General features: G+C 32.8%; 11 protein-coding genes, 1 long non-coding RNA gene and 1 other non-coding gene across 18 annotated transcripts; 8 read left to right on the plus strand and 5 right to left on the minus strand.

Moving 5' to 3' along the window:
- The first annotated feature begins 3,431 nt into the window (after positions 1–3,431).
- LOC103836804 (transcription factor MYB61) lies at positions 3,432–5,716 on the plus strand. 2 transcript variants are annotated; one of them, XM_009113098.3, is made up of 4 exons: positions 3,432–4,400; positions 4,506–4,635; positions 4,725–5,123; positions 5,227–5,284. In XM_009113098.3, the coding sequence occupies exons 1-4, from the start codon at positions 4,268–4,270 to the stop codon at positions 5,282–5,284; spliced, it is 720 nt and encodes a 239-aa protein (XP_009111346.1). In that variant the 5' UTR covers positions 3,432–4,267. The 2 variants fall into 2 exon arrangements, with proteins under 2 accessions (XP_009111346.1, XP_009111345.1); XM_009113097.3 differs by having other exon boundaries at positions 3,444–4,400; positions 4,725–5,716.
- A 250-nt stretch (positions 5,717–5,966) lies between these two features.
- LOC103836805 lies at positions 5,967–14,780 on the plus strand. The gene is made up of 4 exons (XM_009113099.2): positions 5,967–10,187; positions 11,061–13,734; positions 14,015–14,118; positions 14,272–14,780. The coding sequence occupies exons 2-3, from the start codon at positions 13,101–13,103 to the stop codon at positions 14,113–14,115; spliced, it is 735 nt and encodes a 244-aa protein (XP_009111347.1). The 5' UTR covers positions 5,967–10,187; positions 11,061–13,100; the 3' UTR covers positions 14,116–14,118; positions 14,272–14,780.
- On the minus strand, positions 14,483–17,956 carry LOC103836806 (protein ABC transporter 1, mitochondrial). The gene is made up of 7 exons (XM_009113100.3): positions 17,293–17,956; positions 16,448–16,673; positions 16,221–16,373; positions 15,987–16,145; positions 15,747–15,906; positions 15,441–15,667; positions 14,483–15,059 (listed from the first exon to the last, which is right to left on the minus strand). Exons 1-7 carry the CDS (start codon positions 17,778–17,780, stop codon positions 14,664–14,666), a joined length of 1,809 nt encoding a protein of 602 aa, XP_009111348.1. The 5' UTR covers positions 17,781–17,956; the 3' UTR covers positions 14,483–14,663.
- A 1,143-nt stretch (positions 17,957–19,099) lies between these two features.
- Positions 19,100–21,880, plus strand: LOC103836807. Its single transcript, XM_033278805.1, has 3 exons — positions 19,100–20,627; positions 21,396–21,563; positions 21,640–21,880. The coding sequence occupies exons 1-3, from the start codon at positions 20,127–20,129 to the stop codon at positions 21,835–21,837; spliced, it is 867 nt and encodes a 288-aa protein (XP_033134696.1). The 5' UTR covers positions 19,100–20,126; the 3' UTR covers positions 21,838–21,880.
- A 918-nt stretch (positions 21,881–22,798) lies between these two features.
- Positions 22,799–25,126, minus strand: LOC103836809 (cathepsin B-like protease 3). Its single transcript, XM_009113104.2, has 11 exons — positions 24,832–25,126; positions 24,684–24,737; positions 24,485–24,565; positions 24,252–24,408; positions 24,125–24,129; positions 23,978–24,052; positions 23,766–23,891; positions 23,477–23,695; positions 23,295–23,408; positions 23,176–23,211; positions 22,799–23,095 (listed from the first exon to the last, which is right to left on the minus strand). The coding sequence occupies exons 1-11, from the start codon at positions 24,904–24,906 to the stop codon at positions 22,961–22,963; spliced, it is 1,077 nt and encodes a 358-aa protein (XP_009111352.1). The 5' UTR covers positions 24,907–25,126; the 3' UTR covers positions 22,799–22,960.
- Positions 25,127–26,741: 1,615 nt separating this feature from the next.
- LOC108869601 lies at positions 26,742–29,845 on the plus strand. 3 transcript variants are annotated; one of them, XR_001955943.2, is made up of 4 exons: positions 26,742–28,111; positions 28,210–28,266; positions 28,382–28,698; positions 29,453–29,845. It is a non-coding gene; the product is annotated as an uncharacterized LOC108869601 (long non-coding RNA). The 3 variants fall into 3 exon arrangements; XR_004450864.1 differs by lacking the exons at positions 26,742–28,111; positions 28,210–28,266 and adding an exon at positions 28,960–29,063 and having other exon boundaries at positions 28,273–28,698; XR_004450863.1 differs by lacking the exons at positions 26,742–28,111; positions 28,210–28,266 and having other exon boundaries at positions 28,276–28,698.
- A 1,614-nt stretch (positions 29,846–31,459) lies between these two features.
- Positions 31,460–33,280, minus strand: LOC103836810 (GEM-like protein 2). Its single transcript, XM_009113105.3, has 4 exons — positions 32,990–33,280; positions 32,756–32,857; positions 32,132–32,397; positions 31,460–31,905 (listed from the first exon to the last, which is right to left on the minus strand). The coding sequence occupies exons 1-4, from the start codon at positions 33,117–33,119 to the stop codon at positions 31,723–31,725; spliced, it is 681 nt and encodes a 226-aa protein (XP_009111353.1). The 5' UTR covers positions 33,120–33,280; the 3' UTR covers positions 31,460–31,722.
- A 1,063-nt stretch (positions 33,281–34,343) lies between these two features.
- LOC117128797 lies at positions 34,344–34,483 on the minus strand. Its single transcript, XR_004452189.1, has one exon. It is a non-coding gene; the product is annotated as a small nucleolar RNA snoR138 (small nucleolar RNA).
- A 1,454-nt stretch (positions 34,484–35,937) lies between these two features.
- Positions 35,938–36,807, plus strand: LOC103836812. Its single transcript, XM_009113107.3, has one exon. The coding sequence runs from the start codon at positions 36,329–36,331 to the stop codon at positions 36,707–36,709; it is 381 nt and encodes a 126-aa protein (XP_009111355.1). The 5' UTR covers positions 35,938–36,328; the 3' UTR covers positions 36,710–36,807.
- On the minus strand, positions 36,717–39,371 carry LOC103836811 (pentatricopeptide repeat-containing protein At4g01570). Its single transcript, XM_009113106.3, has one exon. It carries the CDS (start codon positions 39,121–39,123, stop codon positions 36,781–36,783), a length of 2,343 nt encoding a protein of 780 aa, XP_009111354.1. The 5' UTR covers positions 39,124–39,371; the 3' UTR covers positions 36,717–36,780.
- Positions 39,372–40,471: 1,100 nt separating this feature from the next.
- Positions 40,472–42,893, plus strand: LOC103836813 (ribosome production factor 1). The gene is made up of 11 exons (XM_033279686.1): positions 40,472–40,799; positions 40,880–40,960; positions 41,058–41,153; positions 41,470–41,553; positions 41,651–41,720; positions 41,806–41,888; positions 41,970–42,049; positions 42,138–42,236; positions 42,324–42,411; positions 42,503–42,592; positions 42,718–42,893. Exons 1-11 carry the CDS (start codon positions 40,560–40,562, stop codon positions 42,754–42,756), a joined length of 1,050 nt encoding a protein of 349 aa, XP_033135577.1. The 5' UTR covers positions 40,472–40,559; the 3' UTR covers positions 42,757–42,893.
- A 2,341-nt stretch (positions 42,894–45,234) lies between these two features.
- LOC103836814 (NAC domain-containing protein 69) lies at positions 45,235–57,677 on the plus strand. Of its 3 annotated transcripts, none has more exons than XM_033279684.1 (6): positions 47,033–47,201; positions 55,263–55,537; positions 56,252–56,386; positions 56,467–56,760; positions 56,919–57,107; positions 57,192–57,677. In XM_033279684.1, exons 1-6 carry the CDS (start codon positions 47,048–47,050, stop codon positions 57,420–57,422), a joined length of 1,278 nt encoding a protein of 425 aa, XP_033135575.1. In that variant the 5' UTR covers positions 47,033–47,047; the 3' UTR covers positions 57,423–57,677. The 3 variants fall into 3 exon arrangements, with proteins under 3 accessions (XP_033135576.1, XP_033135575.1, XP_009111357.1); XM_009113109.3 differs by lacking the exon at positions 47,033–47,201 and adding an exon at positions 54,911–55,184; XM_033279685.1 differs by lacking the exons at positions 55,263–55,537; positions 56,252–56,386; positions 56,467–56,760; positions 56,919–57,107; positions 57,192–57,677 and adding exons at positions 47,276–47,541; positions 49,136–49,273; positions 49,348–50,989 and having other exon boundaries at positions 45,235–47,201.
- An 8,046-nt stretch (positions 57,678–65,723) lies between these two features.
- LOC103836816 (NAC domain-containing protein 69) lies at positions 65,724–67,688 on the plus strand. The gene is made up of 4 exons (XM_018654289.2): positions 65,724–65,877; positions 65,959–66,236; positions 67,159–67,296; positions 67,392–67,688. Exons 1-4 carry the CDS (start codon positions 65,724–65,726, stop codon positions 67,686–67,688), a joined length of 867 nt encoding a protein of 288 aa, XP_018509805.2.
- The last annotated feature ends 1,302 nt before the right edge of the window (positions 67,689–68,990 follow it).

Raw genomic sequence — 68,990 nt, forward strand, 5'->3', positions numbered from 1 at the left:
AGTCTTGAAAAGTTCGGTTATGATGTATATGAACCAAAAATATCTAAATAATAAATGTATCTGAAACGGGTTTGGATATTTGTACCAAAAATAACCATATTACCTGATTCGGTCCAGATATTTTGAATACAATTAGTTATATTACGACTCATCTAAAATATATAACACTAATTATGAAAGACAAATATCAATGTATAAAAATGTAAAAACCAATATTGGCGAGGGTGCACAGATCAGTCTCTAGTCTTTTTTTTTGTAACACTCAATCTCTAATCTATATATTATTAAAATTAATAATTTTTGGTATTGTTTGGAAACATATATAACGGTATAAAAGATAATTATTTAGAAATATGAATAACAGTATAAAAAAAGAACTATACTATTCTTTTAGTAATTTCATTAATATAATTACATCAGTTATCTTTTTATATTTCACTCAGTTTAACAATTTTATTAATTATATTATCTTAACAATACACAATAATGTACATACATTATGTTATTTTAACATTCAATTTCTAAACTAGTTGAGGTGAGTTCGTAAAAATTAGATTTAAAAGGGTTCTGAAAAAGAGAGTTTTTTTATATTTTGAGAACATAATTTTTAACTTGATACTTTGAGATATTATTAAAATGTACGTCAATTATTGATGCTACATTATATTTATCGACCGCCGACGAAATGTTGCCTTGTTTTCCTTCAAGATTCCTTTTATTAGTTATTTATTAATTTGTGGAAAGCCATGGATGAGGTAACAAATATAATTTTATTTTATTTCTTATAATGATGGACATAATACTTTAATAAGATTTGTAAATTATTAATAAGTTGACATAAATTCTCCAGATTAGTTTAATTTCTAACAATGTATGTCTTTTGGTTTTCCGAAAACTGATGAGTCTTTTTATTCTGAATAATCGATAATATTTTCAAACCATTCCAGTTAAAACATATTTTCATATTTTAATTGGTACATGAAATGATTTAAGAAAAAAAATGAATCTTTTTAAACAATAATTTCGGTTTCTAAATAACTTATGCATTCCATCCAACTATTTAAATTAATAGTTTGAATTAAAATCTATTAACTTTTGTTAATTAATTTTAGAACGACAGTTATTCGTTTGATAAACCAATTATATTTACTCATTTAGATATTCTAGTCTTCTAGACATATATAGTTACTATTGTAAGTCAAGTAATATTATAAGGTAAAGGGAGAAAAGGTACAACTTGTAGTATTTTAGTGCACATGAGTAAATTAAATATGCTTATAACCAATAATGACGGAGAATCATTGAGTGTTTTATGTCTGGCACAAATATTAAACTGGTTCAAACTTAGTTAAACACACTTCAGAAGTGATTAAATATTCTGTTGAATGAATATAAAATTGAGTTGTTATGTTTTCTTACCTTTAGTCATTGAGACGATTTTTAAAAAACTTTGTCTCCTGATTAAAAAACAATTATATGTTTACATATGTAAATATGTTTGTAAAGTACTTTAGTCGGAATAATCGTGAAGAAACTTTTAATATAAAGTGAAGGTAATTGTGATATTTCTTTTAACAAGATTGGAAATTTTTCTATTTTTGCTAAGTGAATAATAGTACATTTCCTGAACAACGAAAATAGTAATCGCATTAAATTATTCATGAAACTTTCTTATTTTTCCATATAAAAACCAGCGAATGTTTTACGTGGAAGAGATTCTTACATGTAGAAGAATTTAGTGATTTGCAAAAAATATTAGTATGTAGAAGAATTAGACGCGCCACACATTTATTACAAAATCATAAATGCGAAATATAATACTAGCTGTAAACAACGTTCTAAATAAATTTCGAACCCAATGTTCCCTTAATACACAAATATATCATTTACAGATAAATATATAGACGCCGAGTTTAAACGTTTTTTCCCAAACAGAAGGTAGCGTGTGGTTCGTAAATAAACCCTTAAGAAGAAACTAAAACCTTTATATTCAGTTTTAATGTGCGCACAGTCACATCCTTTTCATAGTCTTAATAGTATTATCTTTACTTATATTCGTTTTCATAAGTTACTGAAAAATGTAACTTTTATATCATGCCAACAACCACGTAAAACCTTTATATTCAGTTTTTTTTTAGAAAGATATTCAGTTTTTTAATTATCTAAATATCTCTATTAAATACTCTTTTCGTTTCAAAAAGATAGATATTTTAGAAAAAAATTTTGTTTCACAAAATAGATATTTTGTGTGTATTTTATGCAAAAATTGTAAATTTTTTTTTTTAAAAAAATTAATTTTATTGAATTACTATTAGTCAAAATATATAAAAATTAAAAATTACAGAAAACTATACATTTATTATAGTGATTTAATGTGTTTTCTTAATATCTATGGAAAAAAACTAGAAAATATATTTTTATGAAACGGAAGAAGATAAGAACAGTAAATTATATTTTTGAAAAATTAAGAGACTTTGGGTTAGACTGATACATTTTCTTAGACAAAACACAAACAATATCATTTATAAGATTTTAATCACTAGACTAATTCTTCACTATTTATGACTTATAACTTAAAAAGTTTTAATGTTACAAAAAAGTGATAAAAAAAGATTTACCATTTTTTTTTGATTAAAAATATTATGTGTTTAAAACTCAAAATATTTTTGTCTTAAATCAGAATATATAAAAAAAATTAAAATAATTATGCGATGTCTGCCAAGCACTTTTACATAATCGTATCGTTTATTCCATTGGGAAAATTCAATCATATTATTTTTTCTTATAATTTCATGTTGTATATTTGTTAATTTCGACTTTCATTGATTAGCTATTGTATGTACATTGGACAATTTATCTTGATTTTTTTTTACCATCGACTTAATTACAACTAGATCTCGATCAGCGCAACCGCACAAGTTTTTGTTTTCATTTATTTTTATATAAACATTTTGTTTTCAATTCTAAATTGGTAGATGTTATAATATGTATGTGTCTATCAATTTTTAAAACGTAATAAATTTACAGTATATTTTTTTCATTGAATAGATTGTTTCAAGCTTTCACATGTTTTTGTATCTTCTTATATATATATATATATATTTTTTTTTTTTTGGATTATTATTTCATTATTAAAATCATAAATATATATATAAAGATTAGTAAAATATTGTTTTATTATCATATTTAAAGATATTGCAAAATTTCACAAATTTAGAAAAAAATTTAAAAATTAAACTTTTCGCTTCATTGATTTATATTATCGAGTAAATAATTAAACATTTAGTTTTTGTTTAATTTTTAAAATAAACTATTTAGTTTTAATTTTGTTTTCATTGGTTTAAGGTAGTAAAGATTAATCATTGTTAGATAATATGATTTTTGTTATTTAAAAAAAATCTTTATAATATTTTAAAAGTTAACATCGACAAATATTTAAATAATTAGCATATGGAAGTATAATATTACAATATTAAATTATATCTATTTAATTTATAATATTTATAAATTCAATGAATCATCTATTGTTTAAATTCAATTATTGATAGCCTAATAAAAAATTTTGGTAGGCCTAAAATTTAAATGATAAGATTAGATAGAGATTAAATTTAACATGACTTTCTATGAATAGGTTCATTAAGTCTATTTTAAAAAAAAAAAAATCACACATGAATCAAGGTTGTGACTTCTGTTTTAATATATAAGATAACCATTTTTGATCATTTATTCATTGTTCGCAACAACAAAAAAAAACTACAGTTTACCATAGAAATAAATAAAACCTAACAATAACATTTCCTTGGACACAAAACTTAAATGAACATATATATGATACAAGAACCAAAATAAAAATTGAAAAATGTAACTAATTACCCGAAATCGTTAATTCTACTGGCAAACTTATCCCTGAGTATATAAGTGCCGAAAAAATATTTAGCAACCGGTTCTTATTTGATTATTTCTAATCCAAAAAATATTATAGACTTCGGAACTTCTTTTTTCTTAGCAACACTTCGGAACTTCTTACAATAAGAAAAAATGTAGCTAATTTGACTCGTGTAAACTTCAACGTACCAAAACAAAAACCCTTTTGTTTATATTCCCCAAATCCTCCTCTCCTTTTCTCATCTTCTCACTTCAAACTCTCTCTATCTCTCTCTCACCTCATCTTAAGATTTCTCTGAAAGCTGACTACAAAGCCTTTTCTAAAAACAAACAAGACGATCCTTCTCTAATTGATATTTTATTTATATATAAAATTTTAAAAATGGGAAGACATTCATGCTGTTACAAACAGAAGCTGAGGAAAGGACTTTGGTCTCCTGAAGAAGACGAGAAGCTTCTTAGGTACATCACTAAGTACGGCCATGGCTGCTGGAGCTCTGTCCCTAAACAAGCTGGTAATTTAATTTCTCTTTGCTTTCATCCAATTATTACTTTGTTGTGCTTGATTAAATACTCCTTCCTAATTCTTGAATTATCATTTTTTTATTAATTTTTTTTAGGTTTGCAGAGATGTGGAAAGAGCTGTAGATTAAGATGGATAAACTATCTAAGACCAGATTTGAAGCGAGGAGCATTTTCACAGGATGAAGAAAACCTTATTATTGAACTTCATGCCGTTCTTGGCAACAGGTAAAGAACCCCGTGCTGTTTCTCTGATCCTTATGCGGCATGTAAGTGTATTTATATATGTAACCCATGTTGCTTTGGTCTTGGTTTAGGTGGTCTCAGATTGCTGCACAGCTTCCTGGTAGAACCGACAATGAAATCAAGAATCTATGGAACTCTTCCTTAAAGAAGAAACTGAGGCTGAGAGGAATTGATCCGGTTACACACAAGCTCTTAACCGAAATTGAAACCGGTACAGATGACAATACCACACCGGTTGAGAAGTGTCAAACGACCTACCTCATTGAGACAGAAGGCTCCTCTAGTACCACCACTGGCAGTACTAACCACAACAACAGCAACACCGATCATCTTTATACCGGAAATTTTGGTTTCCAACGGTTAAGTCTTGAGACTGGTTCAAGAATACAAACCGGCATCTGGATTCCCCAAACCGGGAGAAATCATCATGTTGATACCGTACCTAGTGCAGTGGTGCTACCCGGTTCAATGTTCTCATCTGGCTTAACCGATTCAACAACCGGTTACAGATCATCCAATCTCGGTTTAATTGAATTGGATAACTCATTCTCGACCGGGCCAATGGTTACAGAGCAGCAACTTCAAGAGAGTAACTACAACAATTCGACATTCTTTGGAACTGGGAATCTGAATTGGGGATTAACCATGGAAGAAAATCAATTTACAATATCGAATAATTCGTTACAGAATCACTCAAACTCGTCGTTGTATAGTGAAATCAAGTCCGAGACCAATTTTTTCGGTACGGAGGCTGCAAATGTTGGTATGTGGCCATGTAACCAGCTCCAGCCTCAGCAACATGCATATGGCCATATTTAAAATCTTCTTGTATATTATAAGGTGTGTGGATCTTCTTTTTCTTCTTCAAGTTATTTTTCTTTATTCCAAATATCGAGTTTTATTTATAATGGTTTGTGTATATAAAGTTTGTGTTATATTCATTTAATCTAAGGGTGTTGTTCTTACATTTTCTTTTATTTGATGTACTTTGTGAAGCATAGTTTTCTGGACTTTGAGATTTTGTTTGTCTATTCTTGCTGGATCAATGACATTTATTTCTTAATTTCTTGTTCATTTTATATACCCATTACATCAAATTTATTACACACACATATATATGGTCAATAATCAACAGAACGTTACTTCAAATTATTTGGTAATCCTTTTTCAGTAACTGAAGTTTTGGAGTTACCAGATTATCTATTACTCTCTCCGTTTAGGTATGCATTGACAATTTCACACAAGTACTAGTTAGATGGTCAATTACACTACACTAGTAAACTGACACCTGAAATTAAGAACAGAATATTACTTGATGAAACAAATGGAATAAGAAACAAGAACGACGATAATGATCTCTTATAGCATCTCTAATCCACATTGATATTTATTTCTATTATAACATTTACAGTTAAAATCACTCTATCTCATTTCTATTTCTTCTTTTAAAATAAAGATTTTTTCTATTTATAGAGAAAGAAATTGAATTTCTCTATATTTTACTCTATATTTGGAGATTGATATTTTACAGAAATACATTGAAGAAAATCTCATTTTAAGTTCCTCTATTTTATAGGAAAAGATAACAAAAATATATTGGAGATATTCTTAGAATATTGATGAAACTGTGGGATTAATATTGGCAATTGGGATTGAATGATATTATGGTATTATGTACTTTTCTAAGACCTTTTTATATGTAGATAAACAAAGCATTTATTCTATTGACTATTGTAACATTTTTTTAGGTGAAGCTTCTTAAAAAAGACTAGTGTATCTTTATATAGGGACAGCTTTATTACTTTCATCTTTTTCTTACTTTAAATTTAGTTTCATTTTCAATGAACTTAAGGAATAGCTCCTACTTTTAGTTGTCTTTTTCAATTCTAAAAATATTAACTGATATATATTATCGGTCTCTTAAATAGACAACTTTTAGTTTCTACTTACTTCAACTAGTTTTTCTTGCTTTTGGTCTAAGTTTTTTTTTTGTTTTGAGAAAAGCTTTTGGTCTAAGTTGTTTGTTTTTAGTTCACTTTAAGAGAACATTAAACTAAAGTTGCATTCGTAAAAACGGATGTGTAATAAACTTATGCCTAGATACTTGTTTATCTGGTTTATTAGTTGTTGAAACTATATATTTTAGAGTAAATTAGCTAAATATACTAACAAAGGTGGGATATCATTGAATGGGGGGAAAATGGTAATGTTGGGGGGAAGAAAATTGGAGGGATATAGGGTATGGAGTGCAAATAGGGGAAAAGTGGTGTGTAGGGAGTACAAATTCTCTATATTTTAATGTGAATTCGGATAGTCGGTAAGGAGAAACGATCTAAAAAACTATAAGGACCAAAGACGTATACGTATTCATATACCAAGTTGAAGATTCCGTCTAAAACTACATCAATATTTCTATTGTTCATCTTTACTCTTTGGGATTATGATCATCTCCGTCTTGCTGCTGTCTACATGAGCGATTCAAACCACAGCCAGGCGGTATGGTGGTGACCGAAACAAATACGAAGGAAGAGTTGGAGGCAATAATCTTGTGAGCAGGAAAAAATATCAATAATTGTATGAAAAATGAAGAAATATATCACGTAGGTTCTGACTCGTTTAGTTTTAGAGGGATCGTGGGACTATTTGAAAGGAGAAACTATAAAAGCATAAAGTAAAACAGTACTATAAAAGATTTTTCCACTGATAATCTTAAGTGGGAAGTTCTTCTACGTTTAGACGATATCAAATCTGTTTATATTTTTCCTACTAAAATAGAAACGGTTTAGAGAACTAAGAGTCTATAAGAACATTTCATCAATAGATTTCCACTTTTCTCATTATTACTAGTTTAGCTTTTATTTTGTAAAGTTTATTATTTATTTAATTTGTAACAAAGTATCATTATTATAATTACAAGATATAACCTAATAATGATGTTCTAAGAGTAATTGTTTTTATTCTATTTTATTTTTGATTAGATTTTTTTTTGTCACGATTTTGTTTTTGATTAGATAGTTTTCATTAAATCGGTGAAAACTTTAAAATACTTGTTTCTTACAACAACTATCTTGGTTGGGTGAAAACATACATCTTCAAACCCAGAAAAAAACACAAACAATCAAAGTTTAAATTATTATTTTCAGATTAATTTTAAAATTTTCGGGTGCTTTGTAATAGATTTAGGTGGATTTTAATTCAGTTGGGTTTGAATTGATTTATACATAATTTAATTAATATTAGCTTCACTAAATTGGGCTTGGCCCACTAAATTCAATCTCAGTGGCTTGTTTATTTGGCGTTCAACTCTAGCAAGGGATATGCCACATCAATATGGTTGACAATCATTTAACGGCAATGAAGTTTTACGCAAGATTTACAGTTTCTTCGTGGTCGCAAGTTAAGTTTTCGATATCTTGATGTGGTTTTCAGACATAAGCTTTAACCTAGTGTACAAGTACCTTCTTCTTTTTTTGGTCAAAAGTGTACAAGTACATATATTTATTTTCCAACACAACAATGAATCTTTACAAACCAATAAATTAAATAGCGTGTTATGGCTATTTATTCGAGCTTATAATCCTTTCCGATTTCTGAATTAAGATTTTAAGATGTAGTAGTATGACTTATGATCTTCTTTCTATTGACTTGTTTTGGGTTATGAAATTAGCTATAGCTATCGTTTTCTCCCACGAGATTAGTTTAACAGATTTTGCGGCAACTTAAATGTCCTTTTCAACTGTAAAATGCTACTCTATATTATACTCTCTATACATATGTGTATAACAGTATATGTAAATTTATAATAATATTATCAATAGCCGTCAAATTGTCTTTGTCATCTAAAAGTAATTCTTAGGGCATCTCCAACCCTACTCCATTTTTGACTCCAAACTCAATTATGGAGTAAAATCTTCTCCAACCCCACTCCATATTCAACTCCAAAATGGAGTAATAGCTAGGGTTACTCCATTTATGGAGTAATCTTACTCATTACTCCATTTTGGAGTTGAACTTTTTATATTTATGAAATGGTCCTTTTGATTTTTAATGTTTTTATTTCATACTTAAAATAACATAATAACATAAAAAAATAATACTCCACAAAAGATTACTACTTTATAGTTTACAGAAAATATGCATAAACTCATAAAAGTCAAAACTAAAAATAAAAAAATATAAAATAAATATAATGTAATATAAATAAGTAATTTAATAATTAATTCGGTAAATTGTTTTTGAAACTACCAAAAGCAGTGAAGTATTATTCAAACAGAATAGATGAGTTTTTTAATTTTGTGGGTCAAAATTTTGATTGATAACATTTGTACTTATTGAACTTGATATATGCACAAACAAATAATAGGACCCAATACATAATTCAAATTACAAAACAAAACTTTATTTTTTCTTTATGTTCTTTTAATGCATAAAAATATTTTTGAATTAGAAAAATTGCATATGATAAAATCTGCACGAATTGAAATTGGAAGATAATCTCTAGTTGTATTTTTAATGATAAATATTTAATTTAAATAAAATATATTATTATAGAAATTTTGTAAACATAAAATAGTTGGGTTAATTGTTAATTTTTTATAAGTTGAAGGTGCTAATAACAATTATCAACTAAATGAAAAAAAAATCCTTTTGTTTGGAGTAAAAAATAGAGTAATACATTGGAGTAAAATCCAACTCTATTTTAGAGTTACACCATTTTGGAGTAAAATTTGGAGTAATACATTGGAGATGCTCTTAATACCGTCGTGGGAAGCGTTGATTGGTTTGCCTTCAATATAAATTTCATATTTCATTTGGGTCTGTCTCACCTACCATTAATTACTTTACTTTTAATATTTTAGTGATAACGTTCTTTGCATATTTGCAACATATATTAATATTGCTTCTCACTAATTTATGCTTCCGTTCTATGTATCGAGCCAGGAGATGAAAATAGTTTGTTGACACTTTGGCTTTTTCCTATGCTTTTAAAACCCATATATTTGGCATGACCATTACCACAGACTTTTAAATTATGATTAAGGCAGTTCCTTTAAATGTAGCCTGAAATTGTAATAGTGGTTATAATGGATAAAGAAGTGAAAAGACTTGATATTACAAACAGAATAACAACAGAAAGAAAATGCAATCATTAAGTAAACAATTCAAAAAAAAAATTGACAAAATTTGCAATTCTAAATGTTACATTTAGGAATTGCAAAAGTTCATATTTATTTGTTATTTAGCTAACGGTATTTCACATTATGTTGATTTAAATTCTGATTATATATGATTGTGTAATCATTTAAAACATGCAACACTGAAGAGCCGATTTAAAAAGAGACTACTGCTATAAGTATCAGAACCTGTAAATCTAGTTTTTAAGTACTTGCAAAATCTTTCAGTGTACAATTGTCCGAACAGCATCCCGTGGATTTTCCAGTAGAATCAATCATTGGTTGATTAATGACACGTGTGAGGTAATCAAAACCGTCCACTCGCCCTCGCAAAGAAAGCCGGCTTTAGAATAAATTGAGGTAAGAACTCTCTCTCCTTTTCTAGTGAGAGAATTTTCTCTCTAATCCTCTAACCTTCTTATCAAATTTCATCTTTCAGAAGGTTATGAGTTGATTTAAGGGAGAGAGAGTCCGTTGTTTTTGTGTACCGGTTTCGGTGTTTCCGACCGGTCTTGGACTCCGGCGTTGCATCAGCTCTTCCGATGAACGTCCGGCTTTGCTTCTGGGAAGCGGTGGCTTCCATAGCACCGTCTTCGCCGGCTTTTGTCTCCGGGAGGTGATGGTTTTCTCAACATCGCTTTCGCCGGCTCTCTTCCGGGGTTTTCCCGATATCTCGATCTGCGATTTCGGGCTTATCTGTTTCCTGCCTCTCGTTCTGATACTCTGATGGTTTCTTCATCCCCAATCGTTTGGGTTGTTGCATCTTCAAGCTTAGATAGATCAATAAAGATGTCTGTTGTTCCTTGCAAGTAAGTCGGAGGTTTGAAGATCGATTGTAGGCGGTTGAACTCTTCGTCGATTCGTAGATCTGCCACATCTGACTTCGCGGCTCGAGCTTTGGCCTTGACTGTTCTGGTTGAACGGTTCGTCTCGAGTTCGTCTTCGCCGTCGATGGTGATCCGTCATGTCTCCTTGCTGGCTCCGGGAGAAGATTGAAGGCTCTCGTCAGGACGCGTGTTCATTGGTCGCCGGGCGACCGGACACGTGGTGGGGTGAGTCGGATTTCTTCTTCAACGGGTTTTCCCTTTGGGCTTGCGGTCCAAAGTTGTATTGTACAGTGGCCCAGTTTGTTCTTTTGGGCTTTTGTTTCAATGTTGTATCGGGCTTAATTTGTCCCTTTTGTTCTTTGACCCAATAATAAAATTCAAGATGACAAAAAAAAAAAAAATTGAGGTCTTCAAAGCATTTATTTTCAGAAGTTTTATTTCATTTTTTGTTTTTTTTTTGGATTTGTACAAGAGAAATTTAGAACTATAACCATAAAATATTAATTATTACATGACCAATTCTAAAGACTCCAATATTTTCTATATAATATGAAATACTTTTTTTAAAAAAACAGACAGTATTCATATATAAAAAAATATTTATCTCTTCAGTTTTAATTACTTTTGATTTCTTAAAATAATAATCATAATTTATAACTAAATTTGAAAATATTTCAAAATTTTTATATTGAAAAATGTATTGTACTTCTTTTTTTACAACAAATGTATTGTACTTTATATATTGATGTGGTTAGTAGAATAACACATAATTTTGGTATATTTTGATGTATATATAATTATAAATCATTATATCTAAATGAAAAATTCTCCCTGCAAACGACGCTTAGCTTCTTACTTTATCAATACTCATAATATATCAAGTATATGAACCCGTCAAATATAATGGTATATACGTCACACAATTAAAAAGTAACATAACGTAACGTGTATATAGCTTCATATTTGTATACAATTTCTTTATGAGAAAAAAAAAACATCCGGAAAAGAATTTAATTTTTGTTGTTGAATATCAACAAACCCTTTTTTTTTAACAAGTACATACCAATTAACTAAATTCTCTCTTATTTTACAAAAAAAAAAACTAAATTCTCTCTTGTATTGCGTGCAAACTAGAAAAATTCAAACTAGAAATACAACAGTAAAAATGGCAACTTGAAAGTAAAACCATCACCAATGTATTTTGATATATTTTCTTCTAGAATAGAAAATCTCTATAATAAAGATGTGTTTTCTCTAATATGTTCTTATATAATAGCAATATTCATAATATAGAGCAAAAAAAACTATTTTTTCTCTTAAATAGGAAAAAAATAATAATCTCTTTTCTAAGAGAAGAGAGAGCAACGTTGGAGTGAAATTGATTCTAAATACATTCTAAAGGTAAAAATATCAATGAGTTGAAAATACTCTAAAACTGCAATAAATGACTATAGATCTAGTAAACATCTTAAAGAAAATAACAACTTAATTTTTCAAAAAAAAAGAACAACTTAAGATTTTGGTATATGATAAGATGCTTTGGACGGCCTAGTCGTGCAGACTGGTTTTAGTTCTATCTCTTGTCCAGGTGTTACGTGTAATAAGACGGTTGGTTTGCCTAGTAGCTGGTCAACCTCACTTAGATCAGCAGGGACGATTTCTAATTCTTTAAGTTACTGTTTAATACTCCTAATCTAATCTGGTTTTAATCAATGAATTTATTGCTAATCTGGAAGCTCCCACCAAACGGATATCCCTTAAATGCCTTAAGTTACATGTTTATCCTCGCAGTGATCGGTCTCTGCATGAGGGATGTGTGCCAAGTGGAAATTGGCATTAGATTGTTACCTTTTTAGGTTAGAAAATATATTTAGTTGCGCAAAAAATGAAAATGGTGAAGCATTTTTCTTTATGTTCGATCTCAGATATAGACATATACCACCAATTTCCTAGCTTTAAAAACAAATTAAACCAAATAGATATTGTATAAGAACTTATGAATATAGCTCAAAGAAAAGTAGTGCATAGAGTTTTATCATCAACAAGCATTAATTTAAAAGAAAAGAAAAAACATTTACTTATATTTTCTTACAGTCAGCAAGAACTTATAAAAAAAATGCCATCATAGTTACATATAGATAATGCCATCGTTATCCTACACACATCTCCATATTTTCAGAACAAATGGCACATTCTTGAGTCTATATATTTGTATATCATAAACTATTATTATTACGTTATTCAAAAGGCTCATTAAATATTATTGATCGTATGTATATAAGGTTTCTCCATGTTGTTATCTTGTATAATCAAAACACAACTTAACCAACAGAATAATCAAAATCTGAAGCTAAAAACAGATACACCATCATATTACTGAAAATATACGTATAAATACATTTATTATTCATATATACACAAAACACATTTAATCCGTAACGTTATTATGGCGTTTGATGAAGATATGAAAATGTCGTCTTTCCTTAGAGAAGAAGAAGAAGAAGATCACCATTCGCTATCGAGGCTCTCCGTCTGTTATAACCACGACGGCGATGAAGCCGACGTAGAGCCGTCCGACTCCGACGAAAAACATGTCGGAGGAGGAGAGAAAGCCATGGAGCAGCAGCTAGAGTTTTCAGATTCCGACAAAGGGTCAACCGGTTGTCAGTCACTTCCGGCGACGCCACCGAGACGGAGAAGGCGGCGAGGTTCGACGCTGAGCTCGCCGGTGTCCGGAGATAAAGCTTACGCGAGCGAGAACGAAGCGCGAAAGAAGAAACAAGAGAGTAACAACGATCCTAGGAGAAGGAGGAAGTTGCGACCGGAGTATCCACCGTGGGTGGACAGTATGCGGAGAAACTACGTGGAGGAACAGAGCGGATACGGCGGAGGAGTGGTGGTGGTGACGAGGCCTATAGGAGGAGGAAGGCCATTGTGTATGGATTTGGGGGAAGTCAAAGCTTGTAAAGATTTAGGATTTGAGCTTGAACCGGGTCGGGTCTCGTATTCCGGGTCAACGATGGATACTAGTAGCGGCGGCAACTCTCCCGTCTCCTCCAGCCACCGTATCTCTAGTCCCGGTTAGTCCAACAATCCACTTTTAAATAAAAATTATCTTCAAATCTTCTACTCCCTCTTTATTTTACTATTTAACATTTTTAAATTACACACACAAAACTTAAAAATATTTTTTTTCTAAATAAAAACATAACTAATATATTTCAGTTAATAATAAAATAAAATGTACAAATGGGAATTATTAGAAAACACTTAATAATAATAAATAATAATAAATATGGAGAGAAATGATTTTTGAAAATTTCACATTGTCAAAAATTAATTCATTTGATATTTGTCCAGGGGATGATCCAAACAAAGTGAAAGCTAGGCTGAAGGCATGGGCGCACGCTGTGGCTTTTGTGTCTACCACTCATCATCAACGTCCTCCTAATTCTTTTTGATCGTTAATACAAGAGTAAATTAGCTAAATATACTAACAAAGGTGGGATATCATTGAATGGGGGGAAAATGGTAATGTTGGGGGGAAGAAAATTGGAGGGATATAGAGTATGGAGTGCAAATAGGAGAAAAGTGGTGTGTAGAGAGTACAAATTCTCTTAATACAATCTTATATCGATTTTTTCACATGAAAAAAGAAACAAAAAGTTGCATGCATTTTCGAGTTGCGTTTTGAAACTTTTTGTTTGCGTTTTTTGTTTTTTTCTGTCATTTTACGGATTGGTTTTTTTCTCTGTGTCGACGATGGGATTTGTCGATTGATATGGCCATAAGCCAAAAGTATAGAAAAAGATTGTGTAATATTACGAATGAAACTACTAAACTTTGTTGATTGATTTTTCCAGCATATTGTAATATTTCAACATTAGTGAAAAATATTACGAATTTATTCTAAAATTAAACTCACTTGTGTACCAAAACAAGAATCGTTTCTACTCCCATAATGGGAGAAGAAAATAATATAAGCTAATATAGTTTGTGTATGAGAGTTTTACGAAGAAACTGAACTTGAAGCCATCACTTGTGGCTCATCATCGAACTGATACTTCTCGTAAACTTGAAGCAAGAGATCACGGCAACGAACGGTGGCTCCAAGCTTGATACAAGCCAAGAAAGCCCCTGATAATTTACGGTGAAGACTATAAGCCTCATCAGGCGGTGGTGTGAGTCTATGTTTCAACATGGTTGCTCCTAAATTTGAGACGCTCGAAGTAATGTTGTTGGTTCTGAAAGCGTAGCCACCAGGTTCTGCAAAAGGTAGACCAACAATGAAACCAGCTTGGACATGGGCGTCTAACATCACGTCTGGTTCATCTCCGGTTAAGAACCCGAGTCTCCTCGACATCTCAATCACTCCTTTACTGTCTTTATTAGCACAAGCCATCACCTGCAAAAAACAAGGGTCAACATATAAACCAATGTTCAAGACTAGCAAGTAGCAACTAAGGCATTAACAAACTATTTATTTATTTATTTTTTATGTATTTTACATTTACATTATATATTTTAGTTTTTGTATTTGATTATAAATTATTTTAATGAATTATAAAAATTACATATACAAAAAAATTAAACTAGACAAATTTGTAACGTTATTACTTAATTTAACAGATTTAGACCAAATTTATATCAATTTAGACTGATTTAAACCAATTTTAAATTGGTTGGATAGGATTTTAAGAAAATTGTTCCACCGCATAGACATATTTCTAAAACTTTGATATAAACTGTTCTCACAAGATTCAGTAGTAAAGATCAAGTTTGTTACCATTCGTAGATAGTCATCGACGAACTTCTTGGGGTAATCACGAGCTGCTCCGAAGTCGATAAGATTGATTGTTTTCGTGGGTTCGTCGTATAAGAAGTTTCCCCAGTTAGGATCTGTCTGCATGAAGCGGAAGACAAAGAGTTCTTTCAACGTGAGTTCAAGCATCTTCCTCCCGACATAGTCTCGTGTTTCTTGATCTAACGAGGCTACTTTATCAATGGGGACTCCTGTAAGAAGAATAAGCATGGATTATTAGTTCACCGACAAAGATATGTAAAATCAGAGTAAGGTGAGTTTGCAGTTTACCAGAGATAAGTTCTGTGGTTAGGATTTTTTTGCTTGAAAGCTCGTCTATTACACGAGGAACGTAGAACCCTGGAGTGTCTGAAAGCAAATCACGAAAGTGTTTTTGACTGACTGCTTCAATCTCGTAGTCACACTCTCGTGCCAACTCTTCTTTAGCAACCTGCATAAGAAAGCTTGATCATGAATCTGAAAAAAAACAACAAAAGATTGTTCTGTTCTGTCTTATATAACCGTTCTCACCTTTACAGCTCTGTCGAGAAAGAGTCCCTTTGGAATTAGATTTGTGTAGTTTAATAAGCGTCTGACGTTTTCGATATCACTTTCAATGCTGTTGGCAACTCCAGGGTACTGAATCTTCATTGCTACTTCTAATCCATCTTTAGTAACAGCTCGGTGCACCTAAACCCATTATTACATAAATAGAAGAACAAAACCATTCAACACATTCACAAGGAAAAAGCATCATACACGCACCTGACCAATACTGGCTGCTGCTAGCGGTTCGTAATCAAAGCTAGCCAACTTGGATTGCCAGTTAGGACCTAACTCAGCATCCAAAACTGGATTAAGTTGGCTCCTTGGCATCACATCTGCACCTTGACGCACAAGTTCCAGAGCATTCAAGATCTACAAAAAGAGACCTACTTCACGTCAAATAAGATCAAAACATGAGTGGGAAGAGGAAGTTTTATGCTATTTACCGGGGCAGGAACAAGTGACTCGTCCTGTATACTCAACATTTGGCCTACTTTAAGTGCAGCTCCACGCATTTCACACAACCCAAGAGCCAATCTTTCTGCGTTTTCCTCAGACAGTATAGAAGAGAGCGCAGGTTTATTCCCTTGTGTGGGTGGCGTACCATTCACAAGCCTGTAGGTTGATTCCTTAACAGCTCCCCACGCAAGACCAGCTCCAAGATTGAAAAACCTTTCAAAATTCACATATTTGTTAATGACATCATCTGTTAAGTCCAATGTAATCTCACACGCTCAAGCTTGGTAATTGTAGGAATACTAACCACATAATGGCTTTAATACCATGTTATTAAATTCAAGGTTATTATGTATTTCCAAAGAAAAAAAACAATTGCCAGTAATGAGATTGTTCATAAACTTTTTTATACATTACTTCACTAGTTCTCCAGTGTAATGATTTTGGTTCATTAACATCATCATAATCATAGGAATTTTATGCAAATGTAAGCAAGTAAATGATTTATTAATAGCTTCATCTATTAAGTTCAGAGTTATATGAACTCAGAACTTAAAACTAATTGACATTAAGTAGACTGATCCGATCCCTAACCTTTTAGTATTAGTTCACTACTTTTCCAACTATTCATATGAGATGACTTTCATTCACTAACACGCTTGGGGTGAACAAACAACAACGGGCTTTGATGTCATGAGCTTCCAACTTAAAACTAATCGTTAAAACTAATCGCGAGTAAGTGAATTAGTCTTAACATTTTATATATTAGTTCATTAATTCTCTAACTACCACTACCATTCATTAACATCATCATCATCAAGATTCTAATGTTTACCCATAAGCTCTAGCCATAGGAGTTGATGGAACCTTCCGTTCTCTATGCCTCCTTCTCTTCACCGTAGCTACCTCCAACGGAGTTGATGCTACCTCAGCTCTAACTCCAACCTTAGTCTCTCCATCTCTATCTACAACCCTAACTTCCTCAATAGATTCACTACTCACGATCTTCGAATCAACAATAGTAGGTTTTGCAACAACCTCGGGCGTGATAGGAACCGATACATCATCGGCTTTGCTCGATCCGTCGTCGTCCTTGTCGTCGAAGAATACGACGGACGGTTCCTTGGATCGACGGTTAGAGAGGTTGCGAAGCTTCCCGGAGGTGAGTCCGACCAAGTCCGTGGCGGCGACCAGAGCCTTTTTCCCCAAGGCTTCGAGATCTCCGTTTCTCGCTCTCTGCAGCTCAGGAGACTGGTGGTAGATCTCCTTCGCCACGAGCGATAGGCCGTCGACGAGCCTGCTCAATTGCTTCCACGAACTCATCGCGTGGGAAGTTGTGTGGTGGTTTCGTTGATTTTTGAGACTTTTCTCAGCATTTGGTTTGAATCATTTGGAGAGAAAGTTTTGGTATAAAGAGGCGGTTTGTGATCGTGCGTTGGAACACGAAGGTCGGAGAGACGGAGAAGCGAGGAGGTTTACGTGGGGATACGATAACCAATGAAACAAACTCTCGTCTTCGCAGATTCAAGTTTTCGGCCCAATAAGGTCTTCCTTCATTGTCACCGTATAAGGCCCATTGGGTAATACAAGAGTTCTATGATGGCCTACTCCTTTTCCAATTTTGTTGATTGTTTTTTTTTTTAAAGAAATTTGGTTTTAAACAATATTTTAAATTTACTTTTTTTTTGTTTTAAAAAAAAATATTTTGATTTATTCTGGTATTTTGTAAGCTAACCCCTAAACATCTATATATGTTATGAAAGATCAAAGAAAAATGTCTTTTACCGTACTATATAGTATGTCCTAGTATGTACTCTGTTTTTTAATGGAGCTATTGATGTTATATAATTGGGATTGAAATTCACATATTATATAATATAGCAAAAATATGTGTGTTTTATTTTTGTTTTGACATAAATTATTTTTTCATTTTAACAAATAAAATAACTTTTGTGGCAGATGTTATTATTTCTAAAATACACTGTATAATTGACTGTTTTATTCTAACGGTAGAAAACCAACAATTATTGAATGTGCTAGCTAAGTTGTGTAATATGCAAGCACCTTTGATTATTTAAAATTTTGAACTTATTAGCCGAGTGCAATGCATCTCCGCTCATAAAGTACCATGAGAAAGTAATTATATACCGCCCCCCCAGATGAAGTCATTTTTAAAAATAAATTTTGCTCTTAACCCATTATTTTTGTTTTATTCTCAAACTTAATTAGGGATTTTATTTTAACTTTCATTTAAAAAAACAAAGTTATATGCTATTATATCAATGGTATAGTACGGAGAAAATTTAATAAATCATTACGAATGTAAAATTCGGCAAACCAGTCAGACTTGTCATGTTGGTAGGCAGTATACTTTCGGATTGAATTAGAATTACGACATAGTGGCATCTATCTACCTACAAGGCTACAGGTCTTCATCATTGTCTACTATTTATACACTATTAATATAAAACCGAGATTGGTTTCAATGAATAATACAATTAGTCTTGAGATCTTCGAGAACATCGAGCTTTAACAAACAAGACGAGAGAACATGTCCATCAAGGCTCAAGAACACCAAACTCTTGAAGGTATGTAAGTAGAACGTTCTTTTAAATCTTTATTTACATCTTTTATTAAACTTTTGCTCTCCCATCAAGATCCTGAGATCCATGTTCAGTCTTCTATTTCTCGTGAAGCTTTTGCTTCCTTAATGAAAAATAGACTTTAGTTAGATCCGGTTTTGCTATTATCGATGGTATCATAGAAATATGATGCATATAGACTTTTGCTTAGGTGCAAGATTTTTGTTGTTCTTTAATGAAAAATATATGAGTGAATTTGAAGATCATCAATCAAAACATAGAGCCAATAGGTTTCCCCAAAAGCTCATTTGGATCTAGACACAAAGTTTGATGTATCTTATTTAACAATGGCTAATATAGAGTCAATGACTGTAGTGGAAAATATTCACTTTTAGTGGGAAAAGAATTTAAGCACTTTACTTGTGATGTTATACTTGATGATAAGATTCAATATATCACTTTTAAAATTTAAAACAAAGATACAAAATATTTGTATAAATATACCATGTTGATATACTTAATATTGTTAATAATATGTTTTCTAAAACTTATAAATGAGAAATTTTTACAGATGAAAGTGTACAACACAACATGATAGTCAGTATTTTTTTTCAATATATAGCATGAAATAATATAAAATGATCATAGAATTATAATTCATTAACTATGATAATTTGAGAATACTTTTTTATCTTATAGTTACTATTTTTAATAAGACTTTCTATGATAAATATATAAATTACATATCAAAATACTTAGAAATATGTATAACATTATTTATGATATATTATTTTTATAGACTTATAGTTGATTAAATACTAGGTTATACTCCACCTTATGTAGATACAATTTTATGTTCTATATATATTATTATGAATATATTTAAAATAATTACATAGTTACTGAATGTAGAATTGTAAAAACAAAACATTTAATTCTAAATTTGCTTTACTAAAAAGGTGTGTGTTTACATATAAGAACTTAATATAGGCCCAATTTGAATATAAGAAAATAATAGGCCCAGATAAAAAAGCCTATAGTTTCATTAGCCAGCTCCGCTTTTAGACTTCCAGTCTCCATAGAAACAATGCAGATCGTGTTAGACTTCTCCTCCGCCTTTCCCCACCCACGCGCCGCCGCATTAGCCACCACCTCCACATCCAGTATCTCAATTTCACATTCTCCGGCGATAAAATTTCACTCTACGAACGTATCTCCCTCCTCTAAACTACTATTAGCTTCCTCTTCTTCTTCTCGTAGATGTTTCATCTGTCGATTTGACAACAATTCTCCGCGGTTTGATTCCAGCGACGACGATTATTATAACGAGGATGAGAGTGAAACCAATGAAGATGATTGTTTGATCGAATGCTTGGCAGATGGGAAGACGGAGGATGGGGTGGTTCTCATCTCGGTGGAGAAGCTCGAGAAGAGCTCGCGGCGGATACGCTCGAAGGTTGGAATTGAAGCGAGTCTCGATGCCGTGTGGAGCGTGTTGACTGATTACGAGAAGCTGTCGGAGTTCATACCGGGCCTTGTCGTCAGCGAGTTGGTCGAGAAGGAAGGCAACCGTGTTCGTCTTTTCCAGGTTTCTTTCTCTCATTACGTAACAGTGTACTTCACAGTTCTGTTGATCTTATCTAACTTGGGTGATAGAGCTTCAGTTCACGACCGTGTCCTTGTATAAGCAGCCGGGTTCGGTTTGATTCGGTTTACAGTTTGTTTGGTTTGGATTGCCGAATTGAACCGAAGGAATAATCAGTTCGTTATTAGGTTAGTTCGGTTATGAAATTGTGCGGGAATTAATTAAAGTTTTCGGCTTTGGTTAGATTTCTATCAGAATTTAGTTAAGTTTTTGGTTAAATTCGGTTAATTTAGTTATTTCTATTCAAAAAAATTGGAGAATTTTGGTTAAATTTGGTTAGTGTAGTGTGCCGGAATTAATTAAAAGTTTTCGGTTCGGTTAGTTTTCTATCAGAATTTAGTTAATTTTTTGGATAGTTTTGGTTAAATTCCGGTAATTTAGTTATTTATATTTAAAAAAATTGGATAATTTTGGTTAAATTTGGTTAGTTTAGTGATTTCTATTCAAAAAAATTGGTTAGTTTGGTTTACAAATTTAGTTAGGATTGGTATCATATTGGTTAGGATTTTCTTTTAATTGGAAAACTGAACTAACCGACTGAACTGGTTTATCTGCCAAATTGAACCGAACTCATAACCCAACTTAAACCGAGTTTTTTTTTGTGCTTACCATATTGGTAGCCTAATCGAGTTTTGTTTTAAGTTTCTTTTATGAGCATCAAGTGGTATGTATAAACCAGTCTCATTCTCAGGTTTGTGTTTCTTTGAACAGATGGGACAGCAAAGCATCGCTTTGGGTCTTAAGTTTAATGCCAAAGCTGTTCTAGATTGTTTCGAGAAGGAGCTTGAGATTCTACCACATGGGAGGAGACGTGAAATCGACTTTAAGATGGTAGAAGGAGATTTTCAATTGTTTGAAGGCAAATGGTCCATTGAACAAGTAATAATCTCATGTTCAAACACATTCATCTACCTTTCCACAAAGCTGGTTTTGATGTTTTGTTTTTCTTACACAGTTAGACAAAGGGGAGGCTTCGGACTTACAGTTTAAAGATTTTCCGACAACGCTTGCATACACTGTGGATGTAAAACCAAAGATGTGGTTACCGGTACGGCTAGTTGAAGGAAGATTGTGTAATGAGATAAAAACAAACCTTTTGAGTGTTCGAGATGCAGCTCAGAAAGTCATTGAAGGTGTTATTCATGATCTTTGAGTTTTTTGTTCCTCTTAAGACCAAGTTGAAGTAGTGTTTGTACTTCCCTGCCGGTAGAGCTGGGTTGCGGGTCAAACCCGCCAACCCGCGGGTACACTGATTTTTTTTACTCAAAAAATTTGATCTGCTTGACCCGCAAAAAGAAAATATGAAATCCGCACCCGCCCCGCTAAAACCCGCGGGTGATCCGCTAGACCCGCGGATAATATTAATAATATTAAAAATTATTAATTTAAATATTTTTTATTAAAATAACAATAAAATTTAATATTTTAAATATTTTTTATTAAAAATAACAATAAAATTTAATATTTTAAATATTTTTTATTAAAAATAATAAATATTAATCTATTTATAATTAAAATTAAGTTATTTTTTAAAAAATTTCTATTTAAAAATAATATTTTAAAAAAAAATCTTTTTTTTTAGTTTTTGCGGGTTGGCGGGTACCCGCACTGAATTTTGACTGACCCGCACCCGCCCCGCATAAAAATTACTCAACCCGCACCCGCACCCGCGAACCAAATTTTTCAAATCACTCGATCCGCACCCGCCCCGCAGCAGATCAAATGGGGCGGAGCCCGCGGATAATGATTCATATTCCCAGCACTACCTGCCGGTTAGATTGATTTAGTAAGCCTTTTTACATCCACACAGTACAATACGTGGTTTAGGGGTATTTTTATACCTGAAATAAGATTCAAACCGGACCAAACCGAATTACATAGTAGACTAGTGAGCATCACTTTAGTTCCTTCGTAATTACAATCTGCACGCCTATCATATGATCAATATCTTCAACCTAACCACTCTAAGACGTGTCCAAGAACGAACTTTAACTCAACTACTTCAAGTCAAATGAATTTGAATCTTTTCTTGTAGACGTGAAGCTTGCTATATAACGATAAGAATTCAAGATAATCATCAACAGCTAAGTGTAAGTGTAAACAAAATTAAGAAAGAAGCAAAGAAACCATACTATGTTTTTGCTTGTGTTGAATTATTTAATGTCTATAACATTTTCACGGCCAACAAGATCTGGTTACCGGAAACAACAACAACAACAACAAACAACACAGTAACATAGTATATCTTACAGACACAAACTTATCCATCTTTGATCTTAAACCGACGCAACAGAAATTTCATCTGAACCGGTAATAACCTTGAACACATTCTTGCTTGAAGGCAAACCACCCACTGGTTCATCTTCAATTCCACACTCATTTGTTCCTCTCCTAATCATGAAATAACCATCCTGCAAATATAATTTCATTTATGTTAACAACCTCCACATTATAACATCTCTTTAAAAATTAATTACCAAATAACACTTACATCACCCCAGCTTCTGTTCCATTGATTAGCCAACAACTATAAACAATTCCAAAAAAAAAAGTCATAAATTTTTGATTCAACTTCAATTTTTTTTTTGGATAAAATGTTTTAACAATTACCCAATAATCTTCTCCATCATCAGTAGTTCCCCAACCAATAAGTTTCACAGCATGACCTCCAATGTTAGAACCTGTTATGTGCTTGTACACTCCAGATTTGTAATGAGCAAAGTCCTAATCACAATACAAACCCATTAATTATCCATCTTTCAATCTAAAGCCTTCTTTGAAGTTTTTATTACCTCATAAACTGTGAAAGAGACTTCAACAGGTCCATTCTTGTAAATCTCAGCCATGATGTCTTGTGGATCAGACTTGACAGTGTATGTACTAACACTGTAATGTTTAGACTCGCCCCATAACTGGTTTCCGCTAACGCATTTCCTCATGCATTTCGGTGTAGGATACCCCGGTTCACAACCAGGGTGGGAGCATCCGGTTTGATCAAAGTATGGATCACACTAATCACCAAAAAATTTCAATCAAAACCAGTTCCAAGTTCAGGATTTTTTAGTGAGAACTAGTGGTTACCTCTTCAGTGACAACACCACTGTAGGAAAAGTATTGCCAAGCAGCAATAGGGTAGCCACCGTCACAACCATCACCACAACGAAATCCACAACAAGCTAAAAGATCATTTACTGATAAAGTAATGTTCTGAAATTGGAGAAACAAAGAAAACATGATTAGTGATTCTTTGTAACTTAAGTTTTATTTAAATATATTTTTGATTAGTGTTTTACCATTCCAAATTGGATACAGAATCTATCAGATAGTGATTCAACAGCACCAAATGCCCAGCAAGAACCACAATGTCCCTATGAACCAAAAAATCTCATTAATAACGGTTCTCAGAACGTTACAAGAACCATGAAAGAGTGAAGCTTTACCTGATCTGTTAAGAGAAGAGTTAACAAACACACACACACACACACACAGACAAAATCAATAGTTAGTAACAAAAATGAAGAGTCTGAGACACAAACTGTTGAAAAAGAAATAAAAAAAAGACCGAACCTAAGATGTTGCCAATGCTGGTGCACTGAGGCCAAGCGGTTCTAGCATCGAATGATTTAGGTAGCTTTAGAGACTGATCATGGCTTACAACAGGAACACCCAAGAGCAGCTTCTTAGGTGTTGGTTTAACCCCAAGGAGACGCTTAAACTCTGCAACCTGCAGCATTCATACAAATGATTAATCATATCATTACAAGAAGGATACTTTTTTTGTTGATTTAAAGATCTATTACAGTTGCGTTAGAGAAACGATCATTTAAAGCAGCTTTCCATCCAGCGTTTGGATGTTCGTTGACTTTCTTCACTATCTCTTCCTGTTGAAAAGTCAAAATCAAGATTAGGGATTAATCATATCAAAAATTAGTAGTTTTTAAGTAATCAGAACAAAAATTATAAATTTTTAATTAAAAATAAAGAGAATTCGGACCAAACCTGAAGTATCTTGGAGTTCAGTTTCTGTTTGGTAAGATTGTCTGCTGAAACTCCCTGATTCAGACATAAACACACGAAGTTTGAACCTTTCTTGATTATTGCATAACACAAGGAGCAATAAATTAAATAAGATTCATCTAAAGCTAACCTGCAAGGAGGAGACAAGGCCTAAGAGCAAGACAACAGAGACCAAACAGAGTTTGGTTGTAGAATCAGCAGCCATGGTTTTGGAATCTCTTCTCCTTTTCACACTTTCTCAAGTCGATGAATCTCAGAGAACTCTAAAAGATCTTGTAATGGACGCAACCTCAGTAATGGGAGAATCTTTTTTTCTTTATAATTGAGATAGAGAGAGAGAGAGAGAGAGAGAGAGAGTGGCTTATCTACTGAAGAAATGACAGAGATTTTTCTTGGGAAAGTGAATTGAGATCTTAGCCGTTGATTGGTTCTCATCTACGGAAAACTAGGCGTTCTCGAGGTATACATGATGGACACGTTGCGTCATTTAGAGTTTTACACGTCGTCGTATTTGGATGTTGGACTCTTCGTCACGAAATCCGCATAAACCACTAGTGGTAGATTAATATTGGTTCCATTTTTGTTGATTTTTAATGCGGAAAATTCTGGTTATTTTGTAATTTTACGGAGCAAGTAAATATAATACAACTAGTATTGAAAATAATAATTTGTATTCATCATTTTTGACAAAAAAAAAATCATCATCTTAAACTGATGCAAATTTTCGACAAAAAGAAAAAATTTGTATGCATATTTTCGTAATTTGTATTCATCATCCTACTATATAAAAGTAACTAATTTTGTGGCTTCTAAGAGTGTCCACTTCATCTAAAATATTCAGGACCAATCAATATGACATGTCATCTAGCATATTCTCCAGCCCAAAAATAAACTATTGCAACATATATCCGAGCCCAATTAAATTTATGGGTTAGTCTTCCAGAAATTCATGTGGCCAGAAAGTAAACTCAAGCCCTGAGGAAGTATGAAAAATTAAGGTTAACGAATAATAATTATAAAAGTCTCTGCACATATTAAAATTTAAGTATACAACACGTGTTTTGGTTGCTCAGTATTATATGCTTCATTTTACTTTAGACTTGATGTTTGTTTCGATCAACATACACTGGACTTTACTCATCCAATAAGATTTTCTCTAACTGCTTATAACATATTGCGGCCCAAACTATTTTTTTACATCTCGCGTCACAAACTAGGATAAATAATTGATTTCTTACTGTTTTCACATGATATCTGCAAATAGTGATGTGGGGTAGTCCACAGCTTCATGCTCAATACTTGCGATCCACATGCACGTAATGTGGATTGAAGAACATGTTTCATTTCTAATAGGCTGAACAAATGTGATGTGATTCAAAATTCCTCTTTTATTTTAATCCCAAACTCTAAAAAAGGTTATTTACTTTCATAATCCTAATCAGATTTTTTAATACTTAGCTTAAACCACCTATGCCAATCAAATGAACGGAGAAACCATTTTATTTTACAAACATATGAGCTTCACATAACGACGCCAGTAATAGGTCGCATGCCTTAATTACTCAGCCCTCTAACCCGGCGATCATAGAAACAACTGACTATACGTCGTTTATTTAGGGCATCTCCATCCCTACTCCATTTTTTCCTCTAAAATGGTGTAAAAGTAAATATGGAGTAAGGAATGCTCCAACCCAACTCTATATCTCACTCTATAATGAAATTTACTTCATAAATGGAGTAATCTATTTTTTTTTGTTCATCCCTCCATTATAGAGTGGGAAATGGAGTAGGATTGTAGTAATTTTACTCAATTTTCACTTTTACATTGGAGATGCTCTTACTCATCCGTTAACAAAGTTCTCATTCGTAATAAATATAGGCAAATAAAGACTTCAACGTTTTAACATTAAAATGTAACAACGTGTAGCAACTGCCCTGGAAAACAAAAAAAAACGCTTGAACATTATTCAAAACAGAACAGCAGACGTTCTGACTTACGTTTACTTGAAATATATGGGTTATATAATCTCGCAGCCAAAAAGGTCAAATAAATTAACCAAAAAAACACACTGCAGGTGCGTATGAAGAAGGAAGTAACAGATAGGAATGGCTACTCCATCCCCACCACACACTCCCCTCACCCAGTTTCTTCATTTTGATCACAACATTTACCTTCCTACAATTGAGTTCATCAACAATACAAAACCCATAGATACGGATTGTTTTTCAATCTTGGTTTCATTTAAGACTCCTCCCATTTACTTTAAATTATTGGAACTATCCTTACCGGTTACATTTCTCGGTAGAGGTTTAGATTCTTAAGAAAAAAACTTGGTCCAATATTACTCTACATAAATCATTTCGCAAATTTAAAAAACTTGGCAAAAAAAGTTATGGAAAAATCAAATACAAAATTTAGTATCATCATTCAAATTTACAATGGTCTGTAAACACAGATATACTGGCTAATGATTCTGCATTTATGATTTGTGTTTACGTATACATACATTAAAATCATATTGATGACTTCTCAATAATACCCCTTTAATTTTTAAATTTTTTAAAATTTATACACGTTCAATATAAAAATTTTTAAGGCAAACAACTGGGCCGACTAAAAATCTATATTATATATGAGCTCCATTGAACCTGTCCACGTCAGCATAAAAAATCAACCAATAAAAGATTAGATATTCGCCACGTCAGACGCTCCGGGCGTATCATTTGGGCCTCGCATTCTACAGGCTCGATAATGTTCGGAATAGAAAAGCCCTGGAAGCCCGTGAGCGCTGAAGTCCCCTTTCCCTTTTTCGCGAAGAATCAACCCTAATTTATCAAAATCGATCTTCGATCCCCTTTCTCTTCCTCTTCTCTGTTTACTACGTTTGATGAATCTTTATCGTGATGGAGGCTTGCCGCAGAAAACCTTGCCGTCGCCGGCTCAACCTCCGTCTGAGAACCAGAGAACCGCGGCGGAGGTACAAAGGAGAAACGAGAAGATCGCGAGATTCATAGAACTTTCTCATGGATCGTCGTATGTGGCGGACGCAACAAAGTACCTCAGCGACAACAATGGGAGAGCGATGAAGATCCATGAAGATCATTGTCATCGTCACTGTCAAAGATCCAGCCGGAGTCAACATGCAACCAATGCTCAATCTGTCCTCAAGCGTCTATTTCATCATCGGCTGTTTACTAATGTGTTTAGTTGTTCAATCTCCGAGAAACCATTCCTCGATGTGACGGAGTTCGAGCCAGTTTTTGTTTGTTTTGGGAAGATGGTTCAGAACTTCGTATAGTCGAACTCCCCGATAGGGAAACCAAATGTGGCCGCTACCGCTGCACGATACCTCCTCCGACAATGAATTAGATATTTCGGTGTTTCATCTCAAATATGATTTTTGACATTGGTACTCCCTGTGACGCATCCGATCATACCTTTTACTCTAACCTCTTGCTCTTTCCCTTGTGTAGTATATTAACCAAATTGTAATCTCTATCTTATCAGAGTTTGATTCCATGCGCGAGCGTCACGGATAGGAACATCTTAGCCGACGCGTCGAAGGTAGTAAAGAAGAACAAATCAGTGAAATGAAAAGACGACATGATTCTTAAGTCTGCAAGTCGTGATAATGTTCTTTTGAGTCAGCTTGATAAGTCAGAGATAATTAAATATACAGGGGGATAGAGGCAGTTGCTTCTTGACCGAAGACGATGTGGCGAGGAAGGCAAAGGCTCTCACGTTCGTAGAGGCTTTGTCGTGAGTTATCTTAATTAGATTTATTATATATGATCATTGCTTGTACGTTGACTCTTCATGCAGATGTTGTAAACACCATGAGTCTTCCTTTTGATCACGATCAACATGAGATCGTGATTGAATATTCATGTTGAGGTCACCATGAGATCAGAGTTGAGAACTGTACCACATTCTTTTTCAATGCAAAAAACAACAGTTAGAAGTTGTGTAACAAACAAACATCTTCTTTCCAAGATGGTAAACATTTCTCTTCTCAAACCTACTCTTCCCCAAATCTATGTGACTGATGAACTAAGACTTGCTAATTTTCAGGTGAATGAGTACAATTTTGTTTGACTTAATGTATCTTTCTTAGGCTCTTAGCCAGAGTAGAACTGTGATTTAGAGTCATGTGTATGCTTCAGATTTGTTTTCCTCTTGAAATATTATCATAGAGTAGCTTTTTGGTTGCAAAAACTCATTTCTGATATAGAATTGTACATGTCTATTGGGTTTTAGGTAAGTGACAAGTTCTTAGAGGGATATATCCCACTCTCTCTGTGCAGGAATGGCTTAGTTTGGTTTAGAGACTTTATCTCGGTTCCATAGAAATCATATATCATGTAAGTTGTGCCGATCATATGTGAATTAAAATCTCTGTCTGCTCCATAAGTTTTTTTAATAGGTTTGGATCTTAAATAATTTGCAGTGTGTCCAATAGCTTCCAGAACATTCTTGAGTTGTCGTTTTTCTCATTTGCAGGGATCAATTCCTTATGTCATGTTTTTGAACATGAACTGTGAACGATTAGTTTTAATTCGCTAGAAGTTAGTTTGACCTACTTCCATTAACTTCTTAGCAATCATGAATATGTCAGTATCCCCTGTTGTAGATATGGGCTGCCACTGAAGGTGGAAATTTGAGAGTGACATACACTTATGTTATCCTATCATTGAGTTATATATATATGCATAATGTAACTAATGAGTTTCCACCGGCTAATAGGATACAGGGTGCTAGCTCTCTGTTGCGTGCATGATGCAGAAGCCAAGCTGGTGCTGCTACGAAAATTTGATTGATCAGTCAGTACCTCACCTGGTTGGGAGGCAAAGAATCTGCGAAGCTAATAAAAAATAAATTAACAAGAGTGTGTAATACCAAGCTAACAACTTAATTTACACAGTCAGGACATCAATATTTACAGTCGTATTCGCGTACTCATTATTCTTTCTTTAATATTTCATTTCTTTTAAATAATTATAAAAATTAAGGTAGATCCAGACCAATGTATTTTTTTACTGGTATTAGATGACTCTACTTTCTACCTTTCCGTTTGGTTGAGTGTTTTGTTCTAGGAACGATGATATTCGTTCTGAAGTTTTAATCATCACTTATTTACAGTTTACAGTTTACTACTTCAAAAGCTCACGTTAATAGTTTATAGGATTGGCCTAGGTAGTTAAGTTTTTATTTATTTGGGCTACCACGATGACTGCTTCTAAGCTTCATAGTCTACATGAAACGTTTATTCAAACATATGTAAAATCATAACTAATTTAGTGGAACATATCCTTGAATATATAATTTCGTTTTTGCTTATCCATCAACACGAGAAAGAAAAACGCATAAGTAGCTCAAAATATTTATGTTCACATACAATGTATCTTCCATATATTCATTTTGCTATTTTCAAATTTATTTTATTTTAATATATCTTTACAATATATTAGACACACAATTACATGTAATGATGATGCCTTACGAAAGAATTATCAGAATAAACATTAAAACCTCTTCACGTAGTAGGCATTTCTCAAGTAATTTGTCTCAGATTTCTCCCTTGCCTCTCATTAACATCAAACCTCATATATTTTTTTACATTGCTGATGCAGAGAATAAAGACAAGGAATAAGCTTACACGTATTTTTTTTTCAAATAAGCATATGAAAAGTAAGTCTGTTTCCAGAGGTCTGAAATCAAGTACTCGCCTAACTCGAACCATCATAAATTTTCCTTTTATGTCTACAAAGTATTCCATATGGGTACGATCTTCTACACTCGACAAGCGAACATACCTTCGTGTGTATTACTTTTAACTTTTTAAAAAATGCTTGGTCGCTAGGTTTAGTATTAATTTGAAGGTTTTTTAGATTTCTTAATGTTAGTTTCATACCCAATGTTATTTTTTAAAGTTATATTGCCGGCATGCGTTCTTATGATTTTTTTGCTTCTCTAAATAAAACCACAAACCCAGTGGTTATGGTTTAAGGACTTCTACACCCAGGTCTGGGGTTCAAATCCCAGACTATGCAATTTCTTGCAGATTGCACAGGAAATCCAGGTTTCAATTCCCGGAGCAAGCGATTTATTCAACAATTATGCGATTACGGAAGAAAGGCTTACAAGAGTTTCTCAACATGGTGCAAGTAAATCCGGTCAGACGTGATCTTCATAGGACGGCTCAAATGATGCAGTTAGGCGTAGATCCTCATAAGGCAGGTAGTATTGTCGGTTATCGAATCGTCTTTGTAATCTTTCTCATAATTGTAATATCTAAATAAATCCCCGACAAAAAATAAAAATAAAACCACAAACCCTTCAGATCAATATGTATGATTTCTTTTTCACTCTCTTTTCATATATTCAAAATTCTTTGCCTCTAAAATTTTATCAAGATATTGAACTTACATGAAAAATGTGTTGTAAATATAGCTTTTGGCCAAAGGAAATCATCAAAAAAAAAACATTAATAAAAGGATAACAAGATCACTCCCTACTTCCCAAGTTCAAAAACTTTGTAAGTTCTTTAGGGCAAATTTATCAAATGAAATTGCATAGGGTGGACAAATTTATCAAACTTTGTAAGTTCTTTGTATAAACTAAAAAGAAAAATACATCACCACATTATCCGCCCGTAGGGCGGACACGGACCTAGTTTTAATAATATTATCAAAATTATATTTCACATATATAAAAACATATTATATTGCAAACTACTTTTATAAATTTGAGTGAATAATTAAAGCTTTAACGGATGGATATATAGATGATGATCTAGAAGAAATGTATATTACACACATTCAAAGTATCTAAGACCGCACTCATTAAAAACGACCATGAACAAGTTACTACTTTGTGTAAATCAATCTTTGATGACTAGACACACACCATAAGGACCCAAATTCCTACAAGTTATATATGCCGTGTAGACAACTTAGAATTGTGAGTCATAGACTTATTAGTGATAACAAAAGGTCTCAGAACTTGGTTTACACAACAGAATTACGATGCATGGTATTTAAACCGAGCTTTATTGAGACAACTGAAAGCATCCATGTAGGAGACGAAGCCCATGAACCAAAACTCAAACCCATCTTGCGTCACCACATGCACATACCTCTCGCTTGGCTTCAACACGTTAGATGATGAATTAACGCTCCTTATCTTTTCCAACTCCATCACCACCTAACAATATATTAGAAACATCACATTTTTATTAGTACTACTGATTGGTTTACTATGGACTAAAATCTTGTTACTACCTTGTTTTTTTCCTTTTTTTTGCCAAGGTGTAACAAATCTTAGATCTTATTTTGTAAAATCTGAACCTTTATTTTAATGATATTTACCTTTTAGCAAAAAAAAAAAAAAAAAAAAAAAAATGAAACATTAAAGAGTCGTATAGTCTGACCTTATAATAAGCTGGAACACCGCTGGAAGGACTGCGGATAGCATAGTCGCTACAAAAAGTGATCCTTCTATTTGAAATGTATAACACTCCGGTCACTGGTCCTGAAGTGGTCGATATGTAGCAAACGAACGAGTCCAAGAGTTTCTCTGCGGCTAAGAGACCAAACTCTCTTTGATACACTCTGTATGGTCCTCCTTCAACCAATATTTTAGTGCCTTGAGCAAGCCTAGCCCTTGCTGCATCACTTAGGCTAGGACTAAACTTCACTGTTCATGTCCAGTCTCGTCAAAAACATACAGGGATGATTTAGTTTTTGTGCAACTTCAAAGATAAAACTAACACAACCCAAACCAAATCCGGTAGACGAAACCAAAGTTAAACTTAGTTCAATAAATCAAATCAAATCATCCGAAACTCTATAAAATTCACATTTTCCCACTAATAAACTAGATGTAGAATTGATTAATATAATATCTAATTAGGGGGATTTTTTATAAAAAAAAAACAAATGATCAATATTTTTGTAATATATACACCTACTTTAAAAATAAACTGACAACTTAATTTAAGAAACCTTTTTATGGCATTGACTTAAAGAAGGAAATATATGAAAAGGTCACGTACGGTGGTCTTTCAAACCGTCGGCGAATGATTCTGCCTTACGAGTCACCTGCTCCACTTTCTTCCCGCACCGATTCAACACCTCAAGAATCTTATCTTTAGACCCTATATCGATCCATCATATATATCATAATATCAGTATCAACCTTTATATAATCGAACATCACTGATTAATGGGTGATTAACTATGACACATACTCATATAAGCAGTAATTACATTTTACAATTTTTGCTTACTCTTATCAGAAGCCGAGGTAGGTGTAGTAGTCTGGACGTAAGGATTGTAGTTATTACGACCGCCCTGACCGATGTTCTTATGCTTAACCGTCGAGTCTTTCTCGTTCACGGTCTTGTATTGTGGATTCATGATGTTACCTTATGATGGTACGTAAAAGGGTACGATATATGTGAGGTTAATATAGATCGGAGGCTCGTGGGTTGTACGCTATTGAACTTTTATTAGCTGTTTTAAAAAAAAGATTCTGATAAGTGATAACATTGATTAATTCTCAATGGACGGTGCCGTGGTAATGTAATTATTCTTTGAGAATTTGTACTCCCTACACACCACTTTTTCCCTATTTGCACTCCATACCCTATATCCCTCCAATTTTCTTCCCCCCAACATTACCATTTTCCCCCCATTCAATGATATCCCACCTTTGTTAGTATATTTAGCTAATTTACTCATTCTTTTGGTGATCAGGTTCTTATTCTATATTTGCTGGGAATAAATGAATATTACGGTTTCACAAACCTGTTTTGAATTTCACGTTCTTATTTGAGAAATATTATCACAATCACAACAAAGATTTCATGTAGGCAAGAGGAGTGACTGATAGCTACATAGGATTGACACCCGTTCTATGTAGATTATTAGAGAGCTAAACATAACATAGTTTTGTAAAGTCTACCAAGTTTGTTTGAGAAAGTACACGTGGAATATTTCTTATTGTCCCATCATATTAAATTATTAATACATCTCCATGTATCCGTAGACAAACCTAAGGTACAAAAGACGAATGTACAACTATGTTCGAAAGTATAACATCACCACCAATATGCATATCTTTTTTTTCCACCAACATGCATATCAATCGAAATAGTTTCATAAACTTTTGATATAAATGTCTAAGATCGATATCAAAAAATTAACTATGGAATCAAATGACATCGCATTCGAAGAATGTCCCAAGCTCTGATTCAAGAATGTGTTTTTTTTTGTCGCTAATTACATTGAATTCATTCAGAGTTTAGGCTTCTGTATTCCTTTTATACTTGATTTTTTGCTAGTAAGAGTCTCTGTTTCGCCCAGGGGCGGATCTAGAAATGTTTTTAACCGGGGGCACAATATTAAAAACAGCAAAACAAATGTTCTGATGGGGGCACATTTTCAATTTCCTTCAGTAAACTAACCATATTTAATCAAATCAACTTGTGCTATTTAAGAAAAAACAAAAATCAGTAGGGGGCACGTGACCCCATACCGTCTTGAGTACGTCCGTCCCTGGTTTCGCCTCAAGTATTTAATGTACGGGACTCATCAATGCCATTTACATAGCAATCTGGAATTGCAAAATTCAGTTTCAACAGATATTCGAATCTATCCAAGAAAAGGAAGAAGATTTCGATGGGTAAAAAGCATTTTCACCCTCTCCAATCTGATTCGAGTTTTGATATAAGCCTCTGTCTGAACCAGAAGGTGTTCCTATATTCCACCTTCGAGGCTATACACATTACATACTCATCATGTCAATATAAACACAAAACAGTGAGAATTAATGTCTGAAGATTTTTGGGAAGAAACTTGATTTGCAGGAAAAAAAAATCAGAAGCTCCTCAAAAGAAATACAGAAAAGTATTTGATGGATCATGTAGAGTTTTAAACCGATTTGAGCTCAAGATCTTGGTCAGTTCAACCTAGAATACTATCGATTCAGGTTTAATCGTCAAGTAAAGCAAGAACAAGATGGCACGACTTTGTTAACCCTGTGTTCGCTGATCTACTCACAGGAGAGGGAAAGAACGTCCCTCGGCGCGTTTTATTATGCTTCAGAGAGCTTCAACACAATCAACAATGGCGATCTACAACGTATGAAACAAGATACGTGATCCGGAGATCTCAATCGAGCTGAGAACAGAGTATGTGATCGACTTACAACGTGTAATCGATCTACCTCCTATACCCTGAGGTGTGATGCTTCCCAAGCTTCTTCTACACGACGGCTCGAGCTCTCTCTTTCTCTGATCTGATCGCCAGAACTCTCTCTGATCTTTTCACTCTGTTTCTCGATGATCGTAACAACCTTCTCAACGTCATCTTTAACGTGTAACCACCTCTTGTACACGTGTTTTCCACTTATCAAAACGTCATCGTTCTGATCACTTAACTAAACCACCAAAACCCGGTTTAGCTATGGGCATACTAACCCGGAGTTTAATTGAACCAGACTTTACAGATCAGAATTGATGTTTGACTCCTAACTAAGCCATGTATGAAATTTGACTAAAGTACTTAGGTTTTATATGGCTAGTAGCACAACAGACCAGTTTCCGGCCAGCATCTTTGATACTGCAGCTATGTCCACGATCCAGTTCCTCAAGCCAAAACAAAGTCGTTGGATCAACAAGGTCCACAATGTTTCATCTATTTTTTTCTCTACAATTTTCATCCAAGAGTGTTGACTTTATTTTTTAAAGACAAATTTTGGTTCCATAATGGCATCTCCAGTTTCTCTTTTGGAACTTTTTCTTTGTGTTTCTCTAATGGAAAAAAGTTGCAGAACCACTCACAACTTTTTGGATGTTGACCACTTGTTCTCTTAATTCGTTGTTGTCATCTCTGACATGGAATTCGTAGCCATGATCGACGACGAGACAATCAATATATTTATGTTGAATTCAGATTCAAGTGGTAATGACCCTATTCCAACGGCTTTGCTCTAGAAACAATTTCTATGAAAACCGCTGGAATTTCATCGAATGTATAATTACTAAAGGTAATCTTATCTGTGATTTATGAATGCAACCGGGGCTTCTAGCTCTAGTGGTAAATGGTTTACAGCGGTGAGTACCACTACCTGGGTTTGAATCCTGGCCATTGGAAAATTAATATTTTGGCATCGCCAGAGACACAGGACCGACACGTGGCAACACGTGACTAGTCTAGATCACTTATATTATCGAAAGAGATGGTTTAGAATAAAACTTTTTCAAAATTTATTTTATGTGTTACATTGTATTTTATTTCTTTTAAACTTGCAATTGGTTGCATCTTTAATATCTTATTTGTAATGTTACAACTTATATAGATAAAATAGTTGTTAAAATTATCTTTTTTTGGGAAATTCTTCTCTGTCAAATATTTTCTTTCCTTTTTGTTTTGAAATATTCCTATGTTGTTTCCTTTAATAAAAAGAGAGATAGAGGAAACAACGTTCCTTCTTCCAGATTTCTCAGATTCTTTCCCTTATTTAGAAAAAATCCCAAAATCAAAAAAGTAAAAAGAAAAACACACATTCTGATTATAGGGGTTTAAAGAAGTTTCTGACAGATTCTCCGGCGAAATTCTCGGCAATGTCGACGTTTTCGCCGTCTCTGGTCCTCTCTCTCATCCTTCTCAACCTACTTTTGGTTTCATCGACGACAGAGATGATCAAGGAAGGAGAGATTCGACTACCTTCTGAGAAGATCAACGGCCAATTCTGCAACGCAACGGCTAAACCGGTTTCTTGCCCGGTTAAATGTTTCAGGGCTGATCCGGTTTGCGGCGAAGACAGCGTTACTTATTGGTGCGGTTGTGCAGACGCTTTATGCCACGGAGTTCGTGTTTCAAAACCAGGTGCATGCGATGTTGGTAATGGCGTTGGTTTGTCTGTTCCAGGACAAGCTCTGCTTTTGATCCACATTGTCTGGCTCGTGGCTCTTGCCTTCTCTATTCTCTTGGGCCTCTTCTGACAAAATCTTTTGTTGATATATTTTTATTTATTTATTGTCCTGTATTGAAAACTACAAAAAGAAAAAAAAAACTAAGATGAAGAAGGATCGTTATTTGATTTGGTCCGTACAAATGAAGCTTTCTTGAATCTAGCTTTCTCCATCTCTTTCCCTAGATAATCCAAGATCGTGTCCGTTACGTGATTAGGCAAACAGTTTGCGTCTAGCATCACTTTCAAGTACTTGTAGGCTTCTTTCAACCTCCCCGCTTTACTATTCACTTCGATCATGGTATTGTAACTCACGACGTCGGGGTTTACCCCATTGCTCTTCATGTGATCAAACAGTCTCGTCGCTTCGTCTAGCCTGTTCGCTTTCCCCAGCGCGTTGATCAATGTGTTGTACATCACGATGTCTAGATACCCTCCTTGCTCTGTTAGTTTTTCGAGCACCGCGCTTGCTAAGTCCGCTCTTCCCAATTTACCAAGTCCTTGGATTATCACGTTGTATGTTGCGATGTCCGCCGCGCAGAAGTTCTCGCCCATTTGGTCGAGGACTCCGCGGGCGGTTTCGTAGTAGCCCTTTTTGACGAAGGAGCTCATCATCGAGTTGTAGGTGTAGCTGGTGAGATTGGTTACCCCCATATCGTTGAATATCTCGAACAGCTTGCAGGCTAAGCTGAGATCACCTTTGGAGAGGTAAATAGATAAAAAGGTGTTCATCATGTCGACGTCGAAAGAATCCGCCTTCGCTTCCACTCTCTGCCCTCTGGCTAAACCAAACAAGGGCTTAGGTTGGTTCACCTGGTGGGCTAATCGGTCCATGTACGGAGATGATGACCAAGGATCATCATCTTCTTCTTCCAAAGGTGTTACTTCTTTTGAACTCACCGTGCTAATGATATCTAGGAAGCTTCCTTTACTTAAGAACATTGGAGTGTAATCTTTATCTTTACTCTGAGTCCGTTTCATCGAAGCTTCAACTCCAGCGTTCCATCTCAAGACATTAGGCACCAAGCTCCCTTCCCTCACGTGCTTCATCAGCTTCTCTTTCCAATCCCACCTCCCTTGTCTATGAAACTCGACCAAAAGCGAACTTATCGTAACCAAATCAACAGAGAACCCTCTCGTTTCCATCTCCTCAACCAGCTTCACCGCACCGTCCACCTTCCCTTCTCTACAAAGCTGCAACACAACGATACTGAAAGTAACACCATCCACAAACTGACCCTTCTTCTTCTTCAAATCACAAAAAAGAGTAAACCCAGCCTCCGCCCGCCCGTTCCTAAACAACCCATCGATAAGAATATTGTAAGTCCAGCAAGAAGCTCTCACCCCTTCCTGAACCATCTTCTCAAACAGCTCACACGCTTCACCAACTCTCCTCGCCTTAAACGTCCCGTCTAGAAGAGAATTATACAAAACAGTGTCGGGAACAAACCCGTTGTACTCCATCTCTCCAAACACCCTCATCGCATCGTCCATACGATAGGACTTGCAACACCCTTGGATCAGCACACGGTACGTGGAGTTATCAGGCTCATGACCAGAGACTTTCAGCTCATCCCACACAGCTAAAGCATCTCTCACTCTCCCAGCTAAACACAGCACGTGAATCAAACTGTTGTAAGTGCATATATCAGCATCATCGTTCATCTCTTTAAACAAACTCAAGGACGATTCCAAATCGCCCCATGTGCCAAACGCGTGGATGCATATGTTGTAACCGCACGTATCAAAACGGAATCGTTTTATCCCCTTTAGCTTTTCATAAACCGTTTTGAACTCTTCCTTCATATCAGCTCTCCTTAAACCAACCAAGAGGTTGTTAGCAGCGACGTTACCAGGGAGATAACTTAAAGAACCTTCTAGAAGCTTAAAGAAGATTGAAAGAGCAAGAGAGAGCTCCTTCTTCTTCAACAGAGCGATGAGAACAGAGTCGTATACGTTCAAGCAGCCTCCTGACTCCTCCTCCATGTAATCCAAAACTCCCAACGCTGAGTCATACTTACCAGAACGGATCAAAGAATCTAAAACTACTTTAGACGTTGTTTGATCTAAGCTGATGTTGTCTTCCTTCATCGAGTTCAGGAGATCGGGGACTTCTCCGAGGAGACCTGATCGGCAGACGGTGCGGAGGATCTGGGAGTAAGCTGAGGAGGAGTGTTTGTACTCTGGACGGAGGGAGAGACACCATTTGAAGAAGGTGAGCTTCTTTGAGGGGTCTAGGGAGTTTCGGCGGAGGATTTGGAGGACGATTGGTTCTGAGATTGGTGTTGTGTTGGCGTCGAGGTTTCGTGTGCCGGATTGGGATAAGGTTTTGGTTAGAGAGGCGATGATGAGGATGTTGCAGAGCTGTGGGAATTGGGAGTTTTTGGATTGAGGGAGGCCGGCAAGGGCGGATGATACGGCGGCGCTTGCTCTTCCGTGACGCATCGCGTTGTACAGCGACAACAGATGGGAAGAAGTGAACTGATTGATGTCGGAACAGATGAAAGCAAACAGAAAAACGGTACCGTTGTGTTGAAACTGAACCGAAATAAACCGAATAAAAAACTGAATCAAACCAATCAATATATAGAAATGGTTCTTACATTTCTATATTATAAAGAATTTTTATTTGGGCAATTGTCAATAATAGCACATTTTGAAGTTTATGTCTCAAAAATAGCACTAGAAGGAGAAAGTCACAAAAATAACATTTATTAAAGGGTAAAATATCCTTAATACCCTTGGTTTAAAATTAAATAAACAAATAAAAATAAATAAAAATAAATAAAATAAAAATAAAATAAAAAAATAAAAAAAAATTAAAAAAAAAAATTAAAAAAAAGAAATTTTTTTATAGTTCAGATTATATGTTTTCAGATTCGAAATTTTTATAATTTTTTTTTGAAATTTTTTTTTTTAATTTTTTTTTTTGGAATTTTCTTTTTATAATTTAAAAATACTTTTTGAAACTGTTTTTAAAATTTTTATTTTTTATTTTAGTATTTATTTTTTATAAAATTTTAAACCCTAATTCCAAAACCCCACCCCTTAACTCTAAACCCTAAGGTTTGGATTAATTAACCCAAGGGGTATAAGTGTATATTTACTTCTTTAATGAAACCTATTTTTATGACTTTGAGCCTTGAGTGCTACTTTGCGAACAAAAACTTGGTTTGGTGCTATCCTAGTATTTTTCTTTTTTTATTTGCTTCTGATATACATGACCATCCAAGTACCAAATCAATTTTTTTTGGGATATTAGAGTATTTAAGTTTTAAAATTAAACTTAATTCGCATATTATAAATTTCTGAACGAGGTTTGAGTCGGATTCTTCCAAGTTCAGGTAGTTTCGCATGAACCTAAAAGTATCTAAATAATTTATATATTTAAAATATCATTAAACCATTTATACAAAAGTGGTAAAAATCAAAATTCGCATGGGCATACGGATCAAGTTGTAGTTTCTATATTATTAAGCCCACATTTTATATGAGTTTTTTTTTTTGACATCATATCATATGAGTTATTTAAAATAGTCTGTAATCCAAAATGAATCTAAAATTACTTTGGATATGAGCAACCGAAGTAAACCAAACTGAATATTACTCAAACCAAATTTTGCATTGGTTATGAAAAGAATACACTATAGTCTAAACCCGAAACAACCAATTTGAACCGAATCTAATACCCAAATGACAAATAATTATTTTTTAAGAAACCAGGCCCGTTTAACTAGAGTAATGGGCTCACTTTGAGGCCCATTGATTCTCAGTTTTCAATCGATAAACCCTAAGGTCTTATCTCCGTCGTCTTCATTCTTCCTTTCGCTCGCCGTTTCCACCGAAACAACGAGAGAGAAGACACAATCGACTGTAAAACAATGGGGTTCAAGAGGAAGAAGGGCGACGGAGACGGAGAGGAAATGGAATCCGAAGTTCGCGGAAGACCGAGCTTCAACACGGCGGAGAGGAGGAACGTGATACTACCGTCGATGATAAAGAACAAAGACAAGAGAGCCAAAGTGTACGCGAAGCAGAAGCACGAGAAGAAAGTCGAGAAGCAGAAGAAGATCAAGGCTCGTGACGCTGCTGAGAAGCAAGCTCTCGAGCTTGGCGAAGAGGTAAACGAGCTCGAGATCTTGATAATGTTATTTGATTTTTGGGAATCTAAAACGTCGTCGTTTCGTGTTTTCGCTTGCAGCCTCCGCAGAAGATGGTGCCGAAGACGATTGAGAATACGAGAGAAGCTGATGAGACTGTTTGCAGACCTGATGATGAAGAAGTAAAGTTTTCTACTTTTTGTGTGTTTGGAGTCTTCTTCATGTTCTTTGTTTCGTTTAATCCTCAATTCTAGTTTTGGTCTTTGTCAATGATTGCAGTTGTTTGCGGATATCGATGCTGATGAGTTTAATCCTGTCCTGAGACGTGAGGTTACTCCTAAGGTCTTGATCACTACATGTCGTTTCAACTCCACTGTAAGTCTTTTTGCTCAAGACATAACTAAGCATTAGTGATTGTATAGCTTTGTCGTGTATGCGTATTTTATCTGTGCATTGCAGAGACTGAACTTATACTATAACCTACCACATTGTCTCTCAAAAGCTGTTGTATAGTTATGTAGTTTGTTTTGAGTCGTTTATGTGTTATATGTGCATTGCAGAGACAAAACTTATACTAAGTTAAAATATAACCATCCACTGTCTCATAACACGTTGTGTAGTTTTGTTGTGTGTTTTTACTTCATGTAGTATCGTGTTGGGCCTGTTTTGATTCGTTTATGTGTTATTGCAGAGAGGACCTGCGTTCATATCGGAGTTACAGTCAGTGATCCCGAACTCTGATTATCGCAAGAGAGGAACTTACGATCTGAAGAAGGTAAATTAATATTAGTCTCGGAAAATTCTTGTAGAAAGTTCATCTCTTTGCAAATATGTGTATCAGTGTATAACCTTTTAGATATATGGCTATGCAGATTGTAGAGTACGCAAAGAAGAAAGATTACACATCTCTTATTGTAGTCCATACTAATCGCAGAGAGCCTGGTTAGCTTTTCACTCTTTTGAGTTACATTGTTCTGTTATCAATCTTTATATGGTTAGTTTCAATTTTTTTGGAAAAATGATGTAGATGCGCTCCTTATCATTGGTTTGCCGAACGGTCCTACTGCTCATTTCAAGTTGTCAAATCTTGTTCTAAGGAAGGATATCAAGGTATGTTACCAAACACACATTTTGTCTTCTCTTCTCTACAAGTAAGAGTGTGGATTAGTGAGTAGTTGATTTTAATTGCAGAACCATGGAAACCCTACAAGCCATGAACCGGAGCTGGTTTTAAATAACTTCACAACTCGTTTAGGAAACCGTGTTGGGAGGTAAACTATATTGTCTGAAAGTGGTGTTGAGTTCATTATTGTCTTTGATCTCTTGTGGGTAATGTTATGTTTCTGTTTTTTCCCTCAGGTTTTTTCAGTCACTCTTTCCTCAAGAACCTAACTTCCGTGGTAGGAGAGTTGTAACGTTCCACAACCAGCGTGACTTTATATTTTTCAGACACCATCGGTAAACATAGTTTCACCCTACTCTTCTAGGTTCTCCTAAAACACGTATTGAACAAAATTGCAATTCTGTTTTTTTTTTTTTGCGTAGTTACATATTCGACGTAAAGGAAGACAAACAAAGTGGTGCCAAAGGGAAAGACGGTGTTGCTAAAGAGAGAGTGAAGCCTCGTCTTCAGGTTAGCATATCTAAAGATTCACATCTCTTTTGTGTTTAGGATCTATCAGTTTATATATATATATCCCATGAATGTTGGAATCTATGTGCAGGAATGTGGTCCTAGTTTCACGCTTAAGCTAGTTACGTTACAGCATGGGACCTTTGACACCAAAGGCGGAGAGTTTGAATGGGTTCATAAGGTAAAACAAATCACCACAAGATTATATTATTATTATTATTATCTGTTTTGATACGGTTGTTAGTTAAAGAGTTTTGGTAAGTATTTAATTTTTTTTATCTTTCATGTTTTGTGTTTTCATTACAGCCTGAAATGGACACAAGCAGGAGGAGGTTCTTCTTATGATGAAAGCTGCTGTCTTCACCCAAGTTTTGTGTTTATTTCTGTTTGAAGTTTTTACCCCAAACCAAATCTGTAGGTTACTTGCATTGCTTGCAGAACTTCACATTTCTTCTCAATATAAGTCATCAAGATTTCAACAATTTTGGTTGTGTTTGATTCGAGCCACGGTGGTTAATATTAGAGAAAGTAATCATAATTGTTACGACGACGGTACCGAAAAATATAGAGAAAGTTAATGATAATAGCCGATAAAAGAAAAAGAAAAAAAAAAGGAATGACGTGTTTTGGCCTACGTCATTATTGTTACCACGACTGTACCGAAAAAGAATATTTTTCAGAAGATGCTTGCAAATTAAAAATGAGCGTTCAATCACTTTTTTTTGGTTAAAAAATAGTAACTATGTTCCTTTAGACTAATCTATATTTTATGTCATATTTTCCTATAACACCCTTTAATATTTTTGAAAATAAATTTAATAAATAGTTTTACAAACAAAAAAAAATTGGAAAAATAGTAACTTTTGATAAAATACCTATATGAACTTAGTGATATTTTTTCCAGTTATAAAAAAGTTAAAATTATAATTTTCATATTATGTTCTAAATAAAGTAGAAATGACATTCTACGAAGTAGAAAACGAAATCCACTTTTTTCATTGAATCTACAATGTTTAGAATACGTGATCTACGTAAATAGGAGTATTCTAAAAATATTTAGAATACACATTCCGCGCTTAACCTATCGTTCTAAAATCTTTAGAAATCAAAATCTACACATTAATATAAATCTAAAACACGTAGAAACCGACTTCAACAGATTTACTATAAATCTAAAACATGTAGAAATCAAAATCTAAACATTACTATAATTCTAAAAAACTGTGGAAACCGATTTCTACATATTAGTTGTATTCTACGGATAAGAAATCAGTTCCTAAAAATATGGAAACAAAATATTTGGGAATATTCACTTTTATATTTTGAAAAAAAAAATCGATTTTTTTTTAAAAAAATAAAAAAACGAAAAAGGAACAAAAAAATAAAAAAAACGAAAAAGGAATAAAAAATTACAATTTTAAGGGCATTACTGCCATTTTGAAAAAAATTAGTCTAATGGGACATAAAGTAGTATAGATTAGTATAAAGGGACATAGTTACCATTTTTTTGCTCTAAAAAAACAATTTTCCCAAACTTTTTTTAGCAAAAGCGCTCAATAATTTAACACTCTTCATTAACAGCAAAAACAATACTAATCTATTATCGAGATAAAATTAAAATTTATTTAGAGTGTGACTGGAAACTTTTGGAACAAATGAAAGTAGCAAATAAAGTGGAAATTAGAGAAAATAAAAAAACGAAAAATAGGAAAAATGAAACACGAGAGTTACTATAAATATTCTTTTTCCTTCTATTCTTAAGAATATATAAACACAACGGAATATACAGTAAAGTCGAAAAATCTTTGGATAAAACAAAATCTGCAATTACAACTACTTGGATTCGAAGTTCCCAAAAGTTTCCATAAGGAACCATCAGAAAATCTATTTTGTCGGCTGTCGTTGGAGAAAACAACTTTTGTTTTCTTTATTCTTTTCTGTTTTCAGTTTCATCTGTTAGTGTCTGGGGATATATTAAAAATATTTTCGGAGTAACTAAAGTTCGCTTAACCTTATTACTGGGGAGCATAATCCCCTATATATTATTTGAGAAGCATTGCAACATTTTTTTTGTAGCCACGTGTCATCACTAGAATGATTCTTAGAATCTTTAGAGAAATAGATTGGTCCATCTAAATATATAATAAGCTTTTTATTAAACTACAATAAATACATTATTAATGTGCTTCATTATTTCCTTAAATAAGATTACGGAATTTCCTAATGTGGCTAAAGTATATATGACAATTAATGATTTTGAATAATAAAGATTTGATAAAAAATAAGTGTGTATTACAATTATATTTTTTTAATTTTAACCTATTAAAATAAATTAAACAATCATAGTAACCATATAATAAAAATTAAAAAAATTATTTATATATTATATTTTGAATTTTTAAAAATGAGTATAAATTACTAAAACTGTTAAAAGTTTCACATTCAAATTTTGTGATCTATGATTTAAAAGATTTGTTATGACATGATACAAATAATTAAAAAATAATATAAGTTGAAAGTCTCATTTAATAAGTATCAAAAATAAAAGATATATAAATATATGTATCATTTTAAATTAAACTATATACCATATAAAAATACATAAATATCTTAATTTTTAAATTTACTTTGAACACTTTTTTTGATAAAAAATTTGAAAAAATATTGACAACTTAATTTTTTAAAATATTATAAATTACTTAAACCTTTAATCCCACAGTGAAAATTTTGTTATCAATAATTTAGACTTTTTGCTATAACAGATACAAATGATATAAAAAAAATATGAGCAAAAACCATCATCCAATAAATATTAATATTAAAATATATTATATATATGTTACTATGATTTAAATTTAATTATATATCATATCAAATAGAAAAATATTTTTTTGATTTATAAAATTTATTTATATGTTCGCACCAATTTAATTATATAAGTAGTAGATAATGACTTTTTAATTATTCAATATATATTTATTATTTCAAAATATGTTATAAACATATAATATATATATATATATAATGTTCATCCCGCGCAAGGCGTGGGTCTTAACCTAGTGGATTAGTAAAACAGATCAACATTAAACTTTTGACACTATTTCCCTAATACATCTGATAAATTTTTTTAAAGAAATTGGAGTTTATCAGCTTGAGGTGTGCATCAGTGCATAACTTAGTAAACAAAATATTTACTAAGATTAGACCAAAAAATATATATTTACTAAGACAAAAATCACAAAAATAAGAATAAAATGGAAAGAGATCGACACACAGGGTTCAGCCACGATTGAGAAGTTACATGTTGGCTTCTTAATTTCTGTATCTAAGGTGGATAAAATGATGGCTCCCTCACGTGCTTCAGAGTCTAGCTAGATCCAATGCTAACTTAGAACTCGTCATTTCACTCATATACCATTTCAGATTATTAAGCAGGGCATACACCATTTGTTTTCTTTTTAAAAAACTTTCAATGTTGGTTGAGGAGGTAAGCGTTGTCAAGGCACGTCTGTGATCGATATTTTCTTTAAAAGGAAAAAACTCTAAATCAATTAATTATTACAAGCCTGGTTATTGCAGAAAGCAATCAAGCTATGTTGACGTTGCCGTCAATGGGGGCGGCTATTACCGGAAAAAGGAAATTTTCTGCCAGTTCGAAGGAAATAAAAGGAATGGTTCGAAGCCTTCTGAAATAAACAACTTAAGATTTGATTGGTAACATACATGACTGCAAAACAATTACAGTGTGATTTAATAATAATAAAACATATAAATATATATGTATATGTAAAGATATATATATATATATATATATATATAAAGTTTTGTTACTATTAACAACCCATTCGAAACCTAGGTTCGGAGTTTCCAAAAATCTTCATAGCGAAACATCAATAACCTGCCACATTCAGTGCACAATAAAAAATATATAATTTGTCATTGTCATTAGAGAAATCTTTTGTTTTCGGTTTTCAATTTCTTTTGTCAGCGTTTGAGGAAAACATTAAGAGTGTGACTAAAAACTTTCAGAGTAAATCAGATAAATAAATAAAATGGTAATGAGAGAAAAATGAAGAAAGATAATCACTCCCATAAAACCTAGCGCAGTGATAAGAGTAAGAGTATGATTGCTAATCTTTAGAGTAAATAGATGAAAATAACATAGTGTAAACAATAGAAAAAATTAGAGTGTTGATTGCTCTAATAACCTTTTGACATTTGCCAAAAAAAAACTATTCACATTATTTCTCTAATAAATCTGATGTTTTTTTCTTTAAAATATAACTTTTAAATAAATGTGAGAATTAAAAAGATTTATTAAGACAAAAAAAATAATTAAAATAAAAAAGACATACAAATACGGTTGTAGCTGCGCTTAAGAAGCTACATGTCGGCAAAAGGTGATTGAAGTCGCCCACGTTCTTCTGAGAAATTACCGAAACTAATTTGCTTATTTTTGTTTTATTAATTTCAAAGACGCGAGAAGGAGGTTGTGTATAAATACGGAGGTCGACCCCTCCAAGAAACAAAAACATAGAGGAACAAAAAAAAAACAGATAGAAAGAAACCCTTCTGTGTTTCAAACCCTAGTTTTTTTTTTTTTTTTTGATTACAGATCTGTATTTTGTGTGAAAAAATGAAGAAGAAACCGGTGGGGTTTAGGTTTAGTCCTACGGGACTGGAACTGATCAACCATTACCTCAAGAACAAGATTCTTGATAAACCATGGCTTGTCGACGAAGCAATTAACGAGATCAACATCTGTGCTCACGATCCAAAGTTCTTGCCTTGTAACTTCATCCTCTCTTTCTCAACTTCATAGATCAAAGAATCATTTCTAGTTTTGACTTTTTTTTTGTTGCAGCGTTATCGAAGCTGGAATCAAAGGATCTTGTATGGTACTTCTTCTGTCGAAGGGAGTACCACGTATCTGAGAAGAAGAAGGGAACGAAGAGGACAACACCTTCTGGGTATTGGAAAGCTACTGGTGTTGATCGGAAGATCAGGGAGAAGGGTGTTGAGATCGGGATCAAGAAGACGCTTGTCTACCATGAAGGTAAATCAACTAATGGTGTTTGGACTCCTTGGGTCATGCACGAGTATCACATCACTTCCTTGCCTCCTAATCAGGTATAACTATCTGAACGATTCAGTTTGAGATCCTGTGTTAGTTGAATTGGTCTTTATGTTTCATTTTTTTGTCTTCTTGATGTGAATATGGTGGGGTTTGAGATTTTGATTCAATTTGTTAGCTTAAGTTGAGATTATGTCTTAGTTGAATTGCTCTTATGTTTCATGTTTTCTTGATCTTCTAGATCTGAATATGGGTGATGTGTATTCAACAAGTAACCTTCTTTAAATGAATTTGTATCTTGGATACTATCTTTAGAGCATCCGCAACGGTGGACTCCTTCTTGGAGTCCTTATCATTTATATTAATTTTTTTTTTTTGAATAGTTAAGAACTCTAGTCAAAATAATGTGTCCAATGGTGATCCCCAATTAGGAGTTCTTAGAAATAAAAAAAAAAAAAATTTAAATTGAAATTGAAATTTTATTAATTGCATGATTAAAAATAAATATACCAGAAAAGAGAAGTTTAAAAATGTATAAGTTTTCAATTTCAATTTTTTTAAAAAATTTATAAATTATAAGCTAAAGAATTTCTATTAGTTTTTCTTATCTTATGTATAAGTTTATCTTCTTAAAACTATAGGTTTCATTTAATATAAGTGTGATAGAGTTTAAAAATGTCTATGTTTGATACAAGTTTAAAAATGTTTACAAGTCAAATGTTTACAAGTCATAGCTGCCACGTAGACAAGGATTTAATCCTTAAATTCCTTATGTAAGGATCAATCCTTGTATTATGTTACTCAAATAATAGTTTTTTAATCTGATAAACATTGGATGTGGAGCTAAGGATCCTTAACGGACTCCCATTGCAGATGGTCTTAGCTCATGTTGAGGTTTTATTCTTATATGAGTTTTTTTTTATGAATTGTGGTCTACTTTATCCATTTGCTAGATGAGATTGATTTGGCTGGTTTTGATTCATTCTTTCTCTGATCTCTTTGATAAGCTTTCAATATTTCCCCTGTGTGATGCTGCTACCTATTGATTAATGTGAGATTTTGTTTTTCTTTTGTTTTTTCTTGATCTTCTTGATGTGAATATGGAGTTTGATTCATCTGTCTCCGATCTAGTTGACATTACCCATTTGAGATTCTGTGCTTAGTTGAATTGGTCTTATGTTTCATATTTTCTTGATCTTCTTGATGTCGATATGGGGTTTGATTCATCTATCTCAGATCTAGTTGACTTTCCCTACCTTTATCTCAATTTGAGGGTCTAAGTGTTATACAAGTTGTGGCATAGTTTTATATTGCTTCTGTCAAAGGTTGTGAATGGTAGAGTTGTCTTAGTGTTGTGTAATCAACAAGTAATATTCTTAAAATGTATTTGGCCTTTTAATTTATTTATGCTCTAGTTGCTGGATGCTTGCTATATTTAGCTCAATTTGAGGTTTTTAGTGTTATATGTGAGCTGTGGTCTAGTTAATTCTTTTGTTTCTATCAAAGCTCATCAAACACTTGTTTGGAGGCCTAGTTTTTTGTTGCTGCTGTCAAAGCTTGGGGTAGAGTTGTTTGTGTACTAAGTAATTCAATTTTGTTTTGCTAGAACAGAACTCATGTGTGTGTGTACCTTCTGGAATTTTGTTACAGAGGAACTATGTTATCTGCCAAGTAATGTACAAGGGTGCTGACGGAGATAGTTTGTACGGTAATAACTCCAATGAGTTAAGCCACTCCACCATGGTCTCTGACTTGAATACTGTCAGAGAGATTAACACTGCCCCTGAGGTGAGTCCAGTTTATGACAATGTGTTTCAGCTTTTCATTAGTATTTATCAAACCCATTTATTTTACATATTCAGGTTGAGCAACCAAGGGAAGAAGATTTCTACATGTCTTGGGATGATTTGGCCAACCCACTGAACGAGCAGGATGATCCCTCTCTATTCAATCCAGACACGTTTTTCATCGACTACTGCCCTTACCAGCAGCAGCCGCAAGCTCCCTGCGATGATGATTATATTAGTAAACTGCTGAGTTTTAACGGAGGGAATCATGCTGATGTACTTGGAGATCTAGACATCACAATGCAAGAGCACCGCAACGATCACAGGCCAACGAAAGCTTTGACAGGGATCATTGTTGATTGTAGCAGTGATAACGATGCTAAATCCATATCTGCAACGGTAAGCATGTTAGAACCAATTATTATAAATTTGACAGGTTTGTCCACACAAATTTTTATTTTACTTTTTATAAATAAATATTTATTTTACATACATAATATATATTTTAAAAATTTATCACTACTAAATAATTGTTTAATATGATATTTTTAAACATAATAATATTATAGTTTATATCTGCAACGGTAAGCATGTTGGAACCAACTATTATAAATTTGACATGCTTGTCCGCGCAAATTTTAATTTTACTTTTTATAAATAAATATTATTTAATATATACATAATATATATTTTAAAAATTTATCACTGCTAAATAATTATTTAATATGATATTTTAAACACAATAATATTATGGTTTATATTTGCAACGGTAAGCATGTTGAAACAAATTATTATAAATTTGACATGTTTATCCGCGCAGATTTGATTTTACTTTTTATAAATAAATATTTATTTTATATACATTATATATATTTTAAAAATTTATCACTGTTAAATAATTATTTAATATGATATTTTTAAACACAATAATATTATAGTTTATATCTGCAACGGTAAGCATGTTGGAACCAATTATTATAAATTTGACATGTTTGTCCGCACAAATTTTGATTTTACTTTTTATAAATAATATTTATTTTATATACATAATATATATTTTAAAAACTTATCACTGCTAAATAATTTTTTAATATGATATTTTAAACGTAATAATATTATAGTTAATATTGAGTAATTTTATTTTATTTTTTGAATCATTAAGTGCATCATTCACATTTATAGAGTACGATCTGCGTATTTGTACATGTATATTTTTATTCTTTAATAGATCGAAAAATTCATGTATGATTAAATTGTTATATATATTATTTAAATTTGTTGCTATGTATTTTACCCGGACCCGAAAACCCAAACAGAAAATGATCCACAAAAAAAGATTTGGGTCGGGTACGAATAATGGTTTAATATGATATTTCTAAACACAATAATTTTATAGTTTACATTGAGTAATTTTATTTTGTTTTTCATTCATTAAATGCATCATCCACATTTCTACAATATGATATGGTCATCTGAACATATGTATTTTTATTCTTTAGTGGATCAAAAATTTAATGTATGATTTGATTGTTATATATTATTTAAAATTCGGTGCTATTTATTTTATACCCTTTGACATTTTATTGGATTCGTCCGATTAACAATATTATAAGGCGCAAACGGTTATGCTGAATAACATTAGAAAATAGAGAGTTACCATTAACAATTATGTTGAATTAAATTTAAATATCAAGAGTTACATTAAAAAATATCAAAACAGAAATCGGATAATTAGAACCTATGTTGTTATTTAATGTGCCTAAGAGTGGATGATAAAGAAATGATGATGGTAACTATTTAAAGAAGCTCATGATGTTAATTTAGACTATGTTTTGAAACTCCATACTGAAAGTCGTTGTCAATCTTTTAGATCCAAGAGCTTATCATCTTTAAGCCCTCTCCGAAAACTTTCAGTTGCGCATACATATTTATTAACTGTGAAGATTGTTTTCAGTCTCTTTGAGGATAATGAATAACTGAAATTGGGACTATAATTTTACAAATCCATTTAGTATGTGATCAAGTAAAACATAAATGCAGAAACGCCACAATTTTAGTTAGTATAGAAGATAATTGAAAAAAACGCGTTGCTATACAAATGGAGAAAAACCTTTTATTCATAAAGTGGCAAAGTTTTGGTATAAGTAGCACGACAAATAATCCATTTCGATTCACCATTTCATATTTAGGAAAGGGGATTAAGAAACGCATTGGGATATCCTTTAGTCAACTTAAAGACCTTTTGGTAGGAAAAAAGAAACTTGGAAGAACTTTCTACCTACATTTGAATTAAAAAATATACATGAACTCTGAGAAAACATAAGAGACTATGCGTTCTTGAAAGTGAAGAAAAAAACTACAAAGCCAATCAAAACATTTCATTGTTTAAACATCATTCCAAATTCTACACGGCAATTTCTTATCTATTCTCAGAACTCTCTCTCAGATCATTTCGTTTCATCATCTTCAAAAAACCGTTCCATCTATATTTATGTAACACCGCCCGGTGTCTCAAGACAAGTGATAATGATAAGTGATCGATTGAAAGTGGGGAGGAAAACACTCAGGGTGCAAGCAAGAGCATATGGTGATCTCATTTGCTCGGATCTAGACGTTGGTGGCTTGGTACGGCTCGGATGGTAACTGTTTGGATCTCATTTGCCCGGATGGTAATGGTGGATTGTGAAAATTTCAGCGATTAGTGATGGTGAAGAGCGGAGCTCTAACGTCGCTCGGCTCTCCTCCACGTCTCGGTTCTGCTACAAAATACCAACAAGAGAAAAGATGATTATATGGACAGCGGATACGATGAATCTGGTGGTGATTGGTTCGCGGGAGGCAGTTGTGGTGATGATTGGAGACGAACACAATGTATTGTCTAATATGTCACATTTTAGTTAAATTACGGTTAGATGAGTCAGAATTTAATTGATCAAACATGAAGATACATTATTATTGTTATTATTATTATTATTATTATTATTATTATTATAATAATAATAATAATAATACAGCCTAGAATCTTTGACACAAAAAGCGGAGAGTTTGAATGAGTTCATAAAAAAGAAAAATTCACCACAAGATATTATTATTAGCTTTGATGCTGTTGTTCCTTAAAGAGTTTTCCTAAGTGTTTAATTTGTACCATTCTTGTTTTGTGTTTTCTTTACAGCCTGAAATGGACACGAGCAGGAGGAGGTTCTTCTTATGATAAATGCTGCTGTCTTCACCCAAGCTTTGTGTTTATTTTTGTCTGAAGTTTTTACCCCAAACCAAATCTGTAGGTTACTTGCATAGTTGCATTGTTTGCAGAACTTCACATTTCTTCTCAATATAAGTATTTCAACAATATAGGTCGTGTTTGATTCGAGTCTAGCATTTTTAAGTATGTGACTGTCTGTGACTGTCTGTGACTGCCTAGCCTAAGCCCACTGGACTTATAAATTGTTTTCCTGAAGATTTACTCTTGTCGTCGGCGTCATTGGTGACGACTGTATCGAGAAAGTAATGACGTTTTTTGTGGCCTACGTCATCGAAAAGGATTACATCGCAAAAAGATGCTTCAAATTAAAAATCAGTAATTTAACATCTCTCCACTAACAGCAAAAGATGTTATATTTTGTACATTTAGGCAAGACATTCATACAACTAATCTATTACTGAGATAAAATTACATTCACTTAACCTTATTATTTTTTTATTGGAGATCATAATATATAGATTCAAAGCAATAGTTTAACTACTATTTCCTTTTTTTTTGTAAGTTATAAGTGCCACAGATATACATATCTTTTTTTGCTTCTATATGATCACCGTCAATATTTCTTAAAAAAATATATACACACAACGGAAAATATAATAAAAGCACGAATAAAAAAACTCTTTAATCATACTCTAGATTAGAGTTTGATTAAAATCTAAAAAATCGTTGGAATAAAATAAAATCTACAACTTAGGTTAGGTTTGAAGCCTTCAAAACAACTACTTAGATTCGAAGTTCCCAAAAGTTTTCATAATGAACCATCAGTAAAATCGACCATGTTTAATGTACAATCAACAAAATTATTTTTGTCGCTGTCTTTGGAGAAAAATTTTGTTTTCTTTATTCGTTTCTGTTTATAGTTTCATTTATTGTTCAGTGTTTGGGGATAACATAAAACAAAGTTTTCGGAGTAACTAAAGTTCGTTTAACCTTATCATTAGAGAGCATAAAACAGATCAATATTAATTTTTTCACACTTTCCGTGTTAGATCTGATACCATATTAGAAAATTGGAGTTCTATCAGCTTTTGTCCATAACTCGTAAGTATAAACTTACTAAACAAAAGATTCACAAAGAAAAAACAAAAGAAAATGAAATAAACAAAATTAATTATAATAAACTGGGAAGACACACGCACACGGTTTAGCCGCGATTTAGAAGTTTCATGTGGGCTTCTTCTATATCTAGGTTTAAAAGTGGTAGCTCACATGCTTCAGAGTGTATAGCTAGGTTTATTGCTAACATTTGTAATTTCACTCATTAACCAAATCAGTGACTCTGTTGTCTCTCCATTTCTGACTACACCATTTGTTTTCTTTTAAAAATCTTTCTATGTTTGTTCACTTGTTGAGAAGGTATGCGTTGTAAAGGCACGTCTGTGTTTTTTTCTTTCTAAAATAAAAATCGCAAATAGTGAATTATTATAAGGCTATATAATATAAGATTAGGTCACATAACCAAGATTATTATATCGCAGAAAGTAATCAATTATTCATGTTGATATTGCCGTCAATGGTGGCGGCTATAACCCAGAAAAGAGAATCTTTCTGAAAATCCTTGGAAATAAAACAAAATTTACAATTTAGGTAATGGTCGAAGCCTTTAAAATACATAACTTATGTTCGAAGCTCCCAAAAATCTTCATAATGAACCATCAGTAATCTGCCACGTTCATTGCACAATAAAAAATATATTTTGTCTTTGTCGTTAGAGAAAACTTTTGTTTTCTTATTCTTTCTTTTCTTTTTCTTTTTCAATTTATTTTTCTCGTTTAGGGAAAACATCAAAAAACGTTTGGAGTAATCAACAAATTTAACCTTATTACTGGAGAGCACATTCTATTAGTAACGTAAGCAATACATAATACTTCCACTTTTAGGAATGTACTTTTATGTGTTTCAAATTTATTAAAATTTAACTAAAAATACACAAAACTATTTTATATAATTTGTTATTTTCTATAATTTTAAACCAACAGAAAAACTCAAAACTTTTCTTAAAACATTCACTTTGAAAACGGAAGGAGTGTACCAAATTAAAAAAAAAAAATTAACACTATTCCTAGTAAATCTAATGATACATCTTCTAATCTGGTATAAAGTTTTTGAAATATTAGAAAGTTAAGTTTGGTTACACAAAAGATAAGATTACTGAACACCATAATTTTCAGTTAAGACAAAATTAAGAAGAAAAACAAATTGTAATAAGAAACATACGGTTTATCCGCGATTAAGAAAGAAGAAGCATGTCGGCTTCTTACATCTAAATGGAACACATGCTACAGAGTTCAGACACCACTGATAACTAACCACGTTTCACTTTCACTATTTTCTGAGAAATTACCAATTTTTTTTTTGTTTCATCAATACGAAAGTGTATAAATTAGTAGATCCCGTTTCTTGCTTCTCTTCATCCTCTCACGGTCTACTAGTGTTTGTCTTTCAAAAAACAAAAAAACAAAAAAACAGAGAGCAAACCCTAGATCGTGTGTAAAAATGGAGAGGAATCTCGTGGGATATAGGTTTAGTCCTACGGGAGAGGAAGTGATCAACTATTACCTCAAGAACAAGATTCTTGATAAACCATGGCTCGTCAACGAAGCCATTAACGAGATCAACATCTGTGCTTACGATCCAGAGTTCTTGCCTTGTAAGTTTCCATCTCTCTCTCAACTTCAAAGATCAATCATCATCGATCATTTCTAATATTTTTTTGTTCTGGTTACAGCGTTATCGAAGCTGGAATCGAAGGATCTTGTATGGTACTTCTTCACTCCCAGGGAGTACCACGCATCTGAGAAGAAGAAGGGAACGAAGAGGACAACACCTTCTGGGTTCTGGAAAGCTACCGGCAAGGATCGGATAATCAGGGACAAGAGAGGACACGGTGTTGAGATCGGAATCAAGAAGACGCTTGTGTACCATCATGGTAAAGCTGCTAATGGAGTTGGGACTCCTTGGGTCATGCACGAGTACCACACAACTTCCTTGCCTCTTAACCAGGTAACAATCTGAAATTAAAGATTCAGTTTTAGATTCTCTGTTGGTTGAATTGATCTTTATGTTTCGCTATCTTCTTGATGTGAATATGTGTTTTGATTCATCTGTTTCTGATCTAGTTGAGTTCCCCTGTGTTAGTTGAACTTGTCTTATGTCTCCTTTTTTCTTCCTTGTGATGCAGTCTTGATCTTCTTGATACGAACATGGGTTTGATAAAGTTGTGGCCTAGTTTTATTTTGAAATTTCCTCTGTGTTGGTTTCTACCTTTAGCTCAGTTTGAGGGTTTAACTGTTAATACAAGTTGTGGCCTAGTTTTATGTTGCTTCTGTCAAAGCTCTTGATAAAGTTGTTTGAGTGATGTGTATTTCAACATAGTGGGCTTTTTAAATTGAATTTGGAGTCTTGATGTATTTGTCTCTGATCTTGTTGTTGGATGCTATATTTAGCTTAGTTTGAGGTTTTAGTTGTGGTCTAGTTTATTCTTTTGCTTCTATCAAAGATCATCATAGACTTGTTTGAGTGATCTGTATTTTTCAATTTTGTTTTGCTGGCTAAGAACTCATTTTTGGAAAATTGCTATAGAAGTTGTGGCCTAGTTTTATGTTGCTTCTGTCTGAGCTTGTGGTAGAGTTGTTTGAGTGATTAGTTATTCATCTTTGTTTGTGTGGAAAACAACTTATGTGTGTATGTGTGTACTTTTCTGGAATTTTGTTACAGAGGAACTATGTTATCTGCCAAGTAATGTACAAGGGTGCTGACGGAGACAGTTTGTACGGTAATAACTCCAATGCGTTAAGCCACTCCATGGTCTCTGACTTGAACACTATCAGAGAGATTAACACAGCTCCTCAGGTAAGTCCAGTTTCTGACAATGTGTTTCAGCTTTTCATTAGTATCATCAAACCCATTTAATTTCTTTTTTACATATTAAGGTTGAGCAACCAAGGCAGGATCTCTACTTGTCTGTGGATGATTTGGCAAACCCACTGAACGAGCAGGATGATCCCTCTCTATTCAATCCAGACACGCTTTTCAACGACAGCTACTGGGAAGATGAATATATTAATGACCTGCTGGGTTTTAACGGAGGGAATTATGATGATGTGCTACGTGCTCCAGACATCACAATGCAAGAGGATCGCAATGATCATAGGCCAAAGAAAGCTTTGACAGGGATCATTGTTGATTGTAGCAGTGACAGCGATGCTGAATCCATATCTGCAACGGTAAGCCTGTTGGAACCAATTATTATAATGCTCAATGGGCTAAGAAACCATTTTAATTGCTAAAATAAATCTTTACCTCTCTCGTTTTTTTCTTAATTATTACTTTCATGGAGTTAATCTGTATACTAACACTCATATTTTCACTCTAATATGACCAGAGTTACCAAGAAACATCAAGTCCAGATAGCTTTCATAGTTTGAGTGCACAATTCCACACTAGTGGAGACGAGATTCCATCTTTGAGGAAAGACTCCTGCACAGATATAAAACCTCATGCAGAAACTTCTATTAATAGAAAGACCCGGAAAGCTCATCTCACACGGCGCACGGTACCATCAAAACAAGAGGTCTTTGAGCTGCTCCTTTGTTGATTTTTTTTTGGTCTTTTTTTCTTGTAACTCTTTACTTACTTTATGTAGTATCCTTTTCAGGTGAATGAAGGAAAGTCTAAAGCCGTTAATGCATCCGTGGACAAGAAGAAGTCATCATCATCTATGGTGAAGACAGAGAAGAAGGGATGGTTTATTACCGAGGAAGCAATGGACAGAAGAAACCGCAAGAAGCCACGTTATATCTATCTCATGAACATGATCATAGGCTTGATCCTCTTGGTGGCTGTCATTGGCAACATCACATCTGTTTCACTAAGCGTCAAAACTTGAACCCGCTGATGAAGAAGCCAAAGCAGATGGATCGAAGCACTCGTTTTTAACTGTTGTTTTTTTCTTTCTGATTCTGTTTTTCTTTTGAATGTGTAATGTTGTATCTGTGTGTGTGTAAAATAGATGGACTCAATTGTTCTGGTGTATCTTGAGCCTTAAGTAAAAAGTGACATTTAATATTCTCAACCTAGTGTAAGGTATTTCTTGTGTCTCAAGTCTCTTTACATACTATATGTTTGTGAAGATATTATTTGATTATAGGTGGATTTGGTCAAGATTTTACAGTTTTTTTTGTGTGACATCTGCTTTTAACTTTCATCATTGTCTTCTCGAGGAATAGAATAATTAGATAATAATCTCTTCTTTTCAACTTTCTCCTCCAAAACGTTTCCCACAAGTTACCTAAGCTGCTCCAGAATGGGATCTTAATTCAGCGGTGGAGATTGACCATCAACGGCGAGATCTATGGAGCTTAAGAAGACTCCTGGTGTGAGGTTTGGGGGATAAAATCATCTTTTGCTTTATCCCGAGATCAAGCTTTGCTTCTTTGTCACAATATAAAAATATAAATCCATAGATTTTACTAATAACTAATGCTGCCATAGACACCAATCTGCGGATGAGATGATAATCACTGTGAAATGGAAGAAGAAGAGACAGAGATGTATTTATAGAGAGAAACTGAGGTGATGGATTGGCCAATAATGAGCTGGTGGATGGTTTTGTTGGGAGAAGATAAGAGCCTTTGAATTTTCTTTTCTTTAATGATTAAAAAAATATTCTAAAAAGTATAAAATTCAATAAATATGAATTTGGTGGATACCACCACATAAAATCAAGCTTTTGATTCGTCTCCTAGTGCACATTCCACTTTTTCTCAAAGCAGTCACTTCACATGGATTTTAGGCGTATCCTGGATCTTCAAAGTTTGCTATCTTTTGGCTTTTTTTTCTGAGGATTTAGAAAATAAATATCGTCTGTATGAATGCATGAACTATTACAGAGGTTTGGTGAAGTACCTTAATGAATTCTCTGTTATTAGAGTAGAATATAAAGGGTAACTAGAGATCAAATTAGAGTTTAATAGCATTATTTCTGCGACATTGCTTATCCGCTATTTTGGCTGGTCTCTAACTACTAAGTCAATGACTTGTCATGACTAGGAGCCTTTTATTGACAAAAAATAGTCTTGGCTACTCTCTTGGCTTAGCAAAAGTCTTTCACTTGCATGTCGTTTTCAACTTATCAAATTGGTTATTGGCAATATCTGTAACTTATTTTGTTCAATGTTCAAGTTACCTTAGCATTGTGAAATAAATTTGTAATCGAAATCGAAATATTGTGTTGTTCTGGTAGGATTCTTGGCTTCCTATAGGCAGTATTCACAGTGTTGCAGGCGTCGCAAGGCCACATAATCTTGGAATAAGGAGTTTTGCACATTTTTAGAGGTTGTACATTAGACTGAATGGAACATCCGTAGGTGAACGCATCCACAACTCAGAGAAGTGAATGAGCTCATAATTCACACAAGTCAGTTTTTTTTGGTCAAACACACAAGTCAGTTTCTAATTCAAATATTGGTGATATTCCTTTTTAGCATCACTCTTCAGATGATTTCAAGCCTACTTTCTCAGACCGCCATACTTAGGAACTAATTCAAACTCGAAATTATAACACGGTAACTTGGTTGAATCCCCTATATATTAAAAGTGAAACATTACAACATTTGAGGTAGCCATGTGTCATCACCACAGTGAATTTTAAAATCCTTACAAAAATATATTAGTCCATCTAAATATATAATAAATTTTTTATTAAACTAACCATAAATTTATTAATGACTTTCATTCTTTCATTAAAGAAAAACTACGGAATTGTCTAATGTATCTAAAGTATATATATGAAAATTAATGATTTTGAATTAATAAAATAAATTAAACAACTACATTAACCATATGATAAAATTTAGATTTTTCTGTATATGTTATATTTTTATTTTTTTAAACGACCATAAATTACTAAAACTGTTAAAAATCTTACATTCAATTTTTTGTGATTCGTGGTTTAATTTTTTTGTTATGATAAGATACAAATGATTACAAATCATATAAGTAAGAAGTCTCATTTAATAAATATTAAGCATAAAAGATATATATATCGTTTAAACTAAAATATATACCATATAAAATACAAAAATATTTTAATTTCAAAATTTGCTTTAAATAAAAATGTTTTGGTAAAAGCTTTGAAAAAATATTGACAACTTAGAATTTAAATTTTAAACTTAGCCTTAATTTTTTTTAAAAAATTTAAATTACTAAAACTATTAATTCCACAATGAAAAATTTGTTATTAATGATTAAAACTTTATGTTATAAGAATATACGAAAGATAAAAAAATTATATGAGTAGAAAGCATCATTTAATATATATCAATATTAAGAATACACTATATATATGTTAGTGTCATTTAAATGTAAATATATACCATATAAATAGAAAAAGTGATTGTTTAGATTAAAGAAATTTATTTATGTGTTTACACCAATTTAATTGTATATGTAATAGTTACTGACTTTTTCATCATTCAATATATATTTATTATTTCAATAAATATATTAAAAACTTATAATAAATAAAAATAATATATATATATAATGTTCATTTTGCGCAAGAACTTTAACCTAGTGTGATATGGTTTGCACAAGCAGTACCATGTAGTATAAATAAGGCAACACTATGCATGTTTTCTTTGTGGAACAGCAACCACATACATTAAGAAATTAAATGGTCTCTACTATCTGAGACTCAACAACTTGGTTAAGGCATCAGGCACGCAATTCTTAAATCCTGGTTAGTCAATGTTTTTGGGGTTAATATTTAATTAGTCATGAATTAGCTGTAATCAAATCAGTTTATATATATAATGAAAATGAATGTGGACACATTGCTTGACTTTTTCTTTCGTGTTTGGTTTGTTACAGCGAATATAACTTTCATTATAATTTATGTATTCATCATATTCAAGAATTTTAAACTGTTTTACAGCAAGCAAGTCCAAGTAAATTGCCGTATGAGTGGAACAAAAACAAAATAATTTGACTAATACAGCGTCATTTTTTGTCTTGTATATATTTTAAGGGAAATTAGGGCACATGCACATAACAAAAAAAGAAATAAAATGTATGTTCATAACAACAATTAGGCTAGAGTATTTTATGTATTTTATGTAATATTACTTGTTTTACTTTTTGAACAATCTCAACCATTGATTTTTATTTTTCTTTTGTTCTTTTTCATTTTCTTTTTTTCTTTGTCTTTTTTATTCTTTCTCTCCTCCAAATTTTATTAATGTATATCTTTTGAATCAAATATAATTCAACCAAATTATTATGTTACTAAAGATATACATATTTTTTTACATATGGCATAACTTAAAATTTTTTAAACAGATTTTTAAACAATATCGGACAAAAATTATACTATACTATTTATTAAAATAAAATAGTACATTTAATTAAACATATTTAAAACAATGTGTTACTAATACTTATAGTAGTATATTATTCTATTTACGTAAATAGTATAATTTTTTTAGAGCTCTCTCATCTTCTTCTACCTCCTTCCTTCTTCGGTTCTCCTTTCACCTCCTCCCTCCTCTTCTTCTTCCTCCCTCCTTCTCTTCTTTTTCCTCTCTCCTACCCTTGCTCTTACTTCTCATCCCTCCTCCCTCCACTTCCTCCTCCTCTTCCTCTCCTTTTTTTCTCTTGTTGCTTCTCCTCTTCAAATGCATGCTACTTTTATATATTTTTCTGTATCTTTCTATACTATTTATTTAATATACATAGTATAGTATAATATGTTTATTATGTTAGATATACGTGACACATGCTCGTAAGAAGAATAAAATAAAAAATATACCAAATTATCTCATCAAATAGTGATTACTATAGTATGGTTATATTCTTTATTTTACGTTCTCTTATGTATATACACCAAATTCTCTCATATTTAAATCATACTTGTGTTTAAAACAGTGTATTAAATAAACTAATATATTTTGATTTACGTGTGCCATAAGTTCAACTACGTTGGTAGTGGAAAGCAACAATATATTAATTGTTAGAAACTAGAAAAGTAGAAATTGCTTTTTAGATTTTTTTTTTCTTTTCGAATTGAGAAATGTTTACTTTTTCTTTTTGGAAATTTGTTCAAATACCGAGAGTTTTTTTGTCTCTTGCATGAAAAAAAATACTTTTATGGTTTTTTTCTTGACAGAAATAATTTTGTTGAATGAAATTGTATTAGCTGATCAAGTTAATTAACTATTTTTCCAAATAACAAGTTAATTAACTTCTAAGACACAGTAATCCGAAAGATGAAAAAAGGAGACAAAATTGTTATATAGTATATTTTTTTATCAAAGGAGACAACATTGTTATATAAAAGCTATCGTTCCACGAAAAAGAGAAGCAAATTTTTCAATGTGCGTAGCCTTTCCCAAAATTAAAAGTTTGTTCTGTAAAATCTGTTACATAGTCTTCTTCACGGTCTTTTCTTTAAATCATCTAATTAATAATCTTTCTTCACAATGTTTTTATTTGTTATGCCCAGCTTATTCAACTTCATTTTTTTTCCTTACATGTTTCAGCTTAGCCATTCACAGAAGGAATTTTCTATCATTGTTGGCATTATATATTCTTTTACAATGCTAAATATGACAATTTATGTTTTACTTCCTCTATTTGACTACTTCTCCACTTTATATCTCTCATCACAACTATATTATATCATCTGGTGTAGAAAAACTATAAACTATAAAACTATGAGTAAAACTATTGGTCCGTTGATGCTAGCCTGCTTTGCTCCTGAATCGGACATTTCAAAAGCAGTTACATTCTTATAAAAAATCATGCATCCTTATCCCTCTGGCTGTCCCCACCTATCCCTTTCTCTAAAAAGTGGAAAAAAGTGGAATCGTCATCTATGATCTGTTACGATATGTTCCTGATTAAAATCAAGATAAGCTTTCTGGTCTAGATAGTAAAACCTCATCTTATCTTTATATAAGAAAGTAGCTAGTACTTTTTTTGAGCAAAAGTAGGTAGTACTATTATCTATGATTCTATGCATGGCATTTACAGAAATGGAACTCAGAAATGGTCCACACCATAGATTGACTTATCTAGCCAACTTAAGCTTAAGTTGATGGACTACATGCACTAAAATATACTTATATCTTTATATTTCTGGCTATAAAATAAATTATAATTTTCCATAATTCATAATTTACGGATACAGAATTATTAGCTTAACTTAATTTGCTATAATATCAATTAAACGAGTCCAAGAAAATTCCTATACGAGTTGAAGTCAATTTTTACAACCAAACTTTTCTTATAAAATATATACTTTTATATTAATATTTGTTAAAATAGTAATAATTTAAGTACAAACAATCATAATGATTAATTTGTTATGGTCACAAGACCAAAAAAAATTACGAGCTTGTCCAATAATGTAATGATCACTAAAAAGGAAGCGAAAATTCTTGTATGAGTATAATAATAGAAAAGAGAAGAAGCATATATATGGAGGAGACTATATAGAACTTCCTTTTCAAGAAAGAAAAAATGAGATAATTTTGGGGCATTTTTACATTTAACCAAACCAATCAAATCCAAAATCCTTCCAAACTGACTGAACAGTGAACCACATAGCCTAAGCATATACAGTGGCTCGATTAGTAATGATTTTCACTACTTTAGAATTTTAACCGTAAAAGTTTTGATTTTAAAGCTGTACATGTTATTTATATATTTTTAAGTGTTTGACTGGCATCATAAACTTTAAAAGCTATGATTATTATAAGAAAATATATTTATAATTATGTATCATGTCCAGAAGCTGATAAAATATTTAAGAATACAAAATTAGAATATAAAATATGAGACAGACATTAGAATGAAAAAAATCTGTATATTTATAATTTTTATTGGTTAATAACCAAAAACTACATCAAGAAGTGTTTATATTTAATAAAATATGTTTTATTTATGAAAAAATACCAATAATTGTGTTTTTATTTATAAAAGTTATCAATAAAATGTGTGTGTTTATTTATTAACTATTAAAAGAATAATTAAAATTATAACCAACAATTTATTTGTTATTAAAAGTTAAATGATAGTACAGTTTATTAAATAAAACAAGAAAAGTATTATTAAAATTATTATTATAAAAGGTTAATAATTCATTTTCAGAAAAATCTAATAAAATTATCTTGCTCTTTATTGGATTTTATTTTGATTGTGTTAAATGTTTTATTATGTTCAAGTGTTTAATTGTTTATTATCTTCTAGGATATATTTTTGCATGCGTATGCTAGGTACCATATAAATAATATAATGCACTACTATACTACGCTACATACTTTTGTTTTCTCCGAGTGTCACTGTATACCATATGGTTTCCTAATTATGTTAATAACTATTTTTAATCTAATATGTTATGACTATTTTTAGTTTTTTACTAATCCTCAACTCTCTCTGTGTTCCCACGTGGACATCCACAATAAGAAAGGGGAAAAATGTGCAAATATGCAAGGGAAATTTGAACCAATAACCAACAAAAAAATTATATTTCACTAACTAACCATTTCCTTCCCTCTCTCCTTCCTTTTTTTTCTATCTCTCTCTACCCTCTTACTACAAAACCAATATTTTCTTCCACTATAGTTATTCAACAAATTAACCCAATATGCAATATAGCCTTTTGCTGCTAGCCAACGCGTAGGTTCGATGAAAACAAAGACTTGTGGCTGAGAAAACATTGTAAATTCATTTGCTGACCTCAAACTAAAAACTTTACGTGAGTGCGTGGGCCTCTGTTATATTGTGTTGATTCTACTAGAGTTCTTTTTGGCATCACCTAAATCATTGTTTTTGTCGTCTGATGTATTATAGTCAATGATAGCTTTCTTTACAACAAGCCCTCTGATTTGAAAATTGTATACCCAACAAACAGAACATGACTAACAAAAACAAAAATCCAGAACCTAACATTTAACAACGACGGCTTAAGCAAAGGATAATTTCATTTAGAAATATATTTTTTGCCAGCGAGATGATCAATGCCACATATGACTGTGAACAGTTAGAATCCATTACATTTTGAACTACGAGAGAAGTTCTTCTATTAGCACAACAATGCTCCAATACTGACCCTTGAAACCAAAATAATGGCCATCCCATTTCTCGAGAACACACATACTTAATATTATTATTTCCTAGTAAAAGTATTATAATTATAAATAGTTTAGCTAGGCATTTAAAATTTGAGAGATATACGCTGAAAACACACATAAATTTAACTTGCTATAAATAAAAATATTCAGTGAGAAATAAAATTGATTCGTGGCTGGAAAATCTTGGGAGTAGAGAGCACAGTTCGAGTGATATCAATTATTTTCGCTAGGCAAATCAATCACAGTGATTCGACCAGAGCCCCTTCTCTCTTGCGGACGGTCGCTACTCATTCTACAATCTACCACATATGGAGGCAAAGAAACAACCTGTTACACAATCATATCCACATCCCAGCAATCACTGTCTTCAGGTTGATCACAGAAACATCCGTAACACCCTTTTAGGGAGAAGATCAAAGAAGAAACTCATGCCACTCATGTCCAAATGGCTGATGTAATCTAATTCTCTTGTGAGAATTCTTTTATAATGTTTACTTGTTTTTATTTTTTTTGCCTGGGAAACAATAGTATAGGAGTTTCAAAACTTTTATAAGATCCTTTATTCATTATATAACGTTCGCAGCAAAAAAAATTATGTTTGGCTGCCGTAAACATTTAACTTTAAATGGAAACAAACTGTACGAATCCGTGTTTTCAATTACGAAATAGTGAAAGTTTTTCCCCAAAGATATAATAAAACTAAAACATGAAAGAGCTGTGAAAAAAGAAGACACGCGATGGATAGTGATGGATGCAGGCTAGGAGAAGAAAAATCATTTGAACTTCTATATAAAATAGAATGGCTCACGCGCACCACACTCACCACATCACTGCATCCAATTTCTACAACCGATTATATTTTAATATAAAATTCCTCAAGTGTGACGGATACCCTAACAGAAGGCTTATAAATATCCCATACGGCCTTTCCTTGGCCTCTCTTCATAAAACAGAGACAAAATTTAAATCACGTAGAAAAAGGCCTTGACATGATGGACTCTTAGAAAAATTTAGTCACGATTCTGGATTGTTTTGTTTTCCAAACTTCTTTTTTAATGGAGACAAGTAACGTGGGGTTTAGGTTTTGTCCAACGGACGAGGAGCTGATAAACTATTTTCTCAAGAACAAGATTCTAGGTAAACCATGGTTAGTCGACGATAAGATTAGAGAGGTTAGCATATGTAGTTACGAACCAGCGTCTTTGCCTGGTGAGCTTTCTTTAGCTTGTTTATATCGTGATCTTTTGGTGGGTTTTGTTTTTTGGTTTTAAATGAGAAGTATGTTTGCAGCTTTATCAATGATCAAATCGAAGGATCTTGTATGGTACTTCTTATCTCCAAAGGAGTACAAGTCTCCAAAGAAGAGCCTAACGAAGAGGACTACACCTTCTGGGTTTTGGAAATCTACCGGTAAGGATCGAAAAATCAAGGAGGACAAAAGAAGAGACGGTGTTGTGATCGGTATTAAAAAGACCCTTGTGTACCATGAAGGTAAATCTTCTAATGCAGTTCCAACTCCTTGGATTATGCACGAGTATCACATCACTTGCTTGCCTCTTGCTGATCAGGTAACATTTTGTCTTCGGGGGTTTTCTTTGTTTTATCTTTTTCTTTGTATGTATCATTGTTTCTATCTTTTTGATGTAACATCAAAGCTTCTTGGGACAGAGTATTTATAGTTTCTTGATTCAGGAATACCAAAAACTTAGAGCAAATCATAGGACTATTCGTTTACTCTTCTAATTCCAAATAAATTCCATATAAACTTAAAATTTAAATATTTTCAACGGATAGTTCTAAAAAAAATTCCTATCGAAAACAAGGGAGAACAAAATAAATAAAACATCTTATTAATTAAAACCAAAAACTGAATAATAAACTCATATAAATGACATTGTTATGGACTTATAGTTTATTATTTAATAAAAACATTTAACTACTTTTAGTTTAACCAATCGAGGCCTTGGCCTTTTTGTGAAGATACATGCTTGCTTCATAATAGATTCGATAGGATTTGGACTCAATCTAAGTCCACTAAAATTTTGTTCAAGGGCTTGGGTGCCTTTGGATCTGATAGAACATTGGTTCAATTTTACATTACAATGTTAATGGATTTATTAAGGTGTCAAATATTCACATGAATCACATGTGTAACAACTTATTTTGTGTTTTTTCAAATTTCAAATATTTTTTTTTGGTTACACGAATCAGAAAGAATCATGCACACTGCAACATTAGATTAAATGAATGTACAAAGATTCTAGTTTATATGAAAATCATCCACTCATCAATCATTTTTTTTCCACCCACCCATCTATCATGTTACCCTTTAATTCACTGTTGTAGGTTAGGGGGGGGGGGGGGGGGGGGGGGGGGGGGGGGGTCAGAAACGGTCGTCACTTGGATGCTATTCAGATATTTGCCATTTTCTAACATATACTCTTAAACGAAACCTTCTTACCTGTGTGTGTACCTTTGGATTTTGTTCAGAGTATCTATGTTATATGCAAGCTATTTTATAAGGGCAACGTTGGAGACATCCCATCCGGTAGCAACTCGACTAAACCAAGTCACTATTTGGTCATTAGTGATTCAAACACAGTTGAAGCGACTAACACACCGCCTCAAGTGAGTCCAGTTTCTGAGATATTTCATTCTCAAACGCAAATTAAATATTAGTTTCTCCACTTGTTACTTTACTCACACCTCCTTTACTTTTACAGGTTGAGCAGGCAGGTCAAGAAAGTTTATCTGGCTTCTCTGTGAACGATGTGACAATGCTGATGAACGAGCAAGAGGATCTATCTCCTTGGGATACACTGTGTCCAATTCCAAATACGTTGTTCATTGACAACAACGACAACACTAAAGTGCAGCTACAAACTACTTGCTTAGCACAAAACGATGATGAGGATCTTGGTGCATTCACGCAGATAGAATCTTTGCTTGCTGATCATCAAGAATTCATAACGCAAGAGAACTTTGAGGAGTACATGCTAAAATGGTCTTGCTTATTATAGCAGAGAGATAGTACTCTGCGGTCTGTAAAGCACATCAACTCTTTTTTCATTACTTTCATGAACTTATATAAATAAAGTTTACTACAATAAGACAGAAATGCACAAAACTTATGCAGAAGCTTACCATAAGTAAAAATGGAACTATTGTTTATTACTACATTAAGTACATACTACATGGAGAGTTAAAGGAAAATTCTTCTTCTTCGTAGGGAAAAACGTTATATATTTTCTTTTGGAGTTTTGTTCAAAAACAGAGAGTTTGTCTCTTGCATGAAAAATAGGGTTTGTCTTTTTGTTGGTATATGAGAATCGTTCTAATTTTTCATCAATTAATTAGTAAAACTTCATAATACTATCTAAATTAGTGGAATAACCCCTATAAAATCGCTATTCTTTTGAGAAATAGAGACAACAGAGGTTTCACGCCTCTTTAAACATCATCATATGTTAATGCATGATGCAACTATCCATTAAAAAATATTGTCATATTTTTTGAAATTTTCTACAAATCTATGTAAAAATTGCTACGAATATATTGAGTTTTACGTTAAACGCACTATATACTGAAGCCTATACTTTTTTAGTGTTGTTTTGAAAAAATTAACCACATTCTACATTTGTATTAATGTATGTAAAACTCTTTTTCATGATGCATGGAAATTGTTTTAATTTTCTATAAATTAATTTTGTAAAACTTCGTAATACTCCCTAAATCGGTGGACTAGCCACTATAAAATCACTATTTTACTAGAGAAACAGAGATAGCAAATGTTCCAAACCTCCTTGAACATCATAATATGTTAGTGCAAGATGCAACTGTGTATTAAAACAATATTGTCATATTTTTTAATATTCTCCAAATCGATGTGTTAAATTTTTTTGTTAATATTGAGTTTACGTTAAACGCTCTATATAATGAAGCCTATACATTTAATGTTATTTTAAAATTTCTAACCATATTCTAAATTTGTATTAATGTATGTTAAACTCTCTTTTATGGTAAATTGCTATATTTTTTTATCAATTAATTTAGTAACACTTCATAATACTCCATAAATCGGTGGAATAAACACTATTAAATCGCTATTCTCTTGAAAAATAGAGACAACAAAGGCTCCAAACCTCTTTGAACATAATCATATGTTAGTGCAAGATGCAACTATGCATTAAAACAATATTTTCATATTTTTTGAAATTTTCTCAAAATCCATGTGCCCCCTACGAAAATATTGAGTTTTTGGTAACTGTTTTATATACTGAAGCCTATAATCTTTAGTGTTGTTTTAAAATTTCTAACCATAT

This window comes from Brassica rapa, chromosome A09, assembly GCF_000309985.2.
Source record: "Brassica rapa cultivar Chiifu-401-42 chromosome A09, CAAS_Brap_v3.01, whole genome shotgun sequence".
NCBI classification, from domain to species: Eukaryota; Viridiplantae; Streptophyta; class Magnoliopsida; order Brassicales; family Brassicaceae; genus Brassica; species Brassica rapa.

Bases quoted from the DNA above. Each gene is read 5' to 3' on its own strand.
- LOC103836804 (XM_009113097.3), top strand. From the start codon at position 4,268: ATGGGAAGACATTCATGCTGTTACAAACAGAAGCTGAGGAAAGGACTT. The intron at 4,401-4,505 runs GTAATTTAATTT...AATTTTTTTTAG, and splicing joins CTCTGTCCCTAAACAAGCTG to GTTTGCAGAGATGTGGAAAG. The intron at 4,636-4,724 runs GTAAAGAACCCC...GTCTTGGTTTAG, and splicing joins CATGCCGTTCTTGGCAACAG to GTGGTCTCAGATTGCTGCAC.
- LOC103836805 (XM_009113099.2), top strand. From the start codon at position 13,101: ATGGCGTTTGATGAAGATATGAAAATGTCGTCTTTCCTTAGAGAAGAA. The intron at 13,735-14,014 runs GTTAGTCCAACA...ATATTTGTCCAG, and splicing joins CCACCGTATCTCTAGTCCCG to GGGATGATCCAAACAAAGTG.
- LOC103836806 (XM_009113100.3), bottom strand. From the start codon at position 17,780: ATGAGTTCGTGGAAGCAATTGAGCAGGCTCGTCGACGGCCTATCGCTC. The intron at 15,907-15,986 runs GTGAGAACGGTT...TTTCTTATGCAG, and splicing joins TTCTCGACAGAGCTGTAAAG to GTTGCTAAAGAAGAGTTGGC. The intron at 15,060-15,440 runs GTAACAAACTTG...TGTTTTTTGCAG, and splicing joins TCGATGACTATCTACGAATG to GTGATGGCTTGTGCTAATAA.
- LOC103836807 (XM_033278805.1), top strand. From the start codon at position 20,127: ATGCAGATCGTGTTAGACTTCTCCTCCGCCTTTCCCCACCCACGCGCC. The intron at 20,628-21,395 runs GTTTCTTTCTCT...TTCTTTGAACAG, and splicing joins ACCGTGTTCGTCTTTTCCAG to ATGGGACAGCAAAGCATCGC. The intron at 21,564-21,639 runs GTAATAATCTCA...TTTCTTACACAG, and splicing joins GCAAATGGTCCATTGAACAA to TTAGACAAAGGGGAGGCTTC.
- LOC103836809 (XM_009113104.2), bottom strand. From the start codon at position 24,906: ATGGCTGCTGATTCTACAACCAAACTCTGTTTGGTCTCTGTTGTCTTG. The intron at 24,738-24,831 runs GTTAGCTTTAGA...TGTCTGAATCAG, and splicing joins GCCTTGTCTCCTCCTTGCAG to GGAGTTTCAGCAGACAATCT. The intron at 23,892-23,977 runs GTAAAACACTAA...CTCCAATTTCAG, and splicing joins TCTGTATCCAATTTGGAATG to AACATTACTTTATCAGTAAA.
- LOC103836810 (XM_009113105.3), bottom strand. From the start codon at position 33,119: ATGAATCCACAATACAAGACCGTGAACGAGAAAGACTCGACGGTTAAG. The intron at 32,398-32,755 runs GTACGTGACCTT...GGACATGAACAG, and splicing joins CGACGGTTTGAAAGACCACC to TGAAGTTTAGTCCTAGCCTA. The intron at 31,906-32,131 runs GTCAGACTATAC...ATATATTGTTAG, and splicing joins GTGTTCCAGCTTATTATAAG to GTGGTGATGGAGTTGGAAAA.
- LOC103836812 (XM_009113107.3), top strand. From the start codon at position 36,329: ATGTCGACGTTTTCGCCGTCTCTGGTCCTCTCTCTCATCCTTCTCAAC.
- LOC103836811 (XM_009113106.3), bottom strand. From the start codon at position 39,123: ATGCGTCACGGAAGAGCAAGCGCCGCCGTATCATCCGCCCTTGCCGGC.
- LOC103836813 (XM_033279686.1), top strand. From the start codon at position 40,560: ATGGGGTTCAAGAGGAAGAAGGGCGACGGAGACGGAGAGGAAATGGAA. The intron at 40,800-40,879 runs GTAAACGAGCTC...TTTCGCTTGCAG, and splicing joins CTCTCGAGCTTGGCGAAGAG to CCTCCGCAGAAGATGGTGCC. The intron at 41,154-41,469 runs GTAAGTCTTTTT...GTGTTATTGCAG, and splicing joins CATGTCGTTTCAACTCCACT to AGAGGACCTGCGTTCATATC.
- LOC103836814 (XM_033279684.1), top strand. From the start codon at position 47,048: ATGAAGAAGAAACCGGTGGGGTTTAGGTTTAGTCCTACGGGACTGGAA. The intron at 56,387-56,466 runs GTAAGTCCAGTT...TTACATATTAAG, and splicing joins AGATTAACACAGCTCCTCAG to GTTGAGCAACCAAGGCAGGA. The intron at 56,761-56,918 runs GTAAGCCTGTTG...TAATATGACCAG, and splicing joins CTGAATCCATATCTGCAACG to AGTTACCAAGAAACATCAAG.
- LOC103836816 (XM_018654289.2), top strand. From the start codon at position 65,724: ATGGAGACAAGTAACGTGGGGTTTAGGTTTTGTCCAACGGACGAGGAG. The intron at 65,878-65,958 runs GTGAGCTTTCTT...GTATGTTTGCAG, and splicing joins CGAACCAGCGTCTTTGCCTG to CTTTATCAATGATCAAATCG. The intron at 66,237-67,158 runs GTAACATTTTGT...GATTTTGTTCAG, and splicing joins GCTTGCCTCTTGCTGATCAG to AGTATCTATGTTATATGCAA.